The sequence below is a fragment of the Onychostoma macrolepis genome, chromosome 10 (genome assembly GCF_012432095.1).
Source record: "Onychostoma macrolepis isolate SWU-2019 chromosome 10, ASM1243209v1, whole genome shotgun sequence".
Taxonomy (NCBI): domain Eukaryota; kingdom Metazoa; phylum Chordata; class Actinopteri; order Cypriniformes; family Cyprinidae; genus Onychostoma; species Onychostoma macrolepis.
Genome location: NC_081164.1, coordinates 19429551 through 19490822, shown reverse-complemented (window position 1 = coordinate 19490822; position 61272 = coordinate 19429551). Strand labels below are relative to the sequence as shown.

The following is a 61272-nucleotide window of genomic DNA, read 5'->3' as shown; positions in this document are numbered from 1 at the left end:
ACCTGATCCGGCATTGCGGTTGAGTTTCTGTTGGTTGTAACTTCAATATGTGTATTGGGTGGGATATTTCACGTTATGATTGAATATCTAGTCTTCTCTGTGACTAATGTATCAGAGGTTCAGATCAGTGGAAACCTGCCCAGCTATTGTTAACACTTCCGTGACATAGAAGGCAAAGGAATTTCGCTCTCAACGTGTTTGAACTGTTTTCTGCTCTTTGTGCTTTGAGGGCAGAGCAGATATTATCGCTATGCTATGGTGGTGGTGTCTGGTGTGTGTCTTGACTGTAAACTTAAACAGCGTGTCTTCTACTGCCTGATTGTTGTCAGCAGTTGTACAGTATATTCCAACTATTTGAAATGATTGTAAGCAGTCATTGGAGGCCACTCTCTTGTGACTAACACCATCTTATAAATAAGCAGTTTAAGCTAAAAGAAACAACATTTTCTATATCACGTTTAATAATCTCTGTTCTAAAGACCCCATCAAGAAAAATACTTATTTTGTGAACATGCCACAATCTTTTAATTATACATGTGAGAGATATATATATATATTAAAATAATAATAATAATAATGGGGTAGTTTTAAAAGCATCAGAAATAGATGAGGGCGTCTTCTTGTGGACAAGTATGAAAATGGCAGCTTAGACTTTTTTTCTTTTCTTTTTTTTTTTTTTTTGCAGTGTGTGTGTCTGTGTGTGTGAGAGAGACTGCATGTTCCTGTAACTACAAATGTATCCACAAGGTGCTGCTAGATTCACACATCTGAACCTCCTCAAAATCAACAGCTCTGCTCAAAATCCTTTTTGCTCATTCCAGTTGCGCTTCCCTACAGAGATATTTCATAATAAAAGGATTGTAATTAACAAGTGATTATTTATTTTTGATAAATATTTTTAAAAGAAATTGTAGCTTACAATTATTAGAATATATTCTATTCCATTATTACAGTTTATAATATATAAAACATATGACCTGTTAGCTCTTCGTAAATAACAAGCATAATGTGCTCAATGAAAAGTTTGGAACAAATAAATCATTGTGTCTTTTTGATAGATAAATAAAAGTAACATGGTGGAATTCAAATATGTAATGATTATAATAAATATTATTCTATTCTATAATGGGTCCTTGCTATTATTATTGTTTTTAAAAAATATGCAGTAAGAACTGGGGAAATGACAGAATACTCTTCACGTAAACTGATTAGGCCTATATATTATTATAATATTCTATCATATAATATAAGGAATACATTATTTAATTATTTTGTGATTATTCATTATAATTTAAAACATTTTTTATTTCTTAGACACAACAATCATTGTTCCTGAATGAATGTTCCTGTCCATTCAAGCCCTTAAAAGTGGATTTGCATACATTCTAGCAGACTGGAGCTGATGAGCAGAACAATCATCCTGACATCTCAGCGCATCAGAAAACACCACAACAAATACATCCATACAGCTGTGCCTGGCTAGTGTGTCTAACTCAAAGTCATGCTTGCTGAAGGACAGCCTCAGTCCACCAGTAGGTTGTTAAAGATTAGGATGTGATGCAAGCTTGGCTCAGGCCAGAGGTTAATCTCTCACTGGCATCCTGGAATAGCAGCAGTGGATGCTCTGCTCTGGCTCTCTGCCTGCGGTCTGGATAAGTAGCCGCTGTGCCTGACAGAGGTGGCCTCGCCAAACACTGCTACACAAAACTTCACAAAAGACTGGTATATCTGGTTTTTAGAAGTTTGCCAATTATTATCATTTCAACCAGTAAGCAAGTAACCGTCATCATTTGTAAAATAAAAGTAGGCCTAACCCGATTCGTTCGAGAATGATCTTTAGAATCTTTAAAGCTAGGACCACAAATGAATCACTTTAAGTTTGAATCACTTTAAATTCAAAAGATTCGAGTCACTGAGGAAGTTGGAGCTGAAATAATTTTTTTATTTGAACTTAATTTGAAACTAATACTTAATCGAAGCTTAAACTTAATATATATCACGTTTATGAACTTAAATACAAGTTACACTATTCACAAATACTGTTGGGGTTGTTAATTACTGTGAGCGCGCTGATGACGCTTGATCAAGAGGAGGAGGAAGAGGAGGAGAAGGAGACGCGCAGCTCCTCCCACCGGGCTTTCGGGTCGGATGGATTTACTCACTGAATGTCTTCGGTGAATCACAATCCTCCAAACATAACGTGAAAACACGTTATATTGAAATAATTCATATAAACCATTTCTCTGGTGATCGTGCCAGGTAGACTGAATTTGAAACGCCGCGCACTGACGGAACTTAGTTTGTAGTTTAAATCTAATAATATCGTATACCTTGATAAGTCGAGAGTGCTGAATGTCTGTTTAAAAACTCAAGAAAGAGAAAGACAAACTACAACGCAAGTTTAAAAGGAGAATACTGGAGGAAAAGAACTCAAGTACCTGCGCTGATCACCTTGCCGACGAGAAGGTGAGTCTGGATAAGTAGCCTGTGCTTAAGCGTGTTTACAATCACATGCATATGTAGTACGTTTAGTGTTTGTCATTTGCATTCATATGTTATGTTTTTATTGCAGCATGTATGCAATAAGTAAACGAAGGCACGTTTCGTTTATCTAAAACTTAAAAAAAAAAAAAAAAAATCTTCATAGTAGCTATACTGGGTTCCCTTGCAAAAGTACTATGACTGTACAATATTAGATGGCAGTAGCCTACCATGCCACTTTAATATTTTTCATGGATTTGAATTATATATTTATACATATTGCTGTACAAATGTTTTTGGTAAAAGCTTTATTATGTGTGTCTCTTATAACAATTACTCTTCACTATAAGTTATAAATACTCAATGTATATTATCTGCTATAGCATAGATGGGGGTAAGTTGTCACAATGTTTCTCTAAAGTGAGGCATGTTTTCACACTCTATGGAATATGCCTATTCTAAATTTGGCTGCAAAATTTAAGCAGAAAAACATTTATAAAATACAAAAATTAAACACCTTAATACATTTCTAATTTGTTAATATATTTTATGTTTTTAATATTATGTAGTCTACAAAGCAGGGAATTGGATGAAAATAAAATAGCTAAATTAATACAAATAAATAAATAAATACATTTCTGATTTGACATTGCCTCAAGTGCCTAGACCTGGCATTTATGAAAAATTATTGTCCTTCCCTGTTCTGTCTTGACTATATACAGTGTTAACGCTTGTTTGAATGTATGCTAGTGTAGTTTTATTATGTAAAATTGTTGCCCAGCAAAAAGCAATGTTAATATTGATATTTTAGGCAGACAAAATTGACCAAAATTATTATAGTTTTTAAGCAGTTTGAATTGGCTGTTTTACAATATCATATAAAAAAAAAATCACTGCTAAAGAAAACAGTCTTTTTTACTTCATAGATTATAAGATCTAGTCCTAGTGACAACCAGCCCAGGTCTCCGCCATCAGCATCTGTATCTTCACATATAGGCATTCCTTTGAGTTAAAGATGGATTTTGGGCTTAAATTTTGGGTCTCGTGCACCTCATATTCTCAGTGGCTTATGGGTTGCCAGTTATTTATGGTGCTGCCAGAATCTCATGAGAGCGGAGCATTTCTCTTAAGCTTCAAAAGTTTTGGGCTGAATGTTGCGGGAAGTGGTGCAGACCGCTCCTCAGGAAACATCTGAGAGAGAAAAGACTAACAGCAGGGCAAAATGGAAGTGTTTTGCAAAAGTCGGGAACTACCAGATGGAGGGTGTTGGATGTTGATGTCTTTCATCTTCTCCAGACCAAAGCTCTGCCTGTAGACTTGTTCATAACAAGCCATTTCAGGTCTCCTGAGAGATTCTGAGAGAATTCACCTTTCTTCTGGTGTCAGCAGTAACACTGAGACACAAATGTGGTCTACGTATCGTATTTCGCTTGTGCTATGACATCCATGTCAGGTACCGTCATTATGAGCTCTCCGCAACAACCAGTGTTTAACATCTAAACTATGAGGTTGTTGTTTCTCAGAGTCTGTGAGAAGGTGCCAAAACAAAAGCAGTACATGAAGAGAGATAAACGAGGTTGTCTTTGCTCACATTATCTCAGAAATATCCACAGAGGGCCCACCAGAGGAGTGGGAACACAAAGGGCTTGTTTCATCCCTGGGAAAGTAAACCTTCCTCCCTGTGGTGGATCCATCAAACCTGTTGGATGATTTCCCACAGAAACTTCCCAAAGTCATTTTACTCATTCCTCAATATGTCACATCTGTTCTGCACTGCCTAATCAGAAGCTGTACAATGACTAAATGTCTCTCTATTTTCAGACTTTTGAATCATGCATGAGTCCTTGAATAGAAACAGCGTTCATTTTTTGTTAATGTCATTCTGGAGAGTTTCTGGACCCGAAATCTGAGTAAGGAATGTTGAAGAAACGAGCTCTTTGTGATTAGAAAACATACAGTATTGTCACGTTCCAAGCGTTGTTGTCATATTGTTGTCATTTTAGCATCATTTACCCACCTTTATTATGTTTTTTCCCAAACATGCATGACTTCTGTGAAAAGCAAAGGAGATATTTTGCAGAATGTTTGAAGAGATTATATTTTATTGTATTTAGAAACATTATAAATATTATTATATATATGTTAAAATTATTTTCTATGTTGTTATTGATGATTGTGTACAGCGCACAATGGTTTCTCATGTCCCTGCCATATAAATCTAGTTAATTCTTGTGTTCTGAAGTGATCACTAGAGATGTAGGTGATAACTTGTTTTCCTGGTAAACGCTGACCCCCTGTTCCCCAGCTCGTTTGGCAAGGCTTCTGAACTGGACACTAGCCATTAGTTCTCTGTAAAATCCCATCAGGAACAAACAATGAGTATGTTTGTGCACATGCTGCTCTGAAGTGTCTGAAAGTAGTGTTATTTCAAGTTTGTATGTCTCTGTCAGATGTTAGGCTACCAAATTGCTGAATAGAAAGTGTTGCAGTTTTGTGCACTCTTGTTCAAAAGTTTGGGGTTGGTAATATTTTTAAATAGTTTTGAAGGAAATCTCTTATGCTCACCAAGGATGAATTTATTTGATCAAAAATACAGTAAAAATGGTATAGTGAAATATTATTACTATTTAAAATAACTGTTTTCTAATTTAATATATCTTAAATATGAAATTTATTTCTGTGATGCTAAGCTTCAGTATTCAGTGTCACCTGATCCTTCAGAAATCAATCTAATATGCTGTGTTGTTGCTCAAAGAACATTTATTTTTGTGCAAACTCTGAAACATACCCAGGTGAAAAACAAGTGCACTTCCATAATGTACTTAAAGTGCTCTATTTTCGCGCACTAATTTGGTACTTAATATACTAAAAATGATCCTTTAGTACTTCTTAAGGTCAACTTAAGACCATCTAAGTGTACTCAACTGTGCAACTAAAATGCACTTTCAACATACTATCTTTGTATTTCAAAAATGTATTTAGCTAATACCTGTAGTACACTTGAGTGTACTAGTGTATGAAAGATGGGTTCAAGTGTATATTTCATTTTTAGTATATTAAGTACAAAATTAGTGTGCGAAAATAGAGCACTTTAAGTACATTATGGAAGTGCACTTGTTTTTCACCTGGGTAGTTTTCATGATTTTTATTAATAGAAAGTTTTATAGAACAGCATTTATTTGAAATAGAAATGTCTTTCCTGACAATTTTGATCATGTTAAAATGAACGAAATCATTAATTTCATTTAAAAAAGTTCATCTTGACCCCAAAGTTTTGAATGGTGGTGTAGATGATGATGAATAATTTCTTCACGTATTTTAGATGCAGATCTGTGATATCGTTTGAAGTCTTGGGTGTGAAGTGGAACAGTAGGGTTTCAGAATTACAAACCCAATTCATTTTTTCAATAGATGATAATGTCAAAACCTTTCAAGACAAACCTTCCATGCGCTCAGAGACTGGAAAATAAGTGTATTGGACTTTAGAAGTGACTGCTTGATTTCTTCATTTCAAGTTGTTTAATATTCCCATTGGGAAAAACTACATTACTCATGATCTTGAGGAGTGATTCCTTTTGGGTCCACTAATTGGAGAAATCGCTGTTACCATGGAAATAAGAACTGCGCCAAAAGAGCTCCGCAGCTTCCTCCCACTTGCATGAAGCAATGCAAATGACATAAACAAGTCAGTCTCTGCATACTCTCAAACAACTTACATTAAACAACAACATATTTGAATATTTAGCAAATATTCAAAAAAGTTTTGCATTTTTACAGTACATTTAAAATTTTATATTTTATACACTTACATACTTTAGTCAATGACTATAAGTCAGTCATTTTATATTTTCTTTTTTATTCAATAATGAATTTTGAATGATGCTTCTAGCGCTGTTCATTGTTCAGATTTCAAATCAAAGTTTGTAATTGCAAAAGTTCTTGGCTTATAAATCTGACTTAAAGATGCATGTAGAAAATGAATGGGGGAAAAACTCTTCTAGACCCAAGGCTGCTGAAAAAGTCCATTGCGTTTGGCCCTCTGATCACTTGAGGAGACCGTCTGGAGTGAGACAGGAAATTAAGCAGACAATATGTAGCTTCCTGTTTCTGGCAATCGTACCTGTTGGGAAAGTCCAACAGCCGTGGAAGAGCAAGAAGGTCTACAGTTAGAGCTAGCGGGAGTAAGGCTCTAAGCAGCAGACTCAGTTTACTCTCCTGATGTCAGAGAATTCAGGCTTTGGTAAGTCTTTAAAGCTCAGTGTCATGGAAACAGGCTGGAGCATGAAGCCCCACACCAACACAGCTGCGTACACACACACACACTTACACTATACACTACCTCTCCTCTGCCCAAGTGTGTGTCTGCCACTGTGAACACTGAGAGATACAGTTTAAACGGATTTATGAAGAATGTGAATTAATATTGAGGTGGAAGAATCTGTTTTGCTCATGCCATGTAGCTGCTTCTCAGTGTGTCTTAGGAAGACATAATAGCATCGAGAAGGTAAGTTTGAGTTTGTTTAGGTATGTAATTTAGTAATAAAAAAATCATATACACTTTTACAGTTCTACTAATGTTTTTAGGAGTCTTATATGCTCGCAAAGGTTGAATTTATGATCAGAAAAAACAACTATTTAAAATGTATAACACATTTTAAAATGTTATCTATTCCTGTGACGCTAAGCTGAATTTTCAGCATCATTACTCCAGTCTTCAGTGTCACATGATCCTTCAGAAATCATTCTAATATGCTGATTTGCTCAAGAAACATTTATTATTATTATGCTTCATATTTTTGTAGAAACCATGATACATCTGATGAATAGAAAGTTCAAAAGAAGAGTGCATATTTAAAATAGAAATATTTTGTAACATTATAAATGTCTTTATTGCCAACCTTGTTAAATAAAAGTTATCTTAAAATAAATAAGTCTTACAGACCCCAAACTTTGGAACAGTAGTATATGTGTCCTGTATTTACACTGAACTCTCCAGGTGTAAAGCTTCCTCTCGATACCCCATTGAATTTGGGAATGAACTTTAGCACAGTTGCTTTGCAGCTGGGAATAACACTAGACCGTCCGAATTTGTCTGAAGTTTATGCAGATACACTTAAAGAGAAAAAAATTATGCCAAATGTCAATCTACAATGTAAGCACAGTGGGATCCGTTTGTTGTTGGCGCCCCAACAAAATATCTCCTCTTGTGTTCAACAGAGTTTTACAGGTTTGGAACAACATGAAGTTGAGTAAATGATGACAGAATTTTAATTTTTGGCTGAACTGTCACTTCACTAATAGGGCAACAGATGTGATGTTAACATCAGGTCCATGTGTGTTGGGTGTGTGTGGGTGTGTGTGTGTGGGTGTGTGCTCTGCCCCAGACAGGCGGTCACACCAGAGCGTTAACTCACTCAGACAGGGTCGTTTTCAACAGGAAGACATGTCTGAAGGAGATAATGACTTCTTTTGTTTGAAGCAATATTGTCTTTTTGTAGGTGAACAGGATGCATGTGAATGATTTAACCGGTGCGTTGCAGACCAGTAGACATTGTGCTGTACATCTAATCTAATCACCGATACTAAAGGGGTTAGACCAGTCTTGATCACGCAGCAGGAAGTGTGGAAAATAGAAACACAGATGCTTTCATATTCTCACGCATTCATTTTAGCATTTTCATACCGATTTGTAACACATCCATCGTGACTTGAAGACCTGCGGGTTTAGGATGGCTTGCGAGGGATCATATGTTAATGTCTGTTCTGAATGAGTCAAAGGAATACAATTATTGTGGAATATGAAGCGGGAGTATTGAGGAAATGACTAACGAAGACTCGTAGTAGCTTGTTTGTGTATGAGAGTTGGGTTTTTGAGGATGCTAATGATATGCTAATCTGTCTGAGTGGGTGCTTCTGGTGGACAAAGATCAAATCTGTGCTGGCTGTGTCTTGATAGCCCTCTTTAATTACTGTCATTGAAATCTGTTGCTTTTCATTGGAGCATCTGGTGTGGTGATGCTGGGTCAGTGGCTGACTTATGGGTTTGTGATGGGTTTATTTATTATGCATTTGAGGGAAATCAGTTATTGTTCCAAAAGAATTTCAGGTTAAAATAACCACAGGTTTTTACCAGTAATTGTCTTTTTATTTATTCATTTAAAGGGATTTAAGGGAATAAAGAAGAACAGTAAAATAATGAGAATTTATTGCAAAGCAATTCATTAGAATTTTTTGAAAATAATATTTTTATTTTAAATTACACACATTTAAATTTATACATTCACTCTTAATGCATGCCTAAAAGCCAAAAATTGTTCTTTTAATTTTTTTTGTCTCGTCACATTTGGTTGTTGATTACATGAGTCATATAAATGACAACCTATGGTTTTGAATTAAAAGCGTGACATTTGACTGAAAAGTTGAGTAGTTTTCATGACTGGATATTATTGTCAGTCTTTCAACATTTCTATTGTAAAACAGTTGTCAGATATTAAATATTTAGCTACTTGCATTTTTATCTGCTAAAACTGAAGTGTTCTACAGTACGCGAATTCATGTAAACAGTATCATCCAAAATTCTTTCATTTGATTGGCCATCTCAGTCATTTTGACATTCGCGAGCACTTTTAGATCACTGGAAATGTTTAGAATCATAAGATGTAGTTAAAGAAACTTCAAACTTGTCTCCAAATTGTTCCTCAAGCAGCAAAGGTTTGTGATTGACAGTCTGCTGAACTGAACTTTGGGAATATGGTGACTGACAGAGAGGGCCGCTTTGCCTCTGTCGGGGCGCATCTGAATATCTGATTCTGTAAAATCTAGAATTCTGTATGCGTGTCTCACCGCTCTTGATCAAAGAGCTGCTGTCACACAGAGTCCTGTAGGACCTGCTCTCAACCTCAGATGGGCCGTTCGCTGACCGTCCACTGACTGTCAGATGCAAATTACACACCAAACTGGCAAGAACTGTCAGTGCTCCAGCTAAATCTTATCTGATTGGCCAGGTTGGCAAGAATGCATATTCTTCTTTATTTTGAAGTTATTTGTAGGTCCAAAATAATCAGTACTTACTACTTTTGGATGAATAGAAAAATAAAGTCTACATACAATTCTGATCATTTTTCCAGTAAGAATGCACCATTATTTAAACGTTGCTTGATACCAGTAAGCTTATAATTATTTTTATGTTATGGTCAATAACTGATAAATGGTGGATTGTTAATACAAACTGATGATATTCACAGCATTAAACTACTTGGCACAGGCTGATTGGTTCGTAAGCCAATAAGCTTGCTGCTTTCCATTTAAATGTCCTCCACCTTCCCCAGCTCCACCTGTATAGATCTGCTGTAGGTTATTATGTATGCTTTTTGTGCAGCGGCAATACTGTATGTCTTAAATACTCACAGCACTGTATATTTTCTAAATCTTCCGATATTGTCATGATAGAAGGTTTTTTTACTATTTTGTCTAAATAAATTAAAAAAAACTTTTTTAAATGCTAAAAATGTATTTAACTCTCAACATATGTACACAAAATAAAAATGGATATTAATTTTGAGATTTGCTTAAAATTGCATTTAATATTGTTAATAAATTATTATTGTTTTTAAATGTTCTCTTCAAGTGAGCAAGAAGGTAATCTAAATACAAAAATTGGTGAAATAAGCATGAACAATTAATTATCCAATATCAATGATACCGCTGAAGCAAAAATAAACAAAATAATACAAAATGCATACATAAAAAATAATTGTTTGTATTTAATCTTCATTTCATTGTCTTGTTAAATGCTGTCAGTGGTGTTGCCATTGTTTTCAGCTGTTGTTTGATGTCATTTCCTGTATTACCCATGATGGTGTGATTATGAAAAGATTTTTTGCTTTGTATTTCACTTGGCATGGTTAAGTCACATTACTGTCGACCTCCAGATTCCTGCAATTATTACTGACGTATTGTTTATTCTCCGACGCTGTAGGATTTTCTCTGGTATGTTTTCCTAAGGCAAGTTTCCCAGACTAAAAGCTAAACGGCTAAATCCTCTGCTCGGTTTTTCAGTGCAATATCAACACAGACAGTATCATTTAGTTGAAGACAGAGTGTTTAGTTATGGATAATGTTGTTTCTCACAGATGTGTCTCGCTCCTGCAGGTCTGCGGTGTGTGAGTGGGATGTCTGCAGATCAGCTGTGGCCTGACTATGGTGAAGCACCAACCGTTACAGGTGTATGAGAGACAGCTGTGTTTGTCCTGCCTGACCGGGATCTACGGCTGCCGCTGGAAGCGGTACCAACGCTCCCATGACGACAGCTCCAAGGTAACCACAGCATCATCCTTTGTGGGAAAAGCCATTGTATTCTAACCACATAAAGACTGAATGAAAATTATAGAGGCAAAATTGACACTGACCTGACCTTTCACTAAGCACCACCTTAAAAATGTTACAGACCAATCATGTTGAAACGTTGTGGTCATTTACACTAATGTTATCATTTTATAGTGATAACATTAGTTATATAAGTTTATAAGCACATTTTACTAAATAACTCACTCATTTTGATGGGAAGTTGTGTACAGCTCAAATAAGTGGCCAACTGAGGAGGCAGAGCTTAGAAAAGTGTCATTTTTTTGTCATCTATGATTCTCACACCTGTGGATCATAGTTATGGATCCACTTTGATGATATTGATGCCTTTCTCCGGTAATTTCTGTCAGCGTCTGGTCATGAATATTTTGTTCGGTATTCATTTGAGGCAGACAGCAGAACCAAAGGACAACTTGGCTGTCTGTAATGAAGCAAAAAGCCTTTCTCCTCTGCTGTCTGAATGTCTTTCTATCAGACAGAGAGAAACTCAAGCCAGAGTTTCAGATTCCCTGGAGGACGTGTTGTAGGTCAATTCCAATCTGTATACAACACAGCAAGAGGCTTAGTCAGGTCTCTCTGTCTCTCTTTGACTTGTCCGTTCAATGTCTGGTGATACCAAACTGGATACTGACATTATTTAGTAAAGTTATTCAAGCAGAAATGCCTGTTATTTTAACCAAGCATCCATTCCAGCCTAGCGATCAAATGTTCTGGCCTGAACTGAGCCGCAGTCAGATTGAAAATCAACCCTTATCTAATCTTTACCTAAAGACCTCTAATATTCATAGGGTATCAAGCTTAAATGTAGCAATATCCTCAGAAGTTTAGAATAGCGCTGATATAAATAGAACAATAGCTGATTTAATGATAAAATCGAGCTTAGTTTCACTCAAGCAAATAAGTTTTTATTATTTTTATTTAGTTCATTATAATTAAATTAATTGTGTGTGTGTATCTGTGTATTTTAAAATTATATTATTAAATTACACAGAATGTAATATATGGATTATAATAAATATTACATTTAATTGTGTATTGTATGTTTGTATATTGTATCAAATAAATTGTATACAATTTTTAATTGCATTTTTAGTTTAGTTTATTGTAATTATATATATTTGTGTGTCTATATATATGTCTATGTGTTTTATTTTATATATACTGTATATATATTAATATTTTCTTTTTTTTTTTTCTTTTTTGCATATCATACAGTACATTATGCAATTTTTGCAGTGCATTTAAACTTGACTTAATATTACTCTAGGTAATATTAGCTGGGATTTTTTTTTTTTTCATTTCTTACCAACTCTGGCTTGACCCCTTATTTAACTGGGCTTAAGATATTTTTTTATCTAAAATTTAATTCAAAAACGTTAAAAAAAAAAAATATCAAAAATTAAAACGATGTTTGAAACAATATGCTGACTCATTGATTTAAACATGCAACCTGAGGTAAAAGTTATAGCATACTATTGTTTGAAATGATTTTTTATCATCTCGCCAGCTGACGTACTATATTTTTAAACAAACAACAATTTTAAACAAACCCTTTCTTGACTCATTATTTCACCAGGCTGCCATAAGTTAAGAGATTTTATATGAAATTCAGTAAAAAAAAAAAAAAGACAACTAAGTGTATTAATGTCTGAGATGACAAGTCACTCACTGATTTAAACAAACATGACACTTGAGGTTAAAAATATAGCATACTGCATTGCTTGAAATTTATTTATTTATTTATATTTGCTAAAGCAATTTATTATTATTGTAGACCATATATACTTTTTACTGTGTAGTCAGCAGTATTCTAGTATTCAGTTCTGATCTGTATATTCTTTTCCATGTTTTATCCAGTTTGAAGCATGTGATGATTCAGTTTGTGCGTTTTGTTCTTTCTTTTCACCTCCCCACAAGTTGCCATAAATGCTCCTTCAGGAGTGAACACACCCACGGCCATTAGTTCATCTTTCCATTTGAACAGGCTCTCTGAATTAACACCTAGGCACTGAGAGTGAACTCTTCAGAAGCTCTGCCATCGGCTGGCTTACTTTGTGTCATCACTGCTAGCCCCGCCCCTTCTATAATTAGAGCAGGGTGACGATGTGCTCATGAGCAGGTCTGGAGGAGCTGATGGGATTGAGGGATTAGCAGCTGTCAGCTGTGCAGAATGAATGAACAGAACAGCGAAATGTGTCCTCCGCGTGACTCCGCCACAATCCACAGACCAATAAAACATGAGTCATTGCATTATTCAGTTCTCTGTCAGGGTGTGTGGAATCACTAGAAAACTATATGCAAGCTGTTATTGTTGGGAATTGTGTTTAAGGCATGTCAGATGACTGTTGTTGTGGTCTTTGAAATCCCAGAGTTGGTGAAAAGCTTCATCAGTGCAAATGTTGAGTTGTTTTGTTGGAAATAGTCATTGGTCTTCATAATCAGTATAGTTCATAATCAATCAGTGGTCCAATGTAGGGTGAATTAGGGTCATTTGAGACATTGGGTGATGTGGAATGACTAGCTCTGATGTGTATATTTTTAATGCTTTCATTTTTTTAGGAATTTAATAATTTTATTAGACAAGGACACATTAAATTGATCAATAATGAGAGTAAAGGCTTTTGTAATAATAAGGAAGATTTATATATCAAATGCTGTTCTTTTGAACTTTCTATTCATCAAAGAAGAATGTATTGAAAAAATGTATTATGCTTTCCAGAAAAATATTAAGCAGGTGTTTTTAACATTGATAAATGTTTCTTGAAAACCTAATCAGCCTATGAGAATGATTTCTGAAGGATCATGTGACACTGAAGACTGGAGTAATGTCACCTTTGCATCACAAGACTAAATACAGTCAATCAAATAAATGCAGTCTTGGTGAGCATAAGAGACTTATTTCTTCAAATACATTAAAATATCATTAGCAAATTAAAATGTTAGGATACTCTAGTTGAGTTGTAATGTGAGGTGATGGCGTGAGAAGTCAAAAGTTACCCTAATTCACCCTGCATTTGAACAAATCACTTACAGAATCTCAGGACGTGGTCATTAGATCATTAGATCTATTTCACACCTCCACAGGAACGAAAGGTCTTTTGGGTTCTGAAAGGGTGAGTGCCAGCAGGATCCAAGCCATCTGATCTGCTAACTCAACTTAGATGTCTCTCTGCACCTTGCGTTACCCAACAGATTAATGTACTGCAAAATAACCACAAAAAAACATGTCTTTCAAAGTCATATACATACTATATTCCTAGTTGAAGTGTTGAGTACTTGCGGTTCATGAAATCAGCAGAATTTAATAAAAATAAATAAAAAAGTGTAATTAGTTACATCCTTGCCCAAATGAAATCTGAGTGATATCTGACAGATTTAGTACTTAAAGGGATACTCCACCCCTAAATGAAAATTTTGTCATTAATCACTTACCCCCATGTCGTTCCAAACCCGTAAAAGCTTTGTTCGTCTTCGGAACACAATTGAAGATATTTTGGATGAAAACCATGAGGCTTGTGACTGTCCCATTGACTGCCAAATAAATTACACTGTCAAGGCACAGAAAAGTATAAAAAAACAATCGTCAAAATAGTCCATCTGTTTAATCTGAATTTTATGAAGTGACGTAAATAACGACATTTAAAAATAATTCATCTCCTTTGTGTCTCTCTGTGTCAACATAGCGTCATTTTGGAGAGCATCCGATGGACGCAAAGTGCGTACTCTATTCTCTGTCATCAGTAACGCATGGATACGCTGTTTCCGTTCAAATCAAAGTAAATAAATGTACAATACGTATCCATGCGTTACTGATGACAGAGAATAACGTACGCACTTTGCGTCCATCGGATGCTCTCCAAAATGGCGCTACGCTGACACAGAGAGACAGAGAGGAGACGAATTGTTGAATAAATGTCGTTATTTTTATTTTCTTTGCGTACAAAAAGTATTCTCGTCACTTCATAAAATTCCGATTGAACCACTGATGGCAGATGGACTATTTTAACCATGTTTTTTTATACTTTTCTGTGCCTTGACAGTGTAATTTACTTGGCAGTCAATGGGACAGTCAAGCTTCCAGGTTTTCATCCAAAATATCTTAAATTGTGTTCGAACAACAGCTTTTATGGGTTTGGAACGACATGGGGGGTAAGTGATTAATGACAAAATTTTCATTTTGGGGTGGAGTATCCCTTTAAACTCCAGCCATTGTTTCATGTGCTTGCTGCTTTTCCTTCTACGAACAAGTTTGTGAGCTCATTTAACACATTATTATTTACGTATATTTTTTTAAATGAATTTTATGGTGTAGTTTTGTTTCAAAATCATAAACAAATGATGACATTCACAGTCATTCACTGAGTGAAATCTTTTCACTCTCAGCATCAGGTGAACCGAGACAAGTTTGATTATTACATCACCCTTTAACTCCTGTTAACAGAACAATAAAGCTCCGCCCTCTCGATCTCCAGCAGCGACCTTGCCTGGTCTCCCAGGAAACATGCTTTAGTGCCAGGCAATGTCTCTCTCTCTGTCTCTCTCTATCTCTCTCTCTCTCTCTCTCTCTCTCTCTCTTTCTGAAAGATCCCACTGTGCTGAAAATGTTCCATCGCTGCTGTAATTCGCTGTGGAACGCTGTGTGGTTTCTGTGGTAAAGGAATTTAATTAAATTCTTGTCATTTTGTTCTTAAACTTATTAGTTACTTAATCTCATATTTTATCATGCTCTTTAAAACTTTAAGGCATCTTAAAAGCTACGTATTTGATCTCAGCGGCTTTTTACATCCCCTGCCACACTTGATATGAAGTGCTGATTGTAAAGCCCTAGGGTTTCAGATGTGAACATGTTGTGAAGGATTTAAAGAGAGCTATTAAAAGTCCAAATTTGGAACATATAAATTAAAAATAAAGTCTTGTCAGGACTGTCGCTGGCTGTTGGTTTGACACATCTGTCTGATTTGTAACATTCCTCATTGGGATTAAAGTGTCTGCTATAAATGTCTGTCTGGTGGACGTGTGTTTACATCACGTCCTGTTTTTGTTTTTCAGTGGGAATGTTCATGGTTCTTCCTCCTCTGCTGTTCGTTTCTTCTTCTCCTCGTCTGGTCCTACTTCTGGTTGGAGGCTCGTAATGACTACAATGAGTTCAACTGGTGAGTTCAGCCTGATGTTTGGAGGAACCTGCTGTTTTAGCACTGACATCAGCTGGTCATTAACTCTGAACCCTGCTGTGTGTCCTTACCACGAAGCTGACAGCAAGCCATGTTTGCACATTTCATTGCTAGAGCATGTTTTGTGAGTTTTCTAGTTTGATTGCCAGGTTTACTCTTAGTTATATTCGCAAACATGGGTTACTTCACAACTTTCTGAATTAATTAACAGTTTTACTAAACAGGACCTGGTATTGCGTGACTCCTAGTTGAGGGTTCCAAGTCGTCTTTTATTACCTGAAGCAAATTAAAAATAACATGGCTTGGCAAACGATATGTTCGGATAATGTGTTCTTCTGGAATTCCAAATAAATGAATACGTGTGGAAAAAATCCTATTCCTTTTACCACGCGCTCTCTGTTCTCTGCGGTGCCTCCCTCCAAGCAACAACAATTGCAGCCATTTCAAGCTCAAAATAGTTTAAGACATGTTTTTTTGGGGCGTTATATAATGGCGCAAATACCGGTAATTTGACAAGCGTGATTCATTTGAATACTCTCCTCCCATAAATTTTGCGTCTGAAAGGGAAACTCCTACAAATACGTATTCAATAAGGTCATGCTCAAAAATAACTGTCTTTACAGTGCTAATTCGTCACTGCGCGTCTTTAGTAATTCCTGACAGTACTATTTTAACGCCAAAAGACGGTTTACACTGGTGCACGCTGTTAGTGAAACTGGCCCTAAGTTGTTGGAAAACATCATGTATGTAAAGCATGCTTTGTGTTTGGTGTGAGACCTGTTGATGGGTTTGTTTCTCTGGCAGGTTGTTATATAATCGTTCAGCCGTTTGGAAGGATGGCACAGTCCCCATTCTTGCCACAACACTCACAGGATTCACTTACACTGCATTTTTAATGGTGAGCGCTCTTCACACATGCACATGTGGCATAGAGAAAGTGAGCAGTGCCTTTAAACTTTTATGGCCTTTTAATTGTCGCATTTACACGGTGAAGCCATGACTGACTGCTTGTTGGTTCAAAACATCACCATTGTAGCCTTAATAATTGTTTTTTTTTTTTTTTTTATCATTATTGATGTTATTGTTATACAAAATACAACACAATATCTTTATAAAAGTGAATCATTTTTATGTTACTTTTATTTATTTTTATGTCTTTTATTTATAATTTTCTATTGTATTTTATTTAATTTTTTCAGATTCTTGCACTTTGTCACATTGCACTGGGACAGCAGCTTAATTTGTACTGGATCCATAAGGTGAGAAGAGTTTGTAAATCTAGGTAAAGCCTAGAACTAGACTGAAGTTCTGAATGTATATTAAAACAAGTTTTATTTCCTACAGATTGTAGTTCTGGCCATTCTGCTCACAACCATAACAGGAGTGGTGTCCATTGATGATTTCTGGCAGGACGAATGGGACATTGTCATCATTTCTCTGCAGGTTGGATCAACCTCATAAGCATATTACTGTCCAATGTCTTGAGATCTTTCTTGGCAAGAAATGATGTTTTTGCTGTTGTAGTTCACAGGGCCGTTTCTGCACATTGGAGCTTTAGCTGCGGTCACAGCATTAGGGTGGGTCATCGCCGGTCAGGTGGTGCGCATGGAAAGATCAAGTGAGTTGAAGATCATGTGAGGGGAAAAGGCAGACTGGGTCAAAGCTAAGACAGCCCCTACACTTTCATAACATGTAATGGTAAAATATAGGTGCACTACCCTTCAAAATTTTGCGATCAGTAAGTTTTTGCTTGTTTGTTTGTTTTTGAAAGAAAAGAATGCTTTTATTCAGTGAGGATGTAGTCAGTTTATTTACAGTGACAAATGCAGTTCTTTTGAACTTTCTATTAATAGAAAAAAAAATTCCCCCAAAAATATTAAGTGCACAACTGCTATCAACACTGATAATAATAAGAAATGTTTCTTGAGCGGCAAATCAGCACATTAGAATGATTTCTGAAGGATCATGTGACACTGAAGAAATTCAGCTTTGCATCAAAGGAATAAATTACATCCTAAACTGTACTAAATGCAGCCTTCTTTAAAAAACATAAATCTTACTGATCCAAACCTTTTAAACAGTAGTGACACTTTTTTTTGCATATGTTTGTGTGTTTATCCAGGGGTTCAAGTTGTGACGCTGGCGATTTATGTGAGCGTCCTCCTGGTTCTGTATCTGGTTCCCCTCTTCATCTCTTCTCCCTGCATCATGGACCGGTCCAAGCTCGGTCCTCGTCCTGCTGTCATTGGCCGTCGTGGAGCTCCAGTGGTGAGTTTCATAATCCTGGTTTTTCAGGCCAGATGTTTGGCATCCAAGTGTCTCTCTGAAGTTTAGCAACAGTTAGAAAGCGCTGGAAGGATCGTGTGTCACTGCTGTAGAGTGCAAAACTTACACTCTGTGTAAACATTAAGCTGATTGTACAATGAATGAAGCTTAAACCTGTTTGTTTGACTTCCTCGAAGGAGTCTTAAGATAGTAACTCCCATTACACACTACCTCTCTCTCTCTCTCAGCTCGCTCCAGAACACACCATTATGTCCTTTAGTAAAGCACTGCAACAGAAGGTCACTGCCCTGGAAGCAGATGTTACCATCAGGTATTATGACTTTATGAAACATACGTCACATACCTGAATGAATCATATTTTATTTTATTTTTCATTTATGGTATTTATCTGGTTTATTTTATTTTTATCATACCTTTTTGAATTAATAGTTATGTCTTAGTTTATTTTATCATTTTGAATTAATCCAAATCCAAAAATTTTTATCATACCTTTTAGAATTAATTTATTTTGTATTTTTGTATTTCATATTATATTTTATTTTTTATTTATTGTATTTATGTGGATTATATTATTTTTAGCATACTTTTTAATTAATAGTAATCTGCCTTTGTTTAGTTTATCATTTTAATCATACATTTTTGAATGAATCATAACTGGTTTCATATGTTTGTATTTTAATTATTTTATTACATTAGGTATTATATTATATATATATATATATATATATATATATGAATGATATTATTTTATTTTTTAATTTATTGTATTCATCTAGTTTATTTTATTTTTTTATCATACCTCTTTGAATTAATAGTCATTTAATTAATATTTTATTTCATCGTATCTTTTTGAATGTGAGAGAGAATGGCAGCAGCTCTAATTGGCTCGCAGTAACATGACTCTAATATGATTGGATGTTTTTTTGTTTTTGTTGTGCTTTAGTCTGGATGGAGTGCCCTTTTTGATGAGGGACCGCACACTACGCAGGACCACCAATGTGGACAAACTGTTTCCAGCCCGTCAGGACCACGACGCCTCGTTCTTTAACTGGACAGAGATTCGCAGTCTCAATGCTGGACTTTGGTTCCTCAGGGTATTAAATTTGATTCATTTCTTATTTCTTTTGTCCATCTTTTACTTCCACAGTTACTAAAGATTTTGAGGTTGTTTGTCCCTCAGGATGACCCGTACTGGACGGTGCAGTACATGTCTGAAAAGGATCGCAACCGCACGGCCAATCAGACGGTGTGTAGCCTCGCGGAGCTGCTGCGTCTGGCTGCTAGAACGAACCGCTCCGTGATCTTCAGCCTGCGGCGACCTCCACCTCAACACCCCCGACACCAGCTCTGGGTCAGTGATGCACTGAAGGTCATTCAGAGATCCAGCATCCTACCAGAACAGGTGAGAGCACAAAACACACACAACATACATGCACACACTTGGCAAGCCTCTGATTTAAAAAACAAACAAACAAACAAAAAAAGACCTGTTGTTGTCTAAAGACCATCTTAAACCAACATCTGAACAGTGAAAATTTGTTGAAGTGTTGTCTGTCATGCCTTATTCAGTCTATATCTGAAATATTGAGAAACATATTATTGATAAGCTTCCAACAATTGAAAAAACCTTCATGAGCTGCTTTATGTGCCCAGCAATTCTAAGAAACTAAAAATATTTTACATTTATAATATACTTTTTATATATTTTTATATAATTTGTTGAAATGTTGTTTAATGTCTTATTTTGACTAAATCTAAAATATTGAGAAAAATATTCTTAATAAGGTTTTAAGACCTTTATCAACTATTTCATGTGCCAAAATTCAAAATCTTTTAAAACGTATTTAATATTTAAAAATGTGTGTATTTATTCTTAAATATATTGCTGAAATATGTCCATCATATTACTCCATCAAAATTTTCTAAATCCATCTTAAATATTGATAATAAATTTATAATATTAGAAACGGTCTTTCTAAGCTAGTTTATGAGATAACCAATACATTCATAATTCATCTAAAAATATATATTTAAAAATGCATATATTTATTTTTATGACTTGAAGAAATTAGAAATCTTGTCTATGTCTTGTTATTCATTCTAAATTTTAAATATTGAGCAAAATATTCTTAAGTGTCTAACATTATAAAATGCCTTTATCAGCTACTTTATGAGCCATAAAATAATTTATCAAAAATAACTAATTTATTCATTTACCAATTTCATATAATTAGTTGAAATGTTGTCTAATAGTCTTAATATTCAGTATTAATATTCCGAAAAATATGAAAAGAGCATAATCATCTACTGTGTGTGTGTGTGTGTGTAGGTGATGTGGACGCCTGACTGGTACAGGAAGAAGGTGCGTGCAGCGGTTCCTCTCCTTCAGCAGACATCAGATGAGAAACTTCCTGTGGCTGAGCTGAAAGAAAGAGGGATCAGTACTCTGACCCTGCACTACAGCCAGGCGAGAGCTCAGGATATCAGGTACACACACACCCACACACACACACACACATTCAGAACGTCAGCAGACATCTGCATTTCCAAATCTGTATTAAATATCATACTGAAAGCATTTTGCATTGAAATACATCATCATAACCATGCAGCTATTGCTATTACGGTAAAATAAAAGTATATTACAATGTTAATATGGAGTTATCATATGGCATACAGTTATTTGAAATAAGAAAAGGTGAAAATGTAAAATTAAAATATTTTATCCATTTTAATAGATGTATTTAGATACTCATTTTTATTGTTATTTTTATTATGATGATATATTACAATGCATTTTGAATTATATATTTATATAATCTATATTTTAATGTGTGAAGTTTAAATTTATAGATACATTTTTTTTCGTCAATCTTATTGTTTAATTTATATGAAAGTAGGCATGAGGTTTTGTTCTGCAATACTTTAACCAAGCAAGCTTTCTCTCTGTATATGTGTGTGTTATGAGCAGGCAGTTTTCTGGCAGTAATGTGAGTGTGAACGTGTATCCGGTGAATGAGCCGTGGCTGTATTCGCTCATGTGGTGCAGCGGGGTTCAGTCCGTCTCTTCTGATGCTCCACACATCCTGAAGAAAGTGCCTAATCCTATCTGGATCATGGTACTGATCTCTCTCTGTCTGAATCCCAGTTCACACACTCCTTTTCACACTGAAAAGTACATACTCTGCTGGCCACGCTCAAGTACACACTTAAAAGCAGGCCAGTTTTCCACAGATTTGGAACGCTTGTCATTCATGAAGTCCTACACATTGGCTGGATGTTCATTTAATGGCTGATTTGATTATGCTGTCAGCTTTCAAGGAGGATGTAGTGAATCTTGGCCCTGTTTAACACATTTTACCATCCATTCCACAGAATACTGTAGATTTTAAATTGGCATGCTTTATATATGATGCAAGATCAGTATTGAGAAATAATGTTGCAAATGGTTGCATACATTTGCATCCAAAAAAATCTATAGAGAAAGGGATTGTGAGAGAAATTATCTCCAAAAACCTTTGAAATACTTAAAATATTCCCTGGAAATAGTACTGAAGACTGAATATTTAGACACATCAGAGATTCTCTCTCTCTCTCTATAGTATATAATTTCTATAAAATTATTTATATATAGTGTATATATATATATTTCCCCCTCATTTGCTTTTTATTTTTTTTTAATGTATTTACATTGATATCTAATGGCTAAATGCTGCTTTAACATGTTTTGTAGAGTGCAGATGAATATGGCCTGATATGGATCACCTCAGATTTAATCTCTGTGGCTATTGTCATTAGCATCTTCATATTTCAGAAGTAAGTGCATCTTGTTTAGTATGTCCTTCGAGCTGTTGCTTAATACTTCTTAATACTGGAAGCTTTTTGCTGTGTCAATAATGGCTTTAATTGCACATATTTGCACGAAAGCCTATTTGATTTTCAGTGCAGTCCTTGGCGTTAATGTTAGGTTATTTTGTAGTTAGCATGCTTGCTATATCTCTGCTGGGCGTCCGGGTGCTTTTCAACTGATGGCTCTGCTCTTTTCTTCTTGGCAATGTCTACTTTCCCTCCATTATCTCTCTGTCCTCTGCTCTTTGCATGTGCCTGTCCTCCGCTGCTCGCTGAAATTGCTCAGCTATCACGTGATCAGGTAAAGAGGATGAGTATTTTAGGGACAGAATTCTGACCGTTTTGTATGGAGCGAATTTTGTGCCAATATTCATCAAACAAATCCAGTGTTTTGCAAATAAACTTTGTCTTCACCCGTGTTGCATGCTGTTTATTAAACCACTGTTTATTAAAATGCTGAATTTAGTATTACATCAGCGTGAACTTGTTCCTTCTCCCCAATTCACAGGACAAGAGTGACACCAGAAGAGAAATATTCATCATTTTGCTTAGCTAAAAAATACGTAATTATTTTAGACAAATGATAGCACAGTTACATCATTTTAAAAAAAGTTTAAGATATTGTACTAAATAATGTGATTTGTTTTCATTTTTTTATTAATAATTAATGACCTCTTGGGTGACATTACTATATCTGATACTAAATTAAATTGTCTAAGCTTTCATTTTTGGTATACAATATTGTTGCTATCCATTATACATTTGCATTTTTGTATTACAATATATTGTGACACGATATATTGTTATACCCCTGCATTGTTTTGAATGTTGAACAATTGTATCAATATATGTATATTCTATATCCCGCGATTCAACAGAGGATAAGAGTTACGGAGAATGTATCCGTTTTTATAGAGAAAGACTGTCTAGTTAAATGTTTAGCCATGTCACTCCTGATTTTTGAACTAATCAATCATGTTAACAGTTTTACAGCACTTGTTGTGAATTTCACTGACACTGTAGTAGGGTTGCTTTTTGAAAACATCTAAATGGTTAATTATAGAGATAGTAAGACACAAACTCACCTGTTCCCCACTCATACTGGTCTGAAAAGGTAAAGAGGTGTTTCGGGTCTCGGGAGACTAGCGTAAATTGACTGACAGCGCCATCTGCTGTTTTTGGAAAAGAAAGTTGCTCAATTGCACGTGTGAGAAAATCTGCCCGCACGCGTGTGAGAAAATCAGCCTGCCCACATTTGTGAGAAAATCAAGCCAAGTTTCCTCATAAAAAGGCAAAGGAGTCTCACAGTTGTAACACACAATACATATATTTGTCCATACCTCTGCATTTTCTCTCAAATAGAGTTTTGTATTTGCAAATCACTTTGCGTTTGTTTGAAAGTAGAGTTTTTCTTTGCAAAGCAGATTGTGTTTATTTGCAAAACACTGGATTTGTTTGATTAATTTTGGCACAAAATTCGCTCCATAGTTTTGGTCTTTATTTGTTCTGTTTCTGTTTGTGTTTGTTGTTGGTTGTGTTTTGTTCCTTCTTGTGTGCTTTTACTTCAGTGTCGCTCTTTTCTTCAATCATTTTTAACCCTTTTAAGTGTTCTCTCTCACTTTTTCATAAAATATCTCAAGATCTAATACTTAGTGACCAGAACTTTTTGGCACTTTCAGACCCTCAGAAGTGTGTTTTGGTGACGGTGTGTTGTCGTATTTTTCCTCAGGTGGAAGATGAGTGGCATGCATAGCTACAACCCTGAGCAGATCATGCTAAGTGCTGTAGTACGTCGGCCGAGTCGTGACGTCAACCTCATGAAGGAGAAACTGATCTTCTCAGGTGAGACTCATGAGCACACAGCTGTGTGGAGATAAAGCCACAAAACAAATTAACTCTCTGTGACCTCTGCATATGGCTGTGGCACATCGCCCCCTGGCGGTGATCGTAATACACCATCAATATCTGTATTCATATCTGCATATGATAACACTTTATAATAAGATAAAACATTAGTTAATGCATTAGGTATCATGAACAAATAAGAACATTTTTTTTTGTGATTTATGATATATAAATAAAGGTATGTATGTGTGTGTGTGTGTGTGTGTGTGTGTGTGTGTGTGTGTGTGTGTATATATATGTGACCCTGGACCACAAAACCAGTCATAAGGGTCAATTTTTCAAAATTGAGATTTATACATCATATGAAAGCTGAATAAATAAGGACAATATTTGGCCGAGACACAACTATTTGAAAATCTGCAATCTGAGGGTGCAAAAAAATCTAAATACTGAGAAAATCGCCATTGAAGTTGTCCAAATGAAGTCCTTAGCAATGCATATTACTGATCAAAAATTAAGTTTTAATATACTTAAGTCTGGTTTTGTGCTCCAGGGTCATATATATATATATATATATATACACACACACACATACATACATACATATACTGTGTGTGTGTATATATATATATATATATATATATATATATATATATATGTGTATAAACATGAGGTTTTCCATGTGCAGGAATATTAAAAAACAAACAAAAAATAACACAATATAAATCTATATATACATAATATATGACTAAAATGTGAAGGTTTGTCTAATAAAGTAATAAATGAATTAAATGTGTGTGTCTGTGTGTGTATAAAACTATGATAAAATGATTTCTAAAAAAATATATAAATATACCGTAATCCATCTAAATATTAATTCAATGAAAACATTTGGCTTGTGCAGAAATAATATATATATATATATATATATATATATGTATATGTGTGTGTAAATGCATGTGAATAAAAATTAAATAATTAAAAATTAAATTAATTAATGTAGTGTGTGTGTGTGTGTGTGTGTGTGTTGTTGCTTTCAAACATTTGTATAAGCATAACAAATATTACTATTACACACAAATATTATTAATATTTCATATCAATATTAGTCATATCTTAAGAGTTTACTGGAGTTATTACAGATCCAGTGAAACATTATATGTTGAAGCCAACCAAAATCTTTAAAAATAATGTTAAGATGATTCACATACTCGGCTAGTGATTCAGAAAAAAGTGATCACAGTTGTGAAAAACTGTCACATCACTCTCTGTCTCTGTCTGTATGCTCACACAATCAGTGGCCAACAGTCATTTGAGTCCAGTCTTATTACCATCACCAGCATCACTCGATATGCTGGTGGAAGATGTGGCCCAAAAGCATTGTTGTGGGCTCTGTGAATGTTCATCGCCCCCTAGTGGAGAAATCTGCCCTGTGAAACTGGCTAATGAGTTTTGTGCTCGTTTCAGAGATCAACAACGGTGTGGGGAGCACAGATGAGCTGTCCATGTACACAGGAAACGGTCTGGACACTTATGCACGTGATGACATGATGATGCCCGCACGTCATGCAAGCAAACTCTAGTGACCACTTGAATTCATTTTATGGATCGAACATCTCAAAATCATTCATTTAGACTGAGTTGCTTTTTCATCTCCAGTGGATTATTTTGAATGGTTTTTGTTGGTTCACGGACACTCTGGGACTGTATTCCACTGATTCAGTGTTCTGCTTTGATGCCTTATATACTGATGTATTTTTTTTTCTGTATCAAACCGTATTTAAAATGGAGCTGAGTTATTGTGCACTGTAAATTTTAGAGTCCAATCTGATGAAAGCAGGTAATAAAAGTGTCCTATTATTAATGTTTGTGAAGAACAGACTGAAGATCAATGGATTTAATGTTAAAGCATGCAGAAATCAAAGGTTCAGAGATGGTTTTTGAACCTCAAACTAGCCCTTGTAAAGCTTGACTGTAGGCTGATATGATTATTTATTTTTTTATTTATTTTATTTTTGTAACATATCATTTGCTTGCTGGTGATTCAGAAATCATTGCACTAGTTTAAGATCAGTTTTCTTCTACCTTGCTGTATCGATGTCTTTTTAAGTGATTTATTTTGTAATGAAATCTCTGAATTGCGTCGAGAGTGTTTTTCATGAGGTGTTCAGATGGGTTTGGAAGGTAATTATTACTGGAAATGAAGCAGTATATCAGGTGAGCCACTTTTGTGCTGCAGTAGACAGGCCTATTTTTTAGTCTTTAAGAATGATACGGTAATTCAAAACATCACAGGTTTTTATTGTATATTATTGGGCAACACATTGACTATATTTATTCACAAGCAGAACAAATGGGTGTAAATCGCTCATGAGTAAGATTTTTTTTTAAAGAAATTAATACTTTTATTCAGCGAGAATGCTTTAAATTGAGCAAACGTAACATTAAAGACATTTAGAATGTTATGATTTCTATTTTAAGTAAATGCTGTTCTTTTGAACTTTCATCTAAGAATCCTAAAAAAAGGTTTCACGGCTTCCACAGAAATATTAAGCAGTTTTCAAATGTATAGGAAAATAGAAATCAAATATATAAATATATTAAAATAGAAAATATTTAAATTGCAGTAATATTTCACAATATTACTGTTTTTATTGTATTTTTGATTAAATAAATGCAATGTTGGTGAACACGAGATGTAAAACATCTTAATAAATCCTACTGACCCCAAAACTTTGAACGGTAGTGTATAATCATTAAAAAGTGTGTAGTTCATGCATACAAGTCATTTTTACCTATTTGAACGTGCATTAACTAATGATTAATAAACCATTTATTATAAAGTGTTACCGGTTATTTTTAGGACAGACTTCAGCAAAAACTGTGCTATTTTGCCAAATGTTTTTCAACAATTTTTAGTAAAAAGATGGAGTTTGCTTATTGTTTATGGCTGTAGTTAGTAAGTGCTCACACTAGATGGCAGCACGTTATTACTGAGTGTTACAGGAAGCCACTGACATCTGTACCAGCCAGTAAATATGACAATATTAATATGACTGGATATGCAACAAATGAAATTAGTAGGATAGAAAGATATATTTTTATTGCATGAAAATAATGCATTTGTAATCTCAATAGTTTGATGTTTCGTCTAGCATCTGCAAGGCAAAGTTTAAATGGTTTACAAGAGCAAAGCTTCACCACTTTCACCATATTTACAGTATATTTACATGTCATCTTTAATATCTATAACTTCTTCTCACAGTGTCCATGATGTGAGAATCCAGCGTCATCAGAGACATCTTAATGCAACAGCTCTGAAACACAAAGGCTGCTTTACACAGTCAAAACCTCTGGCCAATATAGGTTATGGCCAGCGGGTAACAGTCTTTGCACAACGAGAGTCAGGCGAGGACGAGATAAACAGCATTATGCAGGGCTGTGGTTATGCTTGGGTTGCAGGTGGGCTGAGAGGGGCCGGCTGGGTCTCTGTGTCCTCTTTAGTGTTGTCTGAACAGTCAGATCCAATGTAACAGCCCGAGTCTCTGGGACAGTCGTTTAGTTCGACTTTGACTTGTTCAGAGGGAGATTTGGGCTCTTCATCTTTCTCTCCGTGGCTCTGATTATTATCTGTATTTAAAAAAAAAAAGAAGACAGACAGACGTCATGATAATGTCATCAGATGATTGTGCATGAATACTCATACGGTACTTGGAAGTATGTTTTCATAACGCAATGTGTTTCTGTGTATTGCAGCGTTTGATGCCATTTGTGAGGTGTGGCTAAACTTCTGAAATTAAAAGACGGATACCCACACAAACTCACTGCTCAACACACTTCCTGTCGGGTCTTTCATCACTTGCAAAAAAAACTGGCCTCAATGACATTCACTTTTTTCCACTAGCAGTGTTGTTTTTTGTTTATTTTTGTTTTGTTCTGCATCAAGCAACTCAAATTTTAAAGTCTAAAATGATTTTATTTAATAATTCATTTAAACATATTTCAACATTGGATTCATTTAAATGTGTGTATACATATAAAACAACATCGAATTTAAACACATTTTAACATCTAATTTAAAAACAATATACAGTATATAAAATTTTAAATGTATTTTATCTCATCTGTGTTTTATTAAATTTCCCATTATGACACAAATTAATTGTATAATTCAAAATATATTTGACTAATCCTTTTTATTCAATCCTTGTTTTGTGTTCAATTTATGTCATGACATTTTGTTCAAATGTTTAATATTTTTTATTTTCTTAAACATTTTAAATGTTTTACATTATTTTAAATTCATAAAATATATTTTATGTATTTTTTAAACATTTAAAATGTATTTTATCTCATCTTTGTTTTGTTTTCTATTTTAATGTCACTAAGGTTATCAGACACTTGAGTGGAAAGGAACTAGATTTTTATCTGAGGGAAAATGTGTGAAAAGTAGTGTTTTCAACCTGTCGCTTCACCCTTGTGGTTTTGATGAGGTTTGTTTTTGAGCTTCTTAAACACTGTACGATCACAGCGCTGATATGTCGCCTAAACTGTGAGAGCTTCTATATAATAGCGAAAATACCAAAAAAGGTCTTGGAAACAAGACAGCAGCAGCAATGTGCCATTTCCTGGAATTGATCAATATTTTAATGACTTCTGATGTTCAACCACTTACATTCAGGGTCCTGCAGGTATTCTGCCGCCAACAGCAGCCGGTGTCGGTGTTCAGGGTCGGTCACATTGAGCTCTACGAGATGCTGCTCCTTCAAATCCCGAAGATCTTCCACCGTCTGATACCCATTCAACAGCAGAGATGAAATGTGCTCCTGCGGAAACATTTTTAGTTGTTTAAAGTAGCATCAAGTACATCAGATAATACCTTACATCCTGTTTTTGAGATGTTTGAATGTGAATCTGTGGGTATAACAAGCTTAATCATCAGCTTTAGTAGCTAATTAGACATTTTAAGCACCTCCAAATTGAGTCTTTCCAGAAGTTCCAGAAGAGTTTTGGGTCGAGGTCTTCTGCTCCTCCGGTGAGAGCGAATCCTTGGTTCGGGCACGCTTTCTTCCACAAGCAAGTCGACGTAGATGAACTTAAAGTTTCCTATTTTACCGTTCAACATCCCAGTCCAGATTCCCATTGCAGGTTTGCTGATGATATCAATCACATCTCCCACCTTACGAATGAAAAAGAACATGTTAATAGCTCTTGAGTTGAGTTTGTTTGTTTTTTTATTCATGAAACATCTCAGGTTGGTTTTTACCTTGAGTTTGAGAGACTCTGTGTCATATGGACTGGGAACGAAGTCGGTGTGGACCTTGGCTCTTCCACAGAACTGGCCCGTGTAGGGCACATCTTCTTCTAAACGCAGGCTGTCCCTGTTACTACAACCTTCAGAACCGCTGGTCACACCACCTAAAGCATCACGAAATGCAAAAACAACAAGTGAAACTCAAACCACAGGGCTGAAATGTCAACTGAGTAAGCAGCAGTACATTTTAGCTTCTGTGTCAGCTCTGTTTTACATTTTAAAACACAGATTAGACCCGTGATCCAATAATAAATGGTCTACTAGTTTAATTCAGCTTACTAGATGAACTCTGGCCGCTGTGCAAGCTGAACAAGCTCTCTACGGAGTTACTGGAATGGTTGCAGCCTTTGGTCAACGTGCCGTCCACAACTTCAGCCGCCGCAGCTTCGTTCTCCTCGCCCTGTGAAAAACATCAGGGAAAGTCTCAGGCAAGAGTTGCAACCAAAACTGATGCGTGACAGGTCTACAGGTAGCAAATCGGGTCGTGCCAGGCCGCGGGTCGCTTGAGGGAGCAAAGTCTTTAATCCGCGAGAGCTGCACTGCCATTTTTACCTCAGGCATTGGAGCTGCGTGTAATCCGCCCACACGAGCTCCTCAGAAGCTCTTTATAGTACAGCAGCAAAATAAAGGTTCACCACTTTGTAAATAAGCTTAAAATAAATAAGAAAACTACAGAGACGTTGCGGTGTCTTGCATTAATACCTCAGACTCACACCATTTACTCAGGATAAACATGGTAGACCTTTTAAATCCTGCAAAGAACTTTAACTCTTTACTGTCTTTTTTGTTGATGTTTAGAAAAACAGCTCCATAAATAACCAAAAAACCTCACATACATTATGTCTTCTTTCTGAGGAACAAAGACTTAAACTTTGGTCTTTTTTTTACACAAAATCTATTTTATAACTCTTGGAATATAGCATACAGTTCATACACACTACTTTTATGGTACCTTTTTAATTTTTGGACTTCATCAACCATAGAAAATACAAAATACTAATTTTTGTGTTTGTAAAATGACCCCTTTGAAGAGATAGTCCACACAAAACTTTTAATTCTGTCATCATTTACTCCCAATTACTTTGTTTCAAACCTGTATGACTTCTGTGCAACACAAAAGAAGACATTTTGAAGAAAGTTGGAAACAAAATGGTTTTGGCTCCCATTGACTTCCATTATATGGCCAAAAAGTACTAAAAAAAGTAGTAAAAGTCAATGGAAACCAAAACTGTTTGGTTACCAACATTCTTCTATTTTTCTATTTTGTCTCATGGTCCACACAACAAAGAAATGCATACAGTTTGGAACGGCATAAGAGTGATTAAATAATGAAAGAACTTTCAATGAAAGTCAATGGGAACTACCAACGTTCTTCAAAATATCTTCTTTTGTGTTCCACAGAAGAAAGAAATTCAAGCTTGGAACGACATGAGGGTGAGTAAACGATGACAGAATTTTCATTTTTGGTAAACTATCCCTTTAAAGATCCCAAAAGCCAATGCGCTGATCTGAACAAGCTATGATGTAACATCATCATTTGATAAGAAGAGCGTTGTTTGCTAAACCTAAAGAACCTGTAACAACATGGCGAGTACGTTTTGATGTTATTTTAATGGTTAGAGTTGCTGAACTATCAAGCAAGCGCTCACCATTTCCTCTGACAGGGCTTTAGTGTATTTCCTGCCCATCTTTTTACGCATGGTCAATGAGATGTTCTTCATCTTCTTCCCGAGACCTCCTGATTTACTGGGATCCACCTCAGCTGCTTCCACAGGCTACAGAGACACACATGGAGTTCAGTATGGGAGATTTCAGAGTCCAGCTTTTTATTTGGGCTTTAACAACAAAAGAAACCAAACTCACCAAATTTTCTACCTTCTCTTCTGCCTTGACCTGCGTGGGCTGCTGTCTGTCGAAAATCCCAAAACTAGTGGAACGCTGAAGCAAAATGAAGAGATAAAATAGGTTAAAGTGGTCTGCAGCTGTGAACAATCTTGATTGCATCTTGAGTTTCACACCATAATCATGTGGTCACAGAAGAGATTACTAATGGTCACTAAAGGTGACAGATATTTATATGGCTAAGTCTAAAACAGAATAACTGTTAGCTGAGAACTCACAGTACTTGCGTAATGTATCATTTCACCACAACAGATGGACAAAGTGTGTGTTTTGTTTTGGAATAAAAATATCGTTTTTACCTTGGGTTTGTTCTTTGATTTGTCAGAGACATTGGATGGTTTTCTTTGAAGCATTCTGCCAACTATGTCAAAAGTTTTTCTCTTAATTTCTCCTGACAGAAAGCCGCTCAGCTCTTATTGAAGACACCCGCACTGGCCTGAAGCAGCTCACACATGCAGTCGAGTCTAAACACACTTCCTCAACCGCACACAGGATGTGAGCGTCTACTATGACATCTCTAATCAGTGATTTTAAAGTGTCTCTTCAAGAGAAAATAATGTGTCCTTATCATCATGATAATCTTTTAGAGCAACTCCTAGAACTAAGGTTATTCTGATGTAATTTATATGAGCTGTGGAAATAAGAAATATCCTTAAGTGAGCATTTATTTATCATCAATTAATTTAAAAAGGGGTCAGTGAGATTTGTAATACTTTTGAAAGAAGCCTCTTATGCTCACCAAGGCTGAATTTTAAATACAGTACAAACAGTAACTAATATTGTGAAATATTATTACAATTTAAAATACGTGTTTTCTGTTTAATATATTTTAAAATGTAATAAATTTCTGTGCTAGCAAAGCTGAATTTTCAGCATCATTACTCCAGTCTTCAGTGTCACACGATCCTTTGGAAATCATTCTATTATGCTGATTTGATGCTCCAGAAACATTTCTTATTATTAATCAATGTTGAAATGTCGGCAGTTGTGTTGCCTAATTTTTTTTTTTCAGGATTTTGTTGATAAATAGAAAATTCAAAAGCAGCATTAATTTGACAGATAGATATTTTACTGTTCCTTTTGATCAATTTATTGTGTCCTTGCTAAATAAAAATATTACATGTTTTAAAGAACCCAAACTACATATATTACACACTGTATATCTTGTAACATATTAAATATTATGTTACATATTCTAAAATTATGATATAATCATCAATATAAAACGAGACCATATAAATAAAAACTAAATTTATTTTTACAAATATTACTTTATAATTTATTTTTCTCATTTACTTTTTACAATTTACAATTGATATATATTTATATGCACACATTTTAAAAGTTTTTGTCTTTTAAGCAGTATGCACCACAAACAGGCCTATTTTGTTATCTTGTGGCTCAAAGAAAACATTACTATTTTAAAAATATTAAAAAGAAGTTTTGTGGTACACCTTGGTTAATAAAGCTCTCTGTTTTGCATATTTTGTAGTTTTAGCTCTTCTGCCTGAAATCTCCATATCACCAGCACATTATACATTGGAATGCTTGTCTCCAGCATGTGATGCTGTTAATCTTGTGTGTCCTTTCAACAGGAAGTGCAGCTCTGATCAGTATCTCACCAGAGGGTCCGGCGTGTCCAGGTCCATGACGGAGTGGGTGATCCACCGGTCTTGCTGGTCTCGTTTGTAGGGGTCCAGTCGGTGGAAGAGCTCCTCGTATTTCTCCCAGTCCGTGTCTCTGGGGAGGGTGAAGTTGAAATTGTACATGACCTGCTCAGCTGTTGACCTGTGGCAGGTGTGTGTGGACGTGTCCCACGCTGGAGAATACGCCATGGGGCTCCAATACTCCTGAAAGAGCCCTGGACTCCAAGAACCCTCTGTTTCTGCTGTATCAATGTCTTTATCCTGTAGGGGCTGCTGGGATTGCCGTGTGGATGCCCTTGTGTGCTTCTTCTCAGCTTTTTTGGTCAGATTGATGCAGGTTATGACAGGACTGTGGCCTTTGCCATTGGATTCTGTCAAATGACGTAAAAAGGAACCAATAAGGATGATGCAGCTTTTTGTTTTATTTTGTCCACATGAGGAAACTATTATGTAGGTTCTCACCACCAGGTTCTGAGTTGTTCCTTGACTCCTCTGTGGCGCTTTGACCCCCCTTTTTCCCTCCCACCAGTTTCTGGATCTTCTTCAATGTACCTTGCGCCTCATCTTCACTTTCTGACCTCCTGGCCTGAAATGAAGAGGCATTGGGTAATTTACAGCACGTGAGGGAGATCAGAGATGCTGCGTACAGTTGACCTCTCTCAATCTGCCTCAAGATCAACACACACGAGATTCTACAAACTGCTGGGGATTCTGGGTAATGCTAAAGATCTGCCCTCAGGCTCTGACCTTATTAGAAGCCTTTCACAGATGTGCATTTTTACACTGACATTTGAGTTCTTCATAATCTGACCTCTATTTCCATGAAAAACCTAAGACACTTTTTTCTTTCTTTATCCTTTTTTGATTCAAATTACAATTTGATTACTTCACATAATGTCAGAAGCAATAAACAGGCTTGGAAATAAAATAAAATAAAGTAATATATATATATTTATTTATATACATACATATACACACACACACACACACACACACACATATATATATATATATATATATATATATATATTATTATTTTTTTTTTTTAAGAAAAAGTACCCACGCATTTCTATATATCCTTTATGTCTTTGTGTTTGTTACTTTTTGTTTGTATCTTAGTGTTTTATTTTTAATTTATGTGAACAAATTGTAATATTGGCTAATTTATCTGTATTCAGCTTATACTACCCATAAATATTGGTGCATTTCTAATATTTTGTTCATTTGATTGAATTTTCAGAAAAAAATGTAACCATTTATGCAGAATTTTTCATATTTTCCTATTAGAATGGGAAATGTGAAAAATCTGGACTGAGCCATAAGTGAAGGCAGTATTCAATACAAAATTATAACAGACGACTTGTCCACAATAAAGTGCAATAACTATTGAAAAGTTTAAGGTTTGAGGCAGTCATCAGAGAAGAAACTCACCAAGTCTTGCTGTCTGCATTCAGAGTTTTCTCTATTGGGATTCCAGGCTTCAAAATTGACACCCTGTGAATAAAAACACCAATGCTGAATCAGTTTGAAAGTGATATTGTCTTATTGTAAAGATCTCAGGGCTGACATTGAGAGAATGATAAAAGTGCAATAATATACAGATGACTGAATCACATTAGTGTAATGGAAAATTTAATCACGGAGAAATTTATCCTGTATTATCAAGAGGCACATTTTCTGGATGGCAGGGTTTGATGTGTTTGTTTCATTAAAGTAATATTGCACAATATTTTTTTTCTGTGTTGCTGCTGTGATTTACCTGGACGGAAGGATTTTTAACTGTCTTCTCTGAATTCACTCGCTCTTCTTTCTCTTCTCTACTGAGTTTTGACCGGTGGTGATCTTTGACCGTCTCTAGATTAAAATACAGCACAATTTAGCTCAAGCCCTGGATTTATGACAATTCAGACTTTAGATTTAGATGGAAACTTGGGAAGTCTGGGGAAGAGAGTGTGACCCTGATCACATTTTATCTGACTGTCAGTGAATCAGTCTGAGCCCAAATCAAATCCTCTGTTTCACATGGGCTTTTGGAATTGCTTTGTGTCATCACTGATCTAATCCACTAAGACTGTTTGACACGCACGGCTCTCTCTGACCCCGAGCCCACCACACTTCCTCGGCTAACAAAACACACACACTGCAGTCTCTTTGGACCTGTTACCTGTGTTCGAATGGTTCTTGCTATGTACCAAGCCCTCTTTCTTCCTGGTGGAGGGCCAGTGGGCATCAGACTCTGTATGATCTGTCAGAGATAATAACGGGTTATTTTAAGAGCAAAACATGGAAGGCAAATGAAATAGTGTTATCGAGAGGCGCTGCCGCCAAGTAGGTCAGCAGGGCTGGCATTTGGGTAACAGTGCTCAAAAATACAAGGCAGAAGAGCTTTGCTGCAATTCAGTGGGTCAAATACAAAAAAAATAAAAATCAATCCTTAATCCAGAAACAAAGCAAAAAAATAAAAAATAATAATTCAGACGCATAAAGCTTAATGCTATGGTTCCAGACAGATGAAGTCCTGGATGGAATAACTGACCCTCGGATTATGAATTTGACAGACCTTTAAACTCCATGACACTTTGTTCTATGATGACTAGCAGTATTATTAGTACTGTAGTATTAGGCATGTGGTTTAAGTTTTTAATGAACTGTGAGGGAAATCAGCAAGGAATTCTGGATATTCATTCAAAACAAACAGACAAACCTGTAGTCTCATCTTCTGATGTGGATAGTAATTGGGACCTGTTGTGTAAAAGAGAAACTGCATAAGATAAATAAATATATAAACATAACATTCCAACAACAAACTTCTAAAACTGTTAAAAAGGCCTGTGGAAGGATGTGTACATGTTTACAGTTGACAGGTTTTTAATGTTACAATATACAATGCTTATGTAAAGTGTGATAACAATATTAAAAGGAGGCATATTCAATTAATATTATAATTCTATTAGTTAAATTTCACATACAATGGAAATTTTCCAACAATTAAATTTCATTTGTAGCTTTAAAAAAAAAAGAAAAAATTGAAAACTTTTCTGCTGTTGTATAACAGCAAAGCTATACGCTTTTTTATTTTTTTTTAATGAAGGTTTTATATTATTATTATTTGTTTGCTTCTTTTAATCCTTACATCTTTGAATCATAAAATATTTTTTTTATAAATGCATTTTATTCATCGGATTTATTTTCCGTTTATAACTGGTTGTTATTGTTGTTGTAGTAGCCTACCATAGCGTACACAATAAAATTGAATGAACACCGTTGCTATGGAGTATGAACGGTTTAATTTAGATTACACGCCAGTTCAACCCGACCATACATAACGTTACCTTTTTATGATCAACGAACATAACCATAACTTATATGGCCATAAGTTAAAGTTTGGAAGGCTGCCAGTGGGAGAAACATCAGACACCAAAATAAAAACAGGCTCTTCGTTGTAAGTATTACCCAAATCAGGTGCTGCAGCTCAAGAAAACACGATGGACAGTAACGCTTGTCAGGTAAACATAAATAATACATACATAACACGTTAAAACGACTATGACTAGTATTTTTCTGTCGACTGTTTAGAAATTGAACAAGCAAATCGGTGTTTGTTTTGTGAATGAATCACTGTGAGTCGAAACGATTTCGGTAAATTCACGATATAAATTGAATCATTCAGATAGCACTGAGCCGTTTGGAGAAGATTTGAATCACTGAGAGTTAATAACGTGAAGATCCGGCTAAAATAGCTATGATGTGTCGAAAACTAATCGATGGACTCGTTTCCTCAATTACTTTCTTGAATTTCTAAATTGTAATGGGTTAACGTTAAGCAAACGGTCTGCATCGGTTCACGATTCAGACCATAAACTCATAAACTCACTCAGTCAGTTCTCTCAGTTTCTAATTTGTGTTTGTCACTATTCATGTTCTTCTTCTCTTTTTTTCTTTTTCTGTAACTATTACATGACTTGTTCTGGTCAAACTGCTATTTTGGAAGCAACTCATTACCAGTATATGATGCAGGGACAAGTCATTGGTTTAAACAGGTGTGTTGGAACAGTAACTAAATCCCTCACACTGTCCCAATTAATATAATCCTAATCCAGCTCCCTCATTCTCTCATAAAACACAACATATGGCACATCATGATCTAATGGGTGCGCTGATGCAAATAAACCTGACAGTCTACGTTTGTTATCATTCTCATAAAAGGTGTAATTTTCAGAAATGTATTAACATAAATAACATGTTGTACAGGTCTTGAAGTATCATTAACAGACCAAAAGATCTAGAACTTACTTTCTCTTTGCCTTTTCCAGAATCTTACTTTCTTGAGTCTTACTTGTGTGAGTCTCTCGAAGCTTCTAGAATAAAATACAAGAATATATTTAGTGCATCATGATATCTGATACATCAGATGTCCATGGCCTCATGCGGCATCTCGTCTGGATAAAAAGTCATGCTGGGATTTTGGTAATTTCCTAATGAGTGCGACCTGCTGTACCCCACACACGTCACTCACAGATTAATCAGCGGTTATACAGGTGGCAGCACTTTTCCTTATTAATATTTTTGTCAATGTCACATTCGACATAACCGCAGCTCAGAGTCTCATGAAAGACCATGTGATTTCCCTTGCATTTCTAGGCATGTGCAGATAAACCTACCATGGCGATGCAGGGCTCAGATCCACTCCACACACTATTGTTCTTCACAGTGTTGGGACTAGGCAGCCTTCTGGGTAATAAATCTTTAGTGTTCTGTCCAATCTGGGCCGGCTCGTACAGGCTGTCTGTAGAGCCATCCTGCACCAAACACAAAATAATAATATTTTTTCAAGAAATATGAGCCTTTTTGTGGAAATACCTCCAAAACATCCATATTTCACCTTCATTTCTAACAGTTTAAAACAGTTTATGTCAAATTGCATCTCTAAAGCAGGATTACTAAGGTTAAAGACCTTTTAGCGGTGATCTATGACAGGTCAAAGGTGATGAATCACAATTTTGATTCAAATAAGGAACAATTTTGCTAAAGTGAATAAAGATCTGTCTAGATTCTTACATACATGTATTATTATTATTGTGTGTGTGTGTGTGTATATATATATATATATATATATATATATATTATTTTATATATTTAAAAAAATAAACATTACAAAGAAGCGGCAAGTAACACGCTGAATTAAACATGAATTTTTTTCTTGTATTTTATTGGAAATCATACTCCAATAATTTTTAAATTCGAAAAATTATATATATATATACACACACACACACAAACAGATGTATAGATATAGATTCATTCATACTGTAAAAATTAGTTATATACACACAGAAATATGTACACACACAGTTTATATATTATTGTTATTAATATTAGATTAATTTGTAGTAATTCCAGTTTTAATAATATCTATAATACATTATTTGTAACAATACTATATGGTGTTATGTATTTAATTTATTATTGTTTATATTATTTTATAATTATCCATATTATTATTGTTATTATTATAATCTCCAACATCTTCACGACATGCACAACATTTCTGCAATTATACAATAACTATGTGATAGATGTGTGGCTGAAGGTCTTGATCTTTGATCTTTAGATCTGCATTCTACGAAATGAAGTATGGATTGTCGAGAGACCCTTTTTCCACAAGTTCAGGAGCTACAGGCTGTTGTTGGATGGATATATCTGGATTCGGGGAATGTAGTGGCCTCTCAAGACCTTCAGAGGTGCTATGGTGCCCCTGATCTATGAATAGGATATTTTCCTTTCTGCTGATCCGTGATCTGCTGTAAGGAGCTCTCTGTCTCACGGTAATCCTTACCTAACGTTTCCATACAATCGCAATCCCACTTTCTCTTGCCATGAGATAATGTCATGATATCTGCAGCTAAAATTAGCATTTTAGCAACTTTTTCTGAAATATTGGTTAGTAATATAAAAGTCTCAAGTACTTACTTGACTATATTAAACCACTGTTGTTATACAGATGTAAAAGCACAGCTCAAGTTTAACCAACACCAGTGGAATCAAGAATCTAATCTCGTTCTTCTACCGGCAGAGACGCAGATAATCAGTTCAATCTGATATGGCATACAGTGTCGGCGTGAATCAATTCAGATCATGAGATGTCAAACTCTCATTTCTGTTAATCTTCTGGAATAGCTGATAAAAACAGTCCATATCCTGCTGTCAGAGTATATAAATGAGCAAACAATGAAATTTTCTCTTACCAGAGTGAAGCAGAAGAGGTTCATTTTCCAAGCCTTAGTCTGCGTCTTTGCTGGTTCACACACTTTGATCGGAGAGTTGCATATGTGTGAGAGAGTGTGTGAGCTCTGGGATTGAGTGGCTGTTGGACTGTCTGTGGCCTCACAGATTAATGCAAGTTGAAAATCCCTCCCATAATCCAATAGCGGCAGTGGGCCGTCACTCTTTAGGTGCCCCGGCCCTGCCTGCTAATGAGCTGCAAATACCTCAATGTTCACATCAAAACAAACGTGCTGTCCACGTGCTGTCAGTGGGAGACAGGAGGACACATGGCAGAGGTGAACACCCCTTTGATATGATTTCTTTTTTTAGTTGCATTACTCGAGTAAAGACAAGTTCCAGTGTGAGTTTGGCCTACAGGGAAAGTACTGGTAAAATTATATTTTGACATATATGACATATTTATTTTGAAATAAATGCAGTCTTGGTGACAATAAGAGACTTTTGACCAGTAGTGTATCATGGATTTTACTTTATACTCCAATTAACATGTCATAAAAACAAGATATTACCATTGTAAGTAAAAAAATTTATGAAATACTGGATCCGTAAAATGTCCACAAAAATATTGTAATTCCATGGTTCTTATTTGCTTTTGGCTCTTATTGTTTCAACACAACACTTGTTATTTTCAGTTTATCCCATGGACTTAAAGTGCTTTTCTTATACTCATCCTGAAAAAGTTTAAAGGTTATTCGGTCACAGAAGATCTGTTCTTTAGATTGAAATAGTGAGAGTGAGTGCCTAAACACTTCTCAAATGGAAATGTTTCCTGAACATGCAGGTTTTGAGCTGGTAGGCTACGTGAAGTATGTACAGTATGTAATGTCTGGACACTAGCACGTGAAATAACTCGACTTGCCGCAGACGAAAACAGCTGATGCTGAAAGTCAGTTTCCTGCTTAACTATGAACAAGGTCAGAGAGGTGTTTGTGGTAATTATGCTTTCTCTTTATAGGTCTGACAGTGTTGCTGACAGGTCATTGCATTTTTCATCTGTTAACGCCCCCTTCTGGATAAAATAACAAAATATAAATAACAAAATGAACTAAAAAATATTATTTATTTAAACAAGGTTATTGAGAGGTAATAAGTTAAATAATAAATAAATAAATAAAACCAGTTATTACAGTAAAATCATTTTAGTACACTAGTATGTGATCTCTTCCTGTTCCACGCATACTTTTATACCAGAGGCCAGATTTTAATATGAAAATGCATCATTAAAATTGTATTAAATAATTTTATAAATATAAATTTATTTATAAAAAAAAAAATATATATATATATATATATATATATATATCAGCAGAGCTACTAAAAGTTCTTAACATGCCACCATCTTGGAGCTTCAGATAATTTTTTTTTTTTTTTTTTCTGTGTTTAATCAATATGGTATCAGGGTTTTTCCTGGGTCAAAAAAGGTCTTTGGTGGTGGCTGACATTCATCCACACACAGTAAAAAGTACGCTACCCACGTGATCTGCTGCGAGCCCAATATTGACCATAACTAAAATAAATGCAAAGAAACAGCTTGTGATTTTTCCTCTGGCTTTCATATTTTTTAAAGATAGGATCCTTCTTTGCTAGACCTGACAATTATTATCATTAAAATGAATCGGTTCAAATGAGTCGTTATGTAGCGAATCGGACATTAGCGGATGTGGTCGCGTTGTGTGTTAATCCCAGTTGTTAGGAGGTCATTGCAAAATATTTTGTCAATAAGGAAAACACTTCAAGCAGGGCTGAGCCTGGTCAGTACCTGGATGGGAGACCTCCTGGGAAAACTAGGTTGCTGTTGGAAGAGGTGTTAGTGAGACCAGCAGGGGGTGCTCACCCTGTGGTCTGTGTGGGTCCTAATGCCCCAGTATAGTGACGGGGACACTATACTGTCAAAAGAGCACCGTCTTTCGGATGAGACGTTAAACCGAGGTCCTGACTCTCTGTGGTCATTAATCCCATGACACTCATCATAAAGTATGAATGAATGAATGAAGCATTTATATAGCGCTTTTATTGTGTATTGCTATACACCCAAAGCGCTTTACAATCATGTGGGGGTCTCTCCTCAACCACCACCAATGTGCAGCATCCACTTGGATGATGCGACGGCAGCCACAGGACAACGGCGCCAGTGCGCTCACCACACACCAGCTACAGGTGGAGAGGAGAGAGATAGAGCCAATCAAGTGGATGGGGATTATTAGGAGGCCATGATTGACAAGGGCCAGTGGCGGAATTTGGCCAGGACACCAGGGTTACACCCCTACTAGGTTGCTGTTGGAAGAGGTGTTAGTGAGACCAGCAGGGGTGCTCACCCTGTGGTCTGTGTGGGTCCTAATGCCCCAGTATAGTGACGGGACACTATACTGTCAAAAGAGCACCGTCTTTCGGATGAGACGTTAAACCGAGGTCCTGACTCTCTGTGGTCATTAATCCCATGACACTCATCATAAAGAGTATGAATGAATGAATGAAGCATTTATATAGCGCTTTTATTGTGTATTGCTATACACCCAAAGCGCTTTACAATCATGTGGGGGGTCTCTCCTCAACCACCACCAATGTGCAGCATCCACTTGGATGATGCGACGGCAGCCACAGGACAACGGCGCCAGTGCGCTCACCACACACCAGCTACAGGTGGAGAGGAGAGAGAGATAGAGCCAATCAAGTGGATGGGGATTATTAGGAGGCCATGATTGACAAGGGCCAGTGGCGGGAATTTGGCCAGGACACCAGGGTTACACCCCTACTCTTTACGATGAGTGTCATGGGATTTTTAATGACCACAGAGAGTCAGGACCTCGGTTTTAACGTCTCATCCGAAAGACGGTGCTCTTTTGACAGTATAGTGTCCCCATCACTATACTGGGGCGTTAGGACCCACACAGACCACAGGGTGAGCACCCCCTGCTGGTCTCACTAACACCTCTACCAACAGCTACCTAGTTTTCCCAGGAGTCTCCCATCCAGGTACTGACCAGGCTCAGCCCTGCTTAGCTTCCATGGGCAACCGGTCTTGGGCTGCAGGGTGATATGGCTGTAAAGAGTAGGGGTGTAACCGGTGTCCTGGCCAAATTCTTGCCACTGGCCCTTGTCAATCATGGCCTCCTAATAATCCCCATCCACTTGATTGGCTCTTTGACTCTCTCTCCTCTCCACCTGTAGCTGGTGTGTGGTGAGCGCACTGGCGCCGTTGTCCTGTGGCGCCGTTGTCCTGTGGCTGCCGTCGCATCATCCAAGTGGATGCTGCACACTGGTGGTGGTTGAGGAGAGACCCCCCCACATGATTGTAAAGCGCTTTGGGTGTACAGCAATACACAATAAAGCGCTATATAAATGCATCATTCATTCATTCATTCATTCATTCATTCATCACCGCATACATTTTTTTTTTCTTTTATTGAAAGTGTGTTTCATGTTAGTTGCATGTGCTGAACTCACTTGTCAGAGAAGATAAGGAAACTTTTTAAAGCACAATTCACACCACCGGTAGGCTAATAATTCAAGTAAAAAAAAATCTCCAAATGTGCCACATTAAACATAGATTCAGTCTTTTTTTACTAGTATTATTTTACTATTTATTTAAAAAAAGAAATTTTTTTAAGTCATTTTCAAGTTTAAGCTTCAAGACTGGGCGGGTCTTAGGAACGGTTTGCAACTATTTGTTTTGTTTATGTTTAAGACCGTCACTGTTTGAAAGACAGTGCGTGAGTGTGTGGCCCACTTTTAAGCCTTGGTTTTAGTTCATTTGACAGATACTTTGCCAAAGCAAAGCATTTTTTGGTTTATTATTAAACTGTGGCGGTCTACTTAACAAACACTGCCCTCCCTTACCAAAAAGAAGTATACTTCAAGTTTATTTGGTAACACTTTATTTTATGTTACACCTATTAGTTGCTTGTTAGCATGCATATTACTAGAATATTAGCCAGGTATTAGTGCTAATTAAGCACATATTAATGCCTTATTCTACATGACCTTATTCTACATCCCTAATCCTACCCAATACCTAAATTTAACAACTACCTTACTAACTATTAATAAGCAGCAAATTAAGAATTTATTGAGGGAAAAGTCGTAGTAATTTATTTTATTAAGTATACAGTATATTTTATATTTTATATATATATATATATATATATATATATATATATATATATATATATATATATATAAAGTTCAAGTATATTTTTAAGTATACTTTCTGTAGAAAGTATCAGTGTACTAGTAGTAGGGCCTAGTATATAACTTTGATGTAATAGTCTCAGTAAACTATTAGTTTAGTAGTTTTATACAGTTTTCTTTAAGTGAACTTTACATCATACTTTAAGTACACTACTATGTCCCTATTTAGATATTAATTTGTATATATTTTGTTATATGAATATCTGAACATACAAAACGTCAAAAGAAAGAACAGGGTATCTGCTTGTGAACAAAAACATTTTATTCTAGCTTCATGCATTCTTTTTTATAAACACTTGAATGTGGGTAAGTTTCATAAATAAAAAAAACAAAGAAATAAATAAACAACCTTTTGAACAAAAAGCTGGGGGAAAAAAGACTATGAATTGGATTCAGAATGATAATCAAAATGTATATGAAGTCGAACAACTCCCCAGTCATTATTACCTCTTCATGGGTCGACAACGTTCCATAACGTTACGCAGTTTTGATGATTTTTTATGTGGTCTAATTACATGTCGGTTTCTTCTTCGCTTGTGTTTTGGAAATTCTGTACAGCAGATGCATAATATCGCCCCCTGCTATATAACAATGAAAACATTGATTCTCGGAGCACAAGTATGGCTTAAATATATTTAGTCTTTTTCTAAGTATAAGTCAAGTATACTTAAATGTCGTTTTAAATATATTTCTGAGAAGTACATAAAAAAGTAGACTAAGTAGACTTTCCTATTTTTTAGTTTAAAAGAAAGTATACTAATGGCACTCTTGAATAAACATCTTTCACTGTGTAAGTTAATGTTAAGATGTTCCAAATTTCCAATAGATAACATTTGAAGTTACGGTAGGAATGTATAGCTAACGTGGGGTAATGTGACTGTGAAGTGGTCTATGGTCTATGGACCCTCTGAATTAGCCTTTCCCACCTCATTAATAAAACTCTAGCTCCGCTGCCGCCTGTAAACTAACAGCAGCCTAGTAAACCTGCTGCTGTCTGCATCAAGTTGATCAAAAAACACACATCACTCACTGCTTTTGACTGAATAACTTTAGTAGTTTATAAAATATTTAATTCATATAATGAAGACTATGCACCATTTTATTTATTATGCAGCATTTGTATTTGATTATTCAACAATACTACAAATCAGTACAATACTACAAATGTGTACGTACACTTGAGATTATTTTTTTTTATTGTTGTAATTTAGTTTATTTTCTCTTGTCTGCTTTAGAGACATGATATAACAATCCTGCACTTAGGTCAGATGCATCTCCATGTAATGCTGGAGGATAAAAGTCAGGGTCTAATTTTATCCTTTTCTGTTCACTGCTCACTGTCCTGCTGTAATTCTCTCTTTCTCTTTTACCCCGATCCATCTTATGAGACGGATCCAAGCTGTCCAGGCTGTTCATCATCTATGATGTAACCTTACATTTGTGATCGTCCAGGTCTGACCTCACTATTGCTGACCATATGTGATGGTCCAGGTTGTTCTTTATCTTCACTGGAGATTTCCATTGGTGTCTCCTCACATGTTGCTGGTGGAGTACTAAGATACATGTGAGAAAACGCATATGTGAGAGAATCAATCAAAGAATCAGACTGGTGGTCTAATCTTCTTTTCTTCTCTATGCTTTCTGATCTGCCACATTTCTCCCTCTTTCCTTTCACAGCTCGTTTCTTCTCAATCTGACGACCTGCACTTAGGTGAAATGTGGACGTGTCTCCAGGTGATGCTGGAGAAGAACAGCCTGAGCTGAGGGAATCCATTGAAATATCACAATCGGATCTGCCTGAGCTTCTGTCAGGAGCTGTTCTGGACTCTCCAGGAATGATTATACTATTGTTGACCATATGAGATGGTTCAGGTTGTTCTTTATCTTCACTGGAGATTTCCATTGGTGTCTCCTCACATGTTGCTGGTGGAGTACTAAAATACATGTGAGAAAACGCATCGTTGAGGGAATCAATCAAAGAATCAGACTGATTGTCTAATCTTCTCCTTTTCCTCTCTATGCTTTCTGATCTGCCACATTTCTCCCTTTTTCTTTTAACACCCCATCTCGTCTCAATCTGACAACCTGCACTTAGGTGAAATGTGGACGTGTCTCCAGGTGATGCTGGAGAGGAACAGCCTGAGCTGAGGGAATCCATTGAATAATCAGAATCAGAGCAGTGGTCTAATTTGATCCTTTTCCATTCTCTGCTCTCTGAACTGCTGGAATTCTCCCTTTTTCTTTTAACACCTCGTCTTGTCTCAATCTGACGACCTACACTTAGGTGAAACCTGGACGTGTCTCCAGGTGATGCTGGAGAACAACAGCTTGAGCTGAGAGAATCCACTGAATAATCAGAATCAGAGAAGAGGTCTAATTTGATCCTTTTCCGTTCTCTGCTCTCTGATCTGCTGGAATTCTCTCTTTTTCTTTTAACACCCCGTCTCATCTCAATCTGACAACCTGCACTTAGGTGAAACCTGGACGTGTCTCCAGGTGATGCTGGAGAGGAACAGCCTGAGCTCAGAGAATCCACTGAATAATCAGAATCAGAGCAGAGGTCTAATTTGATCCTTTTCCGTTCTCTGCTCTCTGATCTGCTGGAATTCTCCCTTTTTCTTTTAACACCTCGTCTTGTCTCAATCTGACGACCTACACTTAGGTGAAACCTGGACGTGTCTCCAGGTGATGCTGGAGAACAACAGCTTGAGCTGAGAGAATCCACTGAATAATCAGAATCAGAGAAGAGGTCTAATTTGATCCTTTTCCGTTCTCTGCTCTCTGATCTGCTGGAATTCTCTCTTTTTCTTTTAACACCCCGTCTCATCTCAATCTGACAACCTGCACTTAGGTGAAACCTGGACGTGTCTCCAGGTGATGCTGGAGAGGAACAGCCTGAGCTCAGAGAATCCACTGAATAATCAGAATCAGAGCAGAGGTCTAATTTGATCCTTTTCCGTTCTCTGCTCTCTGATCTGCTGGAATTCTCTCTTTTTCTTTTAACACCTCGTCTCGTCTCAATCTGACGACCTGCACTTAGGTTAAAACTGGAACAGCCTGAGCTGAGGGAATCCATTGAATAATCAGAATCAGTGCAGAGATCCAATCTTATCTGAACTTATCTACTGGTCCTGGTTATCTATTTGTAAACTACAAACAATGCTGCTATGAGGCTCTTACACCTGCTCTATTTATAGCTTCTGCTTAGAATCCTGGCTGTGATGTCATAGATCATTTGCATAATCTCAATTTAAAAAACAACAACATCTGTAGAGCTGTGAATGTTCTAAAACAATGCTCTGGCTGTGAAGGTGTGTGTGTATTGTGGAATATGTAAGGGATAATCAACGGCTAGCTGTGCATTAAACGATTTGAATGCACAACGTGGAGGCGAAGAACCGCCCAACGCGCAGCGGAGTGCATTCAAATATAAACAAATATAAATATAACAAATATAAAAAATATATTAAAAAAATATATTCAAATATAAATATAAACATTCCACGATATAAACAATATAGCAAGCCATGACTGTCCTGTTTATTATTATCCTATGTCCTTATTATTGGACACACACACACAGAGACCAATATAAAATAGCTCACATTATCATCAACGAAGCTGTAAACACTTGATTGAAACTGGGAGCGATTTAGATCTAGCCTGTCAGTTTTCCCCTGTTTATTAATCCATCAGCATAGTACAAACAGCATTGGTCAACTAAAACAATTATGAATTCAGAGCGTTTTTACAGAAAGTGATAGTTCGTGGCATTGGAAAGTGACATTTTTTTGTAGATACACAGATTTTGCATCAATGGGTCCATTTTCCTCATCCCATTTTTGTCTCATAATAATATTTACAAGGAGACACCAACAGTTTTTTTTTCTCTCTTATGCACAGAAGAAGACATGAGCTGCTCTTTTGCATTGTGAACGTTACATGGACATGTTAGTATTGCTCTAAATGATTAAGCAAAAGGTGACTTACAATCTTTTTCACTGGAAACAAATAAGACAGGGTTGTTGAACCAGTGTTGAATTTGAACTCTCTCCATGAAAAGAATTGGGCACCCCTGAAGCCCATTTTAAAAAGGAGGTTAAGTGAAAACTCTGAGTATGTTAACACAGAACATGTTTATGCTTTGAAAATGTGAGGCATGGGCAGTGGAGAAAAAATGCAAGGTCTCGACAGTCAAGACACATTTTTAAAAGTGATATGCTGCAAAAGACGCGAGACGGTGCATGCTTATAGAAAAAGTAGCAAAGTGGAATTGGAAAACGCATTTTGTGTGAACCAGCCCTGAAGTGGCAACAATCACTTGAATTATATAAGAACAGGGAATTATACACCAAAGCAGTAACGATAATGACAGAGGAACTATATAGTTGGAATCACTTTCAGAATGATTTTTTCCAGCCGATGAATGATAAAAACTTTGAGGATCAGAATCCATCCTGCTTTAAAGAGCTCTAGCATTTAAAGCGGCAGATGAAAAAACAATAAACAATAAACTGTTATTATGCATTGGTGTGGACACTGATATAGTTACAGTTACCGTAGAAATATCATTCTCAGCATGAAAGAGTACTGAAAAAATATACTCAAGTAAAAGCAAAGTCCTTTTTAGGCAAGTCATGCCACTCGACGGCCATCTTTGAAACACCTCTTGGGCATGCAAGTGCAGCTCCTATCTCTTTGAATGGGGAAACATCAAATTCTCCAAAACTGTTGCCCAAGTGTACTAATAAATTTCATATTTGAAATCACCAATGAAATCTGACAACAACTGCATCATAAATGTTGTTTATTTTGCTCAAATAGCATTTAAAAAAGCTTATTTTTCAGGCTAGACCAGCCAGTGTGCATGCGCAGTCCTAGGCGCACGTCTCGTCCAGTCCAGAACCGGCCATGGAGGCCGATTGTGAACTATTGTCCTGTCCCGATCTAGCCAAAGAGGCTGTCTTTGAATTAGCAGCCTTGTCTGTCATTGCCAAAGAGACAACTAATGAACTGTCTGTTCGTACAGTCACAACCAATCAGAACAGTCAGAACAAATGAACAGTCTGTCAACCCAGTTTCAGCCAAGGAGTTTCCCTTTGAACTATCTGTCTGCCTTGTTCCCGCTGAGTCTGACTGTGAATTGTCTGCCTGTGTAATATCACTTACTGAAATGTCTACCAGTCCAGTTTCAGTCAGTGCACCTGGTTTTTATCTGTCAGCCGGTCCCCTGCTCCCAAGTGTCTAATTCTGAACCATTTGTTTTACCAATCTCAGTCTGTGAACTTAATCCTGAATTAACTGTATGTTAATTATGGCTCTGTCACGAATCCGGTTCGTAGTCTTCCGTCCACTCACCATCGGAGGTCGCCCTTCCATCATATTGACTCTCGCACCACACAGACTGTTGCACGTCACACTGGACTGCATTTCCCATCATCCATTGCACTGATCACACAGTTGTCACCAATCACACGCTCACCTGAGAGCAATTACACACTCTATAAAACACACACTCAGATCCTGCTCAAGTCGCCGAGTATTGTTCTGCATTTATCACTCTCCTAGTGTTAGCTGCTTTACCGAGCCATTCCATGTTTCTGTCTCTAGTATTGTTTGATCGCTTCATCTGTGATAGCAACGTTACGGAGCCTTCTCCGAATTTTGTTTAGTTCCTAGTTCTAGTTTAGTCACGTCTAGTTTTGTGCCTGATTTCCTGTTTCCTGATTCTCACCTTTGTATCTTGGATTAACCCTTTACCTTGCTGTTTTTGGATTCTGTTCGTACCTCACCTGGAGTATATATAGTCTTGCCCTGTTGGATTACGTTCGCCGTCAATTGACCCTCGCATGTTTTCCGGACTGCTCTTGTCTTGTCTTCTACATACCTGTTTTCCATTGTCTGACCAATGCCTGATTGTGACCACGTCTGTCAATAAAAGCTTGCACATGGATCCGCACGCCTCACGTCTCGTTCACTCCGTTACAATAATGAAACGTTCCTTATATATATATATATATATATATATATATATATATATATATATATTAGGGGTGGCACGGTACATGTATTCGTCCCGAACTGTCACGGTACGGACATCTCGGTTCGGTGCATGAGGCCTTACGACGAATACAGGCAATTCACCCTCAATCCAGAAGGGGGCACCCGCAGTAATGCAGCGCTGTTTGATAACCGCCGGCAGAAGAACAACGAATGCCATGAGTTGCGCACTTGAAAACAAAGCCCCCTAAACAGTGACCATGTGCTGATTCTGAACGGGTCTCTCACATAGACTGACAAAGGAATTTACTTTAAAGGCTTGCGCACTCAACTGTTTGTGAAATGGAGCTTTGTGCTGGTGTATCCTACCTCTCTCATTCCGCACAAATCCAAATATTCCATAATATTTCCATATTTGCGATGTAACGTGTCAGAATGCTAAACTATTATTTATTATGTAAATTATAGCCTTTGTACTTAAGTCGCATTCCAGCGGTGACACAGAGGCGGGCGCGCTGATGTTTGGCTCACTGTATTTTATTTTGATAAAGTACCAACAGCGCTGTCAAGTTAGCAATGCTGGAACTGATGTGTGTGTGTGTGTGTGTGTTCCGGCGTGATCACTTCAACTGTTTCCTTATACCAGCAGAACCAACTTTAAACACTTATTGTCTTATTAATAATCACTGTATAAAGGTCTGCTTTGATTTGTGTACACTCACAATGAAAACAAAACAGATTTTATATAACATGTAATAACATTTAGTATTTTCACATCTAGATGGATTTTTTTTAAATTTGCACTACTGTCTGTTCAAAATAAATGAAAAGAAACAGAGCATAGTAGATTTTTTTTTTTTTCCTTGTTGTACCGAAATCGTATTGAACCGTGACCCCCGAACCGAGGTACGTACCGAACCATGACATCTGTGTACCGTGCCACCCCTAATATATATATATATATATATATATATATATATATATATAATTTCAAATATGAGTATTCAACTTTTTATGTCTTATATATCAAAACATTATTTCTGCATTTGTAACTGCAGGTTAAATGCATTCATGTCCTGCATTAAACAGTGTGTAAATACATCTAAATGCCACTTCATATGCAGCTTGTGTTCCCTCTTCATTGCAAAGATTAATTGTATTGATATACTGATTTAATTTGCTTATAATGTCTTAATATTTTAAATGGTTGATTAAATGTAAGAATTTGACTTAAAGGATGATGAACACTTTTAGAATAAATGACTTTTATAAAGGTAAAAACTTATTGGAAAACATGAATTTCTATCACTGCTGTGAACTGACCACACAGAATATGAAGAGTCAGCTGTCCACGGCAATCCTTAAGATACCAGCATAATAACACTCTCAGCAAAATATCGTGTAATTATCGTTATTGATAAAATCCCAGAAAAAAATAAAAAAATGTATTTTATTTTTTTATTTTTTTTGGTCAATATCGCACACCCTACTTGGAGGCATTGAAAATTTACATAAAGGGCATGAGAAAATCACAATGTAAACGAGTGACATATTCAGGCCACAAGATGTTGCACTTGGGTAAGCAAAGCTGAAGACTCTGGGACTCAGAGAATCGCATGTAGGGCTCTCTGCAGTCCACAAGATCCATTGGGCGTGGTTGGATCCACATCTAGGGGCTGGAGATTGGTAGGTTTAGGGGTGGAGATGGGGTGGGTTTAGGGATCACGGGGTGGAGATGGGTAAGTTTAGGTATATGTAAGGTGGGAGGAGGAGTTGGATCTGGATCTTGTGGGCTGCAGCGAGACGCTCCTCGAGAATCGTGCAATACTGTACACTGGGTGCGATAAAAGGAGATACCTTCTGAGTGAATTTGAAGATTTGTTTATTTTGTCAAGTTACACAAAAAGTGTGAGAATACTTAGTTTTGTGTATTGGGGATAAATCAAATGCTAGCTATGAAATTAGCCATAGCAAGTGGTTTCAGCCACAATGTTTAAAACAGAATTTCACCACAGTTATTTCCACCACAGACTATTGTAATTTTAATGAAAACTCAAAATGTCCTCCCAACAAGCACCAAAGTCTGCACTAACACCTGCAAAACTGTCAGCAGCAAAAATTAAGGAACGTGTTCGTTTATTTATTAAATACTTCTGTGGTGGAGGAAGCCAGAGGAAGCAAATTCGGCCTCGTCCTTTACACTCTTTCCCATTTGAGGGCGCTGTTGCTCCTGCTATAATTTTAACGTCGCACCAAATCCACTCATATCAAGCTTTGAATTGTGGGCCAATTCATACGTGTAGCATGTTATGTTCTGGTTTTTAATACATTGCTATATGTCATTGTAATTAAATTGTTTTTGTCCATTATTTGTTCAACAAATAATGATATAGAGTGATATATAAAGAAAGGTGGTCAAGTCTCTCTCTGCCAGAGATGATCAGAGAGGTGGTAAAAATCAAGAGTGGGAGGGAGTGAGACAGGTGATCTCTGGAGTTTGATATATGCACCCAGGCGTGCGGTCCCACAGTCACAGATGATGTGCAGAGCCGCCGTGCCATTGATTTTGTCTGTCCTTGTTCAGAATTCGTAAATTGTTCAGTCTGGCCTTTGCTTTTCACATTAGCCCCAGCCTTGACTCAGATCTGAACCGAGAAGAAGCCTGTTTGCGTCAGATTCTCTCTCTCAGATGATGGAGAGCTGTTCACTATATTTTAGAAATTAAAGATTAACTAAAAACAGATGTGATTATGGATGATAGCTTCCTTTTTCCCAGCTATCACCAGCTAACAAAAATATGTTCAAACAAAAACTTTACTTCTGAATGTAACATACATTCAAACGTAATTTTTTTTTTCTTTTTAATGTTTAAAAAGCATTTTGTGAAGGTTAGAGACAAACGGAAAACTATCAGAACTTTTGGCCAGGTTCTCTCAAAGTTATCCACCTTTTTCTTCAACGCGGAAGTAAGCCTATGGGTGAGACTTCCGGTTCATTAGCCGCTATAGGTAAATAATGAGGAGAATAACAACGTGCAGTAAACGGTAAAATGTTTTGCACTACAAACCAGTGTGTTCATGATTAAGATAATACATTAAAATAATATGATAAGCCACACTAATTTTCTATATCAAGCAAAACTAACTGTTTTGTACAGCTAAAAATAGCTGGATGCAGATGAGACCGGAAGCTAGACCCATAGAATTTACAAATGGCCACGCCCATTTTTACATCAAGAAAAAGGTGGATAAACAATATTATACCAGTAATGTTAATAGAATGTTTGATCAAGGTTATCTGGTTTTAATAATATTCTCAAAACGTTATTGGTCATGCATTTAGAATATGCATTTAGTAGAAATTAGTAGAAATTCATACGTTGGTCATAGAATTTTTTTTTTTTTCTTTTCTGAAACTTTTCAATGTTTGCAAAGTGATGAAATGGAATGTTCCCTTAATATTCGCATAACCAAGAAAAACGTTTTTGAGAGCATTTTAAAAAACTGGACATTTTGAACATTTTCAAGTTGTTTTTACATTAGCCAAACGTTCATAGAACATATTTTTGTTAGCAGGGATGTACCATTTCATAATTTTTAACATTATGGCAATGTTACTTTTGAATGTTCTCTGAATCCTATGAAAATAATTTGAAGTGTATATATAAAAATTGAAAAATTGGGCAAACATCTAACCAAATGTTTCCGAAAAACTTTGAATAAATAATGTTTTTGTGTAACTTTAAACAAACATTCTATTAACATTACTGGAAGAATGTTAGTTCATAACATTGCCGGAACGTTTCTAAAAGCTCTGAGCTGTCAGGTGGCTATACAGATTTTAATAATTTGTATTTTAAAAAATGACAAATGTTCTTTCATCTTAAAGCACGAGGTAATGTAAAACAGGCATACAGTTCAATATGCAACATGATTTAACCCAGTCTATATTCTTTAACGCTGTTCTTTTAACGCATGTCTCCGAGGAGCCTCGGCAGTGTTTAGTCTCTGTGATGAAGGATTACGCAGTCTAGCTGGATCCTGATGGAGCAGAAATGGTTTCAGGAGGACACACGGACCGCAGTTTGATCTGCGCTGGTGTCAAAAAGATTCATGGGCAGGAATGATTCGAGCCGTCGTTCGTGAGCCGGACTGCGGGAGAGAAAGAAAAAACATCAATCCATCACAAATATTTTTGAGGAACAACATCATCTATCACCTCAAGGGCATCACACGGAGTTATTTTCTGTTGGAGGGGTTGGAAGATTTAGAGTTTATTGAGGCTTCTGTCCTGATAACCCTTCAGGAGGTGAGTGAGGTGAGTGGGATGAGGAGGGGACATCGCTCCCCTGGGCACCTCACATGCCTGCGCTGACCTTTGAACCCCGGTGTGCTCGGAATCTGAACCCAGAGGTCACGACCTCTCGCCCTCCTTTCTGACCCGCTGAATGTTTGACGCCCTTTAGTCAAAAAGTGAAACAGTTTGCCCCTGCGCCGGATGACCTCTCACCCCGTCTCGTCCCACTAAGGTATGAGAGCACACTGACCTCTGTGGCCTTTATTAGCTCGGCCTGTTATTAGTCTCGCAGCACACCAGCCAGAATATTGCTACCGTCATCGCTGCTTTTATCCTGAATCTTAAGTTCTTCAAAGATGGACTGCCTTAAAATGTTGCCATCAAAGTCAAGATTCACTTTTATCGGCACAGACAAATTAATCCCATGAAGATTCGACCACATGCTGAGGGTCACCAGACTCTATTTATCTAAAGCTATAGGTGGTACACTGAATAATAACTTTGAACCTTTCTGCATGTGGGTTTCTGACATAAAATGGACAGAAATGTTTTTTAACTTCAAGCTTTTAAGTTAAAATGTGTAAACATGTATGCTATAATATGGTATTATGTTTATTTATTTCATAAAAGCATCACATAAGCTACTGTTCAAAAGTTTGGGGTCAGTAAGATTTTGTAATGTTTTTGAAGAATGTCTCTTATGTTCACCAAGGCTTCATTTATTTGACTAAAAATACAGTAATAATGTGAAATATTACAATTTAAAATAATTTTGTTATTGAATATATTTTAAAATATTTATTTCTGTGATGGCAAAGATCATTTTTTAATAGTCATTACTCCTCTTTTCAGTGTCACATGATCCTAATTCTAATATGCTGATGTGGTGCTCAAGAAACATTTCTTATTATTATCAATGTTGAAAACAGTTGTGCTGCTAATTTTTCTTTCGTTGTTTTTTTTTTTTTTTTTGTGGAAATGTCATACTTTTTCAGAATTCCTTGATTAGTAGAAAGTTCAAAAGAACAGCATTTATTTGAAATAGAAATCCTTCATAACATTACAAATGTTTTTACTTTTACCATTCTTCCATTTAATTCAACCTTGCTGATTTAAAATTTCCCTCAAAAAAAAAAAAAAAAAATCATTTTTCAAAGCATTTTTTCATGCATTTCATGGTTCTTTTTTGGTAGAGATTTGCTTTAATCTCAAAACCCCAGACTCCATATTAAATGTTCTTGGCTTTTTTTTTTTCTTTTTTTTTGGCAGAACATGCTACATGCTCTTGTTATGAAGAATTGTTTGCAGTATATGGTTTATGTGCTATATGATTCTTGGAGATGAAGTTGTTGATGTTACATTATGCTCCGGATAATCTCGGTTCTTTAAAGCAGTCCTCTTTGGTATCTGGCTGTGAAACCTTTTTTAGGCCCCAATGATTTCCAATGAATTATTATTTATTTATTTATTTATTTGTAATATGTTTTTTAGGCTTTGAGGCTGCCTATATTAGTTTACACCAGTTAACACCTCTAGCAGATATATACACATTTAAAATGACTTATTTGGGAAAACCGACAAAAAATACTACTTGCTAATTTTGTCCGATTATAAATGTTTTTTAGAAAGTTTTGACTAGCAAATAGCTAATAGACCAGCCATTTCATGTAATTCGGGGCCATGCTAGTTGTTTCTAACCTCTGATCCCCCTCTCAAATCAGAGATTATTCCAAACTGTTGATGAGGTGTGCTTTTGTGGGGGAGGTTTGTTACGCCCACACATATTCTTCACCTTTGTGTGAATCGTTTTTTCACAGTAGTGCTAAAAGCCCACAGAGACCCCTCTGCCTCTGTAGGGTTAAATCATTGAATGAATGCTTCTGAAGCTCCATGAATCTCTCGTAGGCCTCACACGTGATTCTCATAGAGTGCCGTGTGTCTCAGGATGGCATGCAAGTGTGACGACATTTGCGCTCGCTGTGGTGACTCTGCCACAGGGCGAGACACAAACGTCATTCTACACTCAAATGTCAGTCAACAGCGTCTGGCCTCGGGCCTGCATTCACCCCTCTAATCAAGACAAAGACAAAATGACTGCCAGTTTATGATCAGCATTTCACACTCCATTTCATTTGGAGTTGTAGCCTGTTTTTGTTGTGTTTTTATAGGTTTTATGGTGCATTAATAAGTCAAGGTGGGTTGAAGCTTGCAGTTCTTTAGTGCATTTGCGTGTCTGTGCATGTCCACAGGTTTTTCGCTGCCCTGTCGCTGACCCGTGACCTTCAGTGACCCTAAGCCGTGAGCTGCCCTTTCATTCCCAGCGGGCCGGTGACAGTAAGGCTAATTCCAGAGGGTGCAAGCAGGCGCCGTAAAACTGTTCCCGTTTAATGATGACAAAGCACTTGCAATGCTTGTTCTCTTTTAATTGGTCTATTTTGGCCTGTTGTTTCCCTTTTTACAAGAGAGCGTCTGTGTGAGGCCTCAGGCAGCTCTCTGGGTGTGTATTTTAAAGACTTAACACAGTTTCAGAGGTTTATTATTTCTCTTATTTTAACGTCATTAGTAGATTAGGTAGATCATAGTGGAGATTTCACACTGTGTCAAGCATACACATAATACTAACACACACACATACACACAAAGTTTTTTTATTTGTTAATTAAATATGTATATGTTTGTGTTTTTATATTTACTATATATAGTGCATTTGTCAAAAATTAGAGAATGATGTCCAAATTGTATAATAGCAAACTTGAATAATTAAAAGATGATCATTCATAGCATAGCAGTATCCAACAATCTAGAAATGATTATAAAATAAAGAAAAATAAACTAACTCTAATGATCAACTAAAAACTACATATTTCTTTAGTTTAAAGATGAAAAGATTAAATTGAAGGAAAAAGAAAGACATGGCGCCCCCAGGATGTGAACGCTATGCAGAGTTGCGTGAAGTTACGTAAACACTTAAATGCTAAAATGCATGATGGGAAAGTACCTGCTGAAAAGCATAATTTATTTGAACCATTGTTGGGACTTTTTAAAGGTCATGCGAATGTGTAGCAGGTCACGCTGATATGTCAAGGTGCAGGATAAACTTACTGATGAACTATCGTAGTTTTGAGTCACCTCTTAACAAGTTAACACTATCTCTGCTGAGGCAGGTGATAAGCATCTGTGCATGACTTCCTCTTAACTCTTAACTCTTAACTCAGAACAATTAATAAAGTATAGGTTGTAAAACATACAGAAAACCTGTAGAAAAACACCGGAACAGTCTTAGACAATTGACAATAGGATTAAATAAAGCAACAAGCCCCAAGAAGCCGTGGTTTACAGTGAATTTATAACAGCTAAGGGGCATTGTTAGGCGTGGATTTCCCAACCCCCTTAGCTGTTATAAATTCACTAAACCATGGCTTCACGGGGCTTATTGCTTTTATAAAATGGTTATTCCATATACTAAGTAAGGTTTGACAAAATAAAACAGAGCAAATAAGTGTAATGATATTAATAAAAACAGTATTCTTCCACCAAACAATGTAGTTCCTCAGAAACAGTTGTGGTTGGAACCTATGGTTTGAACAAAGTGGTTGCCAAGCAACACACAAAGTAAACCAAGGTGTAGGCTTCGAACGTGGCTCAACCAATCAGAATCAAGGACTGGATCTATCTGTTTTATAATGTGGAATAGATGGACACAAACATGCAAACTCAATAATACACATATCGACAAAATAGTGATATCAGTGGTTCAAGCGTAATTTTATGAAGTTACAAGAACGTGCTTTTTGTGCGCAAAAAAAAAATAATTCTTCTCTTCCGTATTCAAATTGTTGATTTTTTTCGCACACGAAAAGTATTCTCGTACACTGTAAAAAGTGATGTTGACTTAACTTAAAAAAATTGAGGAAACCCGTTGCCTTAAAATTATTAAGTAAATAATAATAATAAAAAAAGTTAAGTGAACTTGACAATTCATTTCACTTATTTATTTTTTTTATTTACTTAATAATTTTAAGGCAACGGGTTTCCTCAATTTTTTTAAGTTAAGTCAACATCACTTTTTACAGTGTAGCTTCATAAAATTACGGTTGAACCACTGATATCATGGACTATTTTAATGATGTCCTTACTAACCTTCTGGCCTTTGAACGTGGTAGGACCCTTGCTGTCTATGGAGGGTCAGAAAGCTCTCAGATTTCATCAAAGATATCTTAATTTGTGTTCTGACGATGAACAAAGGTCTTACAGGTTTGGATCGACATGAGGGTAAGTCATGACAGAATTTTCATTTTTGAGTGAACTATCCCTTTAAGAATTAATTAAAACAAAAAATGTATTTTTTTTTTTACATTGTTAATGAAACATCGGAGGAATATGCGCTTAAATAATATCACAGTGCAAAAAAAATCTTTCACCTTTCAAGCATTCAGAAAATCTGTTAATATTGCTGTGAAACTAAGAAGTCTCAGCTGGGGAGCTGTTGTGACAAAAAGTAATAAGAACAACATTTCCCCAGATGCAGGAACATCTAAACAGTCTCCATCAGTTCCAGAGGCCTGCATCTGTGAAGCCAGGCAGAAATGAATGCCCGTCACTCAGAGGGGAGGAGAATATCCAGACCCTCAGCAAAAGACTGCTGGTTGTAGCACAATATGCTCCACAGTCTTAATTCCCAGTGTGTGCGTTATTGTGCTGGTACTTGTGATTTCTCAACGGTCGGCTGCAATTGTCTTCATGTATACTTTAATGGGATTGACTGTTAAACCTGTTTTCTGGTCAACACGGACCCATTCTTCTCTAGAATCTGGAAAGCCGGCGGAAAAGGGTCTTAGCAGCGGTGATGTGGGAATTCTGTGTTGAATCTCAAGTTATTAGTTTTACTTGTGTTTGTTCCTCATCTCGGTATTGTTGATTTCTCAAACCCCAGGGGGGGACAGAAGACTCATTCTCACCTCCACAGTGTGACTATGAGGTACTGAGACACTTGCAAGAAGCTCCTCACTCTCAACAAATGAGAATGTGCTGCTTTACACTAGATCAGTGTGAGAATGGAGTTTTGGAAGCTTTTGATTCCATCTTTTGTAGCCTCTAGGGAATGTTTGTTTTTTACATATTTGTTCAGTGGAAAGAGAGAAGGCCTGACTTAAAATTGATTTTACATTTTACACTTCCACTTGTCCAGATAGATGGAGAAGATGAGTTAAGATGGTTAACTTGTTTTTCTGCAACTCTTGTTTATTTATTTCTTTTTGGACCCTCTAGCAATGCACATTATTATGATCCATTCGTAAGTTTGGGGGCAGTAAGATGTTCTCTCTCTTTTTTCTTTTTTTTCATTTGATAGTCTCTTTTGCTCATCAAGGCTGTATGTTTGATCAAAAATACAGTTAAAAACAATAACATTGTGAAATATTAAAATTGAATATATTTTTAAATATAATGTATTTCTGTGATGGTAAAGCTGAATTTATCCAGTCTTCAGTGTCACATGATCCTTCAGAAATCCTTCTAATATGCTGATTTGGTGCTCACAAAACATTTCTTATTATTAATTATATTGAAAACAGTTGTGCTGCTTAATATTCTGGCAAAAATGTTTTCAGGATTTTTTGATGAAAATAATAGAATTTGTCACCTTTTAATCAATTTAATGCATCCTTGCTGAATAAAAGCAAATGGTAGCATATATGTTGTATGAAAAGTTTTTTAAGAATAATTCATACTGGAAAAATTCTCATTTACTTCTTTAAACTCAAATTTGAATTGCATCCTCCTGTTAGCATTGCATTGCAGAAACTGAATTGGAATTTAAAAGACATTCAATTCTGGTGTCCAAGACCAAAAAGAAAGCTCAATAAGCAACATGTTTTACTTGACGCCTGGAGGGACGACTGTGGGGAGTGAATGCTGGAGGTTGAGGGGGTTGTGGCAGGTATCAGGAGACGTTTTGTCCCTCCAACACCTCATAAAAGTCATAAAAGTTTTTACCCATACTTCCTGAACCTCCATTGGTTTTTCCACTTCAGTTGGTGCAAGCAGACGAAGCGAGAAGGATTGTAGAAGAATGTTCCGGTCTTAGTTAAGATGTCAACGGTGTGTGTGCTTTCTCAAGGTCTAATAAGAATGCACCAGGGACCACTGTTATTATCAGCTAGCAACGAAATGGTAAAAAAAAAAACGTAATTATTCCCAGGCATGCGATAGATAAAGGCTCTCGTTGCCTCAATCAGGGAAAGGATAGTTTTAGGTGGTGCTGATTTCCCAAAATGCCTCTTTTTTTGTTACCTTCAAGAGTTAATTGTGCTTTACGCTGCCGGACATCTATCGCTAGTTAAAAATCATGACATACCCTTCAGACATAACAAACTCCGGCTATGAGCTTCTGGGCAACGTCCAAGTTAAATGCCCTCTGTGGAATCCTTGATAACTGTTGAAAACCAGCCGATCGGGCCTTGGACGTGCTGTAAAACTGCAGCCATCACTCTGTGTCTGATGTGGAGGTCAGCGCCAGCAAAGCCAAAAGGGCACATCAATTTTTACAGCCCTCCTGAGGACGGCAAGTTTCTGGCTCTCTCTTTATCACCTTTCTGTGTGAGGTGAGCGGATGTTCATTGTTTCTCAAGGCTGTTATTTGTATGATGTCTGATGAAGCATGTGAACAGGGCAGAAGGACTGCTTTCTGACCTGAACACGATGGCAATGCGACTATTTACTTTATGGATGTTGTCTTGTCTTCGGCTGCTAAATATACCTTCACCTGCAATGTGATTCTGAGTGTCCATAAAGTTGAAAACTTCAATGTCAAGTTGGTAAACAACGTCAAATTATTTTATTTTATTTTATTTTTAAATGAATTCATTTATTCAGTAATTTTGATGAAATCTTTTGCAATTATTATACTGTTTAACAGTTTATTAATACTAGTCATACTAAATAATATATTTTAAATAATAAATTTAAGATAAATTATTTATTTAGATTTATTGTTTTAGAATTTTAAGTTTTAGAAATTTTGTTATGTGCTTTTTTTGTCATTTTTACTCATTTTATTTTAAATATTTCTATATAGATGAAATCTTTTGAGATTATTATACTGTTTAACATTAATATTATTAATATTAGTCATATACTTAAATAATATATTTTAATTAATACATGAAGCCTAAGTAATAATTATACCTTTCTTTTCAGTTATAGTAGTTATTAATATTTTGAATTAGCTTTTATTTTAATTTTAGATAAATTATTTTATTTTGTTAAATTTATAAAATTTTAGTAATTTTGCTATGTGTTTTTTTGTCATTTTTAGTAATTTTGTTTTAAGTATTTCTATATTTACTACATTTTTATATCAGTTTTAGTCAAGTGTTTTTTAGTTAAGGTTATTCATCTAATATTCATATTATCTTTATTTCAGATACTGCAAATGGAATTTTTAATTTAATATATTGAACAAATTGAAATGTTATATATATATATATATATATATATATATATAACATTTCACATATATATATATAACATTTCAATTTGTTCAATATATTAAATTTAAAAATTCCATTTGCAGTATCTGAAATAAAGATAATACGAATATTATATGAATATTATATTATATGAATATATATATGTAATGTGTGTG

General features: G+C 36.2%; 2 protein-coding genes and 1 long non-coding RNA gene across 6 annotated transcripts; 2 read left to right on the top strand and 1 right to left on the bottom strand.

Moving 5' to 3' along the window:
* Window positions 1-2093: 2093 nt before the first annotated feature.
* gdpd5a (glycerophosphodiester phosphodiesterase domain containing 5a) lies at window positions 2094-26721 on the top strand. 2 transcript variants are annotated; one of them, XM_058788584.1, is made up of 16 exons: window positions 2094-2466; window positions 10633-10797; window positions 15895-15998; window positions 16821-16914; window positions 17216-17275; window positions 17361-17459; window positions 17541-17634; window positions 18139-18284; window positions 18530-18612; window positions 19246-19396; window positions 19483-19704; window positions 20632-20789; window positions 21274-21421; window positions 22036-22118; window positions 23881-23993; window positions 25464-26721. In XM_058788584.1, exons 2-16 carry the CDS (start codon window positions 10681-10683, stop codon window positions 25577-25579), a joined length of 1788 nt encoding a protein of 595 aa, XP_058644567.1. In that variant the 5' UTR covers window positions 2094-2466; window positions 10633-10680; the 3' UTR covers window positions 25580-26721. The 2 variants fall into 2 exon arrangements, with proteins under 2 accessions (XP_058644567.1, XP_058644568.1); XM_058788585.1 differs by lacking the exons at window positions 2094-2466; window positions 10633-10797 and adding an exon at window positions 15144-15496.
* Window positions 26722-27073: 352 nt separating this feature from the next.
* Window positions 27074-39633, bottom strand: samsn1b (SAM domain, SH3 domain and nuclear localisation signals 1b). Of its 3 annotated transcripts, XM_058788580.1 has the most exons (16): window positions 39104-39633; window positions 37520-37657; window positions 37152-37216; window positions 35563-35600; window positions 35023-35103; window positions 34618-34712; window positions 34290-34352; window positions 33321-33444; window positions 32835-33229; window positions 31174-31248; window positions 30960-31085; window positions 29590-29710; window positions 29263-29414; window positions 28969-29175; window positions 28672-28822; window positions 27074-27626 (listed from the first exon to the last, which is right to left on the bottom strand). In XM_058788580.1, exons 1-16 carry the CDS (start codon window positions 39125-39127, stop codon window positions 27442-27444), a joined length of 2040 nt encoding a protein of 679 aa, XP_058644563.1. In that variant the 5' UTR covers window positions 39128-39633; the 3' UTR covers window positions 27074-27441. The 3 variants fall into 3 exon arrangements, with proteins under 3 accessions (XP_058644563.1, XP_058644564.1, XP_058644565.1); XM_058788581.1 differs by lacking the exons at window positions 37152-37216; window positions 37520-37657; window positions 39104-39633 and adding an exon at window positions 36191-36323; XM_058788582.1 differs by lacking the exons at window positions 32835-33229; window positions 33321-33444; window positions 34290-34352; ... (4 more) ...; window positions 37520-37657; window positions 39104-39633 and adding an exon at window positions 31512-31677.
* Window positions 36115-38863, top strand: LOC131547858 (uncharacterized). The gene is made up of 4 exons (XR_009273036.1): window positions 36115-36300; window positions 37172-37396; window positions 37500-37593; window positions 38470-38863. It is a non-coding gene; the product is annotated as an uncharacterized LOC131547858 (long non-coding RNA).
* Window positions 39634-61272: the final 21639 nt, after the last annotated feature.

Bases quoted from the DNA above. Each gene is read 5' to 3' on its own strand.
- gdpd5a (XM_058788584.1), top strand. From the start codon at position 10,681: ATGGTGAAGCACCAACCGTTACAGGTGTATGAGAGACAGCTGTGTTTG. The intron at 16,915-17,215 runs GTGAGCGCTCTT...TAATTTTTTCAG, and splicing joins CTTACACTGCATTTTTAATG to ATTCTTGCACTTTGTCACAT. The intron at 21,422-22,035 runs GTACTGATCTCT...CATGTTTTGTAG, and splicing joins CTAATCCTATCTGGATCATG to AGTGCAGATGAATATGGCCT.
- samsn1b (XM_058788580.1), bottom strand. From the start codon at position 39,127: ATGAACCTCTTCTGCTTCACTCTG. The intron at 37,658-39,103 runs GTAAGAGAAAAT...TGTTTGGTGCAG, and splicing joins ACCTCTTCTGCTTCACTCTG to GATGGCTCTACAGACAGCCT. The intron at 35,601-37,151 runs GTAAGTTCTAGA...TTTACACAACAG, and splicing joins CTGGAAAAGGCAAAGAGAAA to GTCCCAATTACTATCCACAT.